Raw genomic sequence first — 72,089 nt, 5'->3', positions numbered from 1 at the left:
GGTGTATAAATATGTAGAAACGTTAAGAATTATATGATCAACAGGGACTAAAAAAATTGCAAAAATTATCTAACTTAAAGGTCTACTCTGTCTGCAATATTGTAACGCTATAATACCTGAATGAGCCTGCTTTGTTGAGGTTGTCGCTGATGTCGTTAACGGTACAAGGGTACTTGTTGCTTTAAATATAACAATAATATTTTATTTTACTAAATAATTGTATACATTGTCATAAGTGTACATGAAACAATTGATTTATAGACTCCAATATTAAAGTACAGGACAAAGTTATTCCGTTGTCATCAGAAAATAACATAAAACGTGCTTTGATTTACTTATACGAGCATCGTTATGAAGATGAACAACTGAAATCGCCGTTACATACTTTTCACTGTCACCATCACGATTTGAATGACCATGCAGTACACTATGCCTGTGTTTCAAATCGATAGCGACATGTTTTCGCGGTATTGTATCGTTAGTTACCAAACAATTCGTCTGATTAGTATTTTTACCGAATGGGTCATTTTCCCGATTGTAACTATTGACTGACTGGATGTTAATACGCATAGCGGGTGATGCAAGATACTGAAGCAGGAAACACTTACCCTGTCGACGGATCTGGTCTCGCTTCTGTTGGAGCTCATGTGATTCCCTCGGTTGCCTTGATTTGTCTCTTTTAATCGATTTACGAGATAAGAACATCGGCAAACTGCTGTGGCCTTATTTATATGATAATGGTATTTTGGCAAGTCGTGTTTGGCCTTGCAAAAATTGATATGTACCGGTATCAATATAATATATTAGATTTATCAGGTTTTGGACCGTGGTTGTATTTTGTTGTTTATTTCAATTTGGTGCTCATGTCTGATTTCTGGTCGATTTCAAGTTAATTTTTAATTTTTTTTTTTATTTAAAGAGGACAACAGCCAACAGCCAGAGGCTACGTGTGGGTCTCCTCAACATAGATATATACAGATTCACAATTAACAAAGATTTTTTTAGTTTACAAACATGTTTAACACAAGACAAGACAATATGTACAGGACAAGACATACGAATGAAATTAGACTACACACCTATCCAATCACTCGCTCATTCTTACTCGCATACACACGACTTTACAAACATGTTAGATTCAGTAATAGAATAGAATAATAGTTATGGAAAGACGATTTTGAGTACAATCAGGTCAAATGTAAAAAGAAAAAAAAAGAAAGAATAATAAATAAAAATAAAATAATATAAGTGTATGAATGTGTTTCACAACTAATATGTTTTATTCCAAGGAAAAGGATAGTATACAAATAAGTTATTGAGCTATCGAGAAAATCTATTTGAAGATTTAATATATCGAAACACACACTCAAACAGATCTAAATTAGTATCATCAGAGAAATCGTCACTACCTTCAATTAAAATTTTACTAAGATAGTTCGGACATAGATTTCAAGTTGTCTAGACGGTTACATTATATATTTTGTTTAATCGGTGAGCTGTCAAAAAATTGTCACTCATTAAATCGTAAAGCAAATGACAAATTGTATAATACACTGACTAACATTAAAAACGCAACACTCATTTTGTTGATTGTTTTTACCAAATCATGTTTGATCCTCATACATTTGTACAACTACTATTCATGCTTACCATACTTCTTTCTGTTAAGAAAAAAATCAAAATCTGACTTACCTGTGGTTATTGAACATACCGCATTATTGAAGTCGCACGAATTTCTTAAAGCGAAATTTGGAACCCATAAATGATTTTTTTAATTTTTTGTTCTTCGTGAAACAATTCTTTCAATCCATACCCACACTTCAATCAGTTAAACAATGTTCCATCTCCGTATTGCCAAGACTGAGCAATAAAAAACTGAATCAGCCCATAAGAATATTGCAGACATGAAAACGTGAACGTGTTGTAACCAGACAATTTGACGTCAGAAACTCGTCTTACTTTCCTTCAAACAACGATGCAGGCAGACGGGATTTGTTGATGATCATCAATGACCAGATCAATATGTAGTGACAAGGCCACGTCAATAGAATTTGATTACGCAACGTCATTTGCGAGACATGTTTACGGCATCAACGTCAACTCCTAATCAAATTGCCGAATGCCATGGCACACAGATTCATGCCATACATGTTTCCCATTAACTGAAATGCCAAAGAATCGACTGCAGAAAAACATTTAAAGCCCTAAAGTTTCAACCGCATAATTGCCAAAACACACTGTAATGGGTGGGACAAAGGCAAAATCAGAAGGTGCAAAACAGAACCCAATATATGCCGAAAAGGATTGGTTGACCTTTCTGACAATCATTTTGGCGTTGGTTACAGATAGTCATTGCTTTCGACGGTGACACATCAATTGGTAAGGGGAAAACCAGGGTTTCAGTGCATACCACATTATTTGAAAATTAAAAATAACGTTACCAATTCAACTTTCGAACTGCAATTTTCTTTTAAACAATGAAGTAATGAATGAAATTTATGTTCATACATTTGTTTAACAAAAATTGCATATTTGAAAATGGGAATTAAAAAGAATAATCTAGTGTTGCGTTTCTAAAGTCGGTCAGTATATATACCTGTCCATCTGTCTATAGTTGTCAAATAACGTATGGTGACATCTAGCTACCTTTTATAAAAAAACAAACATTGTGTTTGGTTGCTGTCTGATTGACGTTTATCTCCTATTATTCACATATATACGATGTGTTTTAAAAATGAAATAATAGCTTTACCTGCCTGTTGCTTTGTAATACATCGGCATATTTGGCATCCTTCAGGTCCTATTTCAAACACTTTTCCAGGAGGGCAACGGAACAAAGGACAGAAGAACGGAACACATCGCTTTGTTTTCCTATTGTATGATTCTTTACCATTTTCTCGCTTTAACTTATGACCAGAGATAACGACGTTTCCTAATGGATTGTCGCGTTTTCCTGTTAAAAAACAAAACAAACAGCAATTGAGAGGTTTACCGAGAAAGATATTTTAAACAGGTGGTAACTATATCAGCACCTTAAAGTTTATTAATAATTACTTCAAAATACAACAGAGGATAACATGCTATAAGCAAGAGCATGGTTTTAGCCCATATAACAAAAAAATAAAACAAATATTGTTATAAAAAGTATAGTAAAATCATTCGGTATACGGTCTTCCCTTGTTCCGTTCAATCATCAGTACCTTGACGTTGTCATTTGTTGTGGCTTCTTAAAGATAATGTAGATAATTTGTCTCTGGGAAAATAGTTTTTGAAGAAAGTTGAACACACATGTTGAATATGACTTTTCACAATGCAATGTCAAAGGCATCTTAAACAAGTTTAATTTTTGTTGTACACATGATTACATATCAGTGATCTATACAAAGCTATATTTGCTGTTAACATTTAAGGTACATACGTGCCTTCATTTTTACACTTAAGAACTTTTGAATATATCGATAGAACTTACCAAACATGTCATTCGGAGGAACTTTTGGACAATTATAACAATTTTCACAAATACGACCATGGTATGACACATTAGACTTTTCACAAAATGTCGGGCACATGGCAAATTTCAGTTCACATGGGTTCCTCAAGGTCACATATGTAATGTTATTAACAGTGATATATGGAGATTTTGTTCCAGATGTTGATAGCGTCGTTTGAATCGTTGTCGGTACAGTTGGAACAGTCGTCGGCCATGAAACTAAGATAAATATTACAGAAAACGAATGAACCATAGCATTTGTTTTATATATAAACGTAACAGTACATAGAGAAAATTTCAAAAATATTTCTACGTTAAATACACTTCTCTAAATAAAATTATAATCCATTCAAAGCTGTTTAGTATAGCAAAGATTATGAGACAGGTCTTTAAATATTTGTATTTGTGACTGCCATATGTTGTGTATACAAATCCAGAATGGATAAAGAGGGAAACCGAACGGAAACCTGATTTACAGTAATGTTAACCACCTACTAAATCAGGGCTCTCCAATATAGGGAAAACGGTACTATTTATTCTGCCATAGGCGACAATACTAACGCTTTCTAAATTTACCCCTTTTTATAATAAAAACCTGGACAAAACAGTTATGTGTGGTGTAAGTACTTTATTACTCTGTTTTAAAAATTGAAGCCAAATAGTATCATGACCAACTTCCAACGGAGCTTGTTTATGTTATCCATGCCCACCGTCATTTTACATTAAATTTATGAAATTTTGGAAGTCTTTTCGAATAATTCTCTAGAAAATGTTTCAATGGGTTTCAAAATTTATATTGTAAATATACACACTGCAGTTATTCATAGATAAATAAAAAAATATATTGTACCCTTACATCCAATAACAGCGTTCCTAAGTTGACTTCCTTCACCTGCCTTGGGTACACAAAAGGCCAACCTAATGCTAGGAAAATGTAATAGTACCGTTTTCCCTATACTGTGACATAAAGATATAAAGAATTCTTATGACACCATTAATGCTATACTGGGTTATTGTCAAAACCTTGGCTTTAATAAATTCTTGTATGTCCCCATTACTTAAAGAAACATGGACCATTTCATGTCCCCACCCCTATATGCTGGTTTACCTCTTTCTGTACTTCTTTCAGATAAGGCTTAATAAACTACCTGTATCCAATCATATCTTATCTTATTTAAAAAGAATAATAAACAATACCATTTAAACAGATAAAAATGACAATTCCATTCAATTTGTATTCAATTTATCCAAAATTTACAACATAAGCACAAATTCAAGATTTTTCATACTAATCTCCATTCCATGCTTTAGTATATGCCATATTGTGGTTCAAAATTTCAGAACTTGTTATAAAATCCATTATTCTGTCTTGGGATGATAAAAACAAAGATATTAGACACTTATAACATTAAATATGCAAAATACTCAGCTGTAAAGTTGCCTTTATTGCCTGTATCAGTCTATGAAAAAGCTGAATTATGTCCCTTGGGAGTATTCATTTCCAACAAAAGTCTTTTCAAACAGTCGAAAATGAAAAATTATATATGCTTGATATAATAAAAGATAGAAACTACAAAATGAAGCACTATTCAAACATTTGCTGCATGAATTGCCAAGAATCTGATCAATTCTTTACACAGGAGAATATAAAATCTACCTAAATTTAGCCTCAATTGGGCCTCTTTTTTTCTTAGATGTACAATTTTTATACTGAAAATGCTTCTATTGTGACCAAATATTGCCTTACTCCATAAACAGTACAAACTTAACCAGACAATTTCCCAATTTAATAGATTATGTCTTGAGAAATACCCAAGGGATACATTTAGGGAATTACACAGCAAAAAAGGCAAATATTTCAGTTAAAAATATTTGTCGCGACTTGAATTCTTGTGTTTCCAATTGAATTAATCATTGCGAAAGGTGAAAACAAATACAAAAGAACTAGAGTTAGGTGCATTTTATACAATATAGTTAATATTGAAATCCTAGAATGAAGTTTTATATCAGTACCCATCAATTTGACTTATTATGATGACTCAGCACTTTTCTCAACACAGTATTGGTCTCAGTGAAAAATTTCTATTCTTGGTGATAAAAATCAAACGTATTAATCAAAAGCTTCAAAATAGTGTAATATAACTGAAGTCTGATTGATTTTGATTTCCCTTGCTATCTTCAGTATAGGGAAAACGGTACTATTTATTCTGCCATAGGCGACAATACTAACGCTTTCTAAATTTACCCCTTTTTATAATAAAAACCTGGACAAAACAGTTATGTGTGGTGTAAGTACTTTATTACTCTGTTTTAAAAATTGAAGCCAAATAGTATCATGACCAACTTCCAACGGAGCTTGTTTATGTTATCCATGCCCACCGTCATTTTACATTAAATTTATGAAATTTTGGAAGTCTTTTCGAATAATTCTCTAGAAAATGTTTCAATGGGTTTCAAAATTTATATTGTAAATATACACACTGCAGTTATTCATAGATAAATAAAAAAATATATTGTACCCTTACATCCAATAACAGCGTTCCTAAGTTGACTTCCTTCACCTGCCTTGGGTACACAAAAGGCCAACCTAATGCTAGGAAAATGTAATAGTACCGTTTTCCCTATAGATAAGACACGTGGGTTAGAAGGAAGTTGGATCACATGTTTGTATTTGTGCTCTATAATATGACACAGTCAGTTAGTGTGTAGACTGAAGATTCTGGCTCAAGAACAGTCTTTTAAAATTATTTCATTAATTGGTAATCTTAAAATGAATGTGTATCACAATGGTTCCTGAAACAGATGAATGAAATTAGTTTCTCTTTGGTGTTTTCATTAGTTGTACAGATAGCGTTTCAGTTTTCCCTCGCTTTTGGCTTTGTTCCGCAGGAATTTCCCCCATAGTTCTACATTCATAACGATAACGTCTACTGTTTGATCGTTCAATTTTTTAGTCTTAATTGTTAAAGTCATATGACATAATTTTCGATTGATTATAATGTTAAAGAATTTATTGAACCAATGCATGTATATATACTAAACTTAGTATTATGTGTACTTTTTTTTCCATATCTATTACGAATCCGTAACGTATAATCGACGAAACATATTTCATTTGTTGATTGTTGATCGAAAACTTTGGCTGCCAATTAACTGTTTTGTACCGAGGTCTACCGATTGTGATCTTGATGAACAAATAACACAGAATCATAGAGCACGTGAACAATAAGTGAGATAATATAGCGATATGTATTCGCTTTTTCATATCGTCCATGCGTTCCTATAAGTAAATTGAAGTTTGTCATATTCGTTGATAAATTGTTTTTTGTATTACAATTTTCTTTCAGAATGGATTGGTAGATAATGTCTTCTGTCCACGTTTGTTTACCTGATCTTACATTACGGTTTCCCCCTTTTCCATCTGCGCTGTTAATAGCAGTAGATTTTTGAAATTTTTGATACAATAACGGATTTTCTTATAAAAGAAATGTTATGTACACGTATTTATAGTTTTATACACATATTACCTACTCTTATTTTCTGGGTTTTTACAATAACAATACTCGCACACCACGTCATTTTTCATGGTCACGACCTCACATGATGAAGAACACAACTTATCTTTATCGTAACATGGATTGTCAAGGGCGTAGAACGATGGCGTGGCCTGCGTTTGAGCTGAAATGAAAGTGAAAATCAAACTGCATCTTTAATATCATTTGAAAGATAACATCCAATGAAACGAAGACATATTTGACTCATTGTGATCTGCTAATATAAATAGAACATAAGGGTGAATAAAATAAAAATTGCTAGGTTTTATGATTCCCCAGTAAATATTAGCTAATTTCTTCATAAAGAGCTATATATTATAAGTCAGTAGGTACAGATTAAAAATGAGTTTCATCTAGGCTTACCTACTTTTGATCTATAATTACTGGCGTAGAAATTCCGTGAAAACGATACTTAATGAATTGTAAACGGGTGATAGAATACCACATACGGTGACCTAAATCGCGTACATTTACGGCATGTGGTCTCTGGTTCATAGTTGTCTCGTTGGCAATTATACCACATCTTCTTATATCAAAATGATTATATAATTACATATCACATCTATTCGGGCTATGATTTTTCTTCTATTGACCTGAATTCTAAGCCGTTGGCATCCTCACTGGAAATAATATAAAATGTAACTTTATTGCATGCTATATAGCAATAAAATTCGAATTCCGTTTTAAAGTTCGATGAATAACCTTCCAAATTACGGTAAGGAGCAAAAAGGGGGTAACATGTAAACAATAGTATAGCATAATTATGTTGTCTGCCATATATAAATGCACAATTACGTATCAGATTCTTTTTGACGACAAGGGTTTGAACTAATTATGGCCACCATTATCTTACATCAAAATGACAGTTCATCTTGTAAACCATCCTTTCAAATTATGTTTTAGTTGATAAACTATGGTATATATGAATTAAATATGGTACATATTTTATATGAAAACAGGAATTCTGGTGATTTATTTTACAGTCTAGGAATACAGGATTTATTTCTTAGTTGTAATTTGCTTTGAGCTAGCTTTCAGTAACTATGAGTTATTTCATATACGTTGTGTCGATCTGATAATTCAAGCCCTTTCCAACTGATTTTTACAGTTTGTTCTTATGTTGTGATTTTACACAAGCACGCCACATTCTGTATGTCAAACTTGTTTGTTTGATTTATTTATCCAATTTTAGTTCTATTAGTTACCCAAGAAGAAAAAGGGGGGAATGTTGCTTCGGTTTGGAAGTATAAATTGTGAATTACTTTATTGGAAGGATTTATAATGTTATGTATATGTATGGTCGTATGTGTATTAAAGTAAGGTCGTGAGAGTTGTGTCTCTTTGTGTAATGATGTAATTTGTCATGTGTTGTACTCTGTCTCTCCTGAATAAACGTGCCATGGCAATAGATGTGTTTGTGTTGCTCTCAAGCAAATATAAGTTTAGCGGCATGGGGAGGCAAGTATACATGTCCCACATGTACATAATGAAAATATTTGAAGGACAATACATAGATGTAAATGTTTCCTCTTCACATAATGTTTTAAATACTAGTACTCTTTATTCCAATATATTTACAGTAGCTTCTTTTTAACAATACAAATGCCGATTTTATGTTGACTGAAAGACAAATCATTTGATACCGTCATATGTTTTCATTTCGTATGAAAACGACCCATGCCCTATGAAAACAATCCAAGACTTATTTTATAAGTTTTGTCCAACTACATGTAGTTAATCAACACTTTTTTGGTCTTGAATTCTTTTGACAGCGACAGACATGCTAATTTTTAACCTTTTTCAGCTAGACCAAATCACTACTTTACTTTAAAATTCATGACCCAATTTTTTTACAGTCTAATTTCATCCTCCTACTTGCTATTTGAGGCATTACACATGGAGAAATAAAGGAAGGGGTATGCAAAACAAATTGCAAGTCATACACTTTCCACACTAGGGACTATGTGTTCCTGGACCAGCTAGTATGCAATATTGTATTGATTGAACTGTTGAAGGAGTTCCTCATCTGCTTCTAAATAACTTAATTAATTATTGCAACCAAAGTACAAATGTTTCCAGCTTGCTAAAGATTTCGATATACTTTGTAACTGCATTAATATATGAGGGTCCTTAATTTCTTAATGTTAAGTGCATTTGTTTTTATCTTTAAGGAATGACTGTAATACTTTTTCTGTCTATGAAGAAATAACATCAAAAATGTGTGCACACTGAATAACCCGCGTAGCGGATTATTTAAAAGTGTGCACCACATTTTTTAGGTTATTTCGAATAGACAGAAAACATATTACAGTCATTCCTTATAATTTAATTCTAAATTCCATTTTTAAGGAGTAAATTTTGAAAAAAACGTTGGTGACGTCACGGTCACATGACAAAATCATGTCTATGAGCTGATAGACAAAACACTTTCAGCCAATCAGAAGACGTGTTACATCCAAAATTAAATTATTTAAAAATAACGCTAATTATGTAAAGTTGTCTTTACTATTTCATTTTTCTGCAATTAGGTGATTTCTTATTTCTGTACATCGTTCATTTCTGTAATCACAAGTCTCTAATTTTTGACATTTATTCTTTATACATTTGCTTTCATTATATTTGGATGCCTTTTTATTTATTAGTATTTGAATGAAACTGCATTAAGGATGTTCGCTCCTCTTGTTTTTGAATTTTTGCCAGATATTCGGAATCCTCTGGTTTTATCCATGTAGTGCCATTAAAAATTTTGCCCACTAACCCCTACATTTCTTTCCATAATTTGATTGCATATAGTTTAAAATGTCATCTTTGAAAATATTATTAAATCCTTGTTATTTTTTCATTGTTTTTGAAAGACAAAAGGTGTCAATGTTAAATGTATGAGAAGTCTAGAGAGAATCATTTCCCGCCAGATTTTCAATGGCTTATATCTCGAAAACAAGCACACGGACCCATCATTTTTTTCTGCTTTTTTAGTTACTTTATTTATATACTATCAATTTATAACAGTCTTTTATAAAGCTTGTTATTTTGAAACAGAGTAGCAAACATCCTTAAATTTATATCATGACAGTCATTTCAAGAGCGTTTCAGAGCTCGTGTTTCATTTATTATAATTGTGTACATATATGCCGACTGTGAATAAAAGTAACTTGCTAACTTACCCAATTATTCTCTTTTTTTAATTTTTTTAGTCATTATTCTCTATTATGAAACCCTAACCAGACCCGCACTTAATCCTTTTGCGTTAGGCAGAATATGTTGGTGTAAATAAGATACCCATAAGAAGGCATTGCACCCAAAAAGAACAAAAGCCGTCTTGGGTGTATCTTATACGTACTACTGATATATTATTTACAAAACAAGAAAACACATCGTACAGAAAACTTAAATAGTAATTGTCTGCATACTGACTTAAAGAAAGTATCATTACTGTAAGAATTGGTTTCTCCCATCATTAGAAAACTATTCATGTAGAAAAATAACATTTACGTAAACATTCAGCAACATGTCTGGAATGTGTCAATCATAAATTGGTCCAATATGACAATCATTGAAGGACACTTTCCTGATAATGCATGAACATACATTTGGCAAAGTGTAAATCACAGTGTTTCAGTAAATAAAATATACATCCACTTCATTTTAACCTTGGTGCACGTTGATAGTTGTCTCATTTGAAATCATACAATATCTTCTTATTTTAATATACCATAAACAAGTGTGAAGCATGAAATTCCAATAACATGCTTTAAAATTGACATATTAACTATTGGTGTGAAAAGTGTCTGATTATACATAGAAATAAATTTGGCGAAACGTAAATCAGACTTTTTCAGTAAATAAAATATACATACCATAAACAATTGTGAAGTATGAAATACCAATAACAAGCTTTACAATTGACATATTAACTATTGTTGTAAATAATGTCACATAGTACAGTTAACTAAAGCACCTGTTGTGTGGTGATAAGAAACTTGTATTATATCAGTTATTAGTATCATTATTTACGTAAATGGTCGCACGATTTATTTTGGATCTTTGTAATGTGTTTTCATGAATTTCAATATGAAAAAAGGATGACATGTGTGTGAAGTATTTGTTGGTGTGGCAGCGACCTATTAACACACAAAATCATATACAATACAATAAACGATCTTCAACAACAAAAGGCCGATCTTTAGGACTTTCTAGAAACTCACTTTCGAAAGCCCGAATCTGATTTTAAAATTACAATTGAATACGAAATAATTTCTTTTTTGGGAAGTATAGTGGTGTAAATACTGGTCCCTGCAGTGCATAGCAATTGTGAGAAAAAAAAATAGATTTTAATTTACAAACTTATCCAGCTTTGTAATGGAGTTTAATTACTTGTATGTTGGAAGACAAAAGACGATTCGCTTACTCCAAGAATATCAATATTGTACGATTGCATCTCCTTTACTACGTGTTCGTACGTTCCATGCTCCTATCTTTATAAGTTCTTTCGGCCCCAGAAGTTTGCTTGTCCTGTCTTTATCTTCTGAAAGCTTTCACTAACAGCATTCATGCTGTTGCCTTGACAACCTGCATCCACTGGTATACCGTTGCAATTGATAATGTTTAGTGGTCTGGTTACCGTAACTGCAGAGCTTTTTATGAGACGAGATAGTTAGTCTTGTGCTCAACTGGGCATACAGATACATAATAAAATGATATGATTCAAATCAAGATACTTCTAAGATAACTATATATGTTCTGTCTTTCGATCGTTTTTCGTTATGTTTTTGCCTTTGCATTGCCAATTTGTTTCCGACTTATGAGTTTGTATGACGTCAGCGCTCAAATGATAACAGAAATAACATGTGAACATATATTTAGGAATGGATTTATTTCTTATTTCATAATGAATTTGTATAACATTTGAAAGTATATATTAAATAGTTCTGTCTATTATTAAAGACCCATTAAAACAACTTTCCCAATTAATTAATGATTAGTAGCTTTGACATAACTGACTTCAGTAATATTTTTTTGTCGTTTATCGGCATAGAGTGGACATTAAAGCAGAAAATGATATTCATCTCCAATTTTTAGATAAATTAATGTATAATGCGGGCATAATCTATGGATGGAGGTTGTTCTTTTAATTAAATCAGATACATCAGATGCCACTTCTGCTGTCTTCATTGTAGTACAAGACTTGTATACATGTATATAGGCTTCAGTTCCTTATACTCATTATTATCTATAAAACTTTGCTTTAATAAAATTTCAACTTGTTGTACTTGTTTATGTAAAATCGAAGGTACAGGTACAGATATTCTCACTGCCTGTGTTGCCAGTTCGAGATGTACGTACACTCTTGCTATCAGGCGATAGGACTGCCGCCTGCTCACACTGAGTTGTGTCATGATCTTCAATCCGTGTCCACAGGTGGATTTTTCCAATTTTCTTGCAAACTTTTCTCTGTCGTCTTCATGACAACCTTTTGATGATGACTTGCAAACACTGCACGGTAACGATTCATCGAAATGCGATGTTTACATACACTAACCGTGATCATCGAGTTTTTTTTTCGAACAATATTTGAATAGATCCTGCATCCTAATTACAGACATATACTATATATCATTATAAAGCATACATGTAAATAGTGCATGGTGCGGTGTGCATGGTAAATTTTTTTGTCCATTTTAAGCTTTTTTTTTGGTAATCAGTTCATTCGTAAATAGTTATCAAAGGTACCAGGCGTATAATTCGATACGCCAGACGCGCGTTTCGTCTACATAAGACTCATCAGTGACGCTCATATCAAAATAGTTAGAAAGCCAAACAAGTATTAAGTTGAAATGCATTGAGTACCCGAAATTCCAAAAAAGTTGTGCCAAATACGGCTAAGGTAATCTATGCCGGAGATTATTAGTTACATAGTGTGTTAGTGACCTAATACGATATATACGGGGTCAGTAAATTCCATATGGGGTGAGAGCGGAGCTCGAACCCCATATGAAATTTACTGACCCCGTATATATCGTATTAGGTCACTAGCACACTATGTAACGAATTTATCTTACCTACTATCTTTATTTGTTGAATTTAGACTAGAGTTGTCTCATTTGCAATCATACCACGTCTATGGCAAGCCGTTGTGGAATTTATTCCCTATTTATTAATATTAAAAAATCATTTATTAATATTAAAAAATGATTTTTTAATATTACAAAATCATTTTTTAATATTAATAAATCGAATTTTTAATATTAAAAAATACTGTCATTTTTTAATATTAATTAATGAATATTTAATATTAAAAAATCATTTATTAATATTAAAAAATCATTTTTTAATATTAAATATTCAGTCTGATTTTTTAATATTAATAAATGAATTTTTAATATTAAATAATACGCTGATTTTTTAATATTAAAAAATCAACATCAATGTTACCTTAGCGTTTAATATAAGGCAAACCAATCATTTATCTGTCAAACGCTTAAATGATGATTATTGGACAAGTCGGTCCGGAGAAATTTTGGACCGACTATGTTAAGTCAACTCGGACCATCTTATATCGACCCAGACAAGTAATTAAGGAAAGTTCGAACTATTTAATGATTATAAACCATTAAATATTGAATTTTGAATTAAATTTTCTTTTAAAATCGTGCATTAAATTTGCCAAAATAATTTCAAATTATAATTTGATCCATGTGAATGGACTCAATCCTACGGAAGCGTATTATGAACAAAACAAATTAGCATTGACCAATATTTGGCAAACATATAGACTAAGCAACTCTTTCGTATGGCAAGCCGTTGTGGAATTTATTCAGTGTACCACTCTGAATGTAAATTTTTTACTCTTCTGGTGATAGCCACGTGGTTAAATATTCTGCATTGCCCCTATCAGAGCTTTGAAAAGATCTATTCATATCAATATTTAAGTTCATGAAAAAATCAAAACATAGTGTCACATTCATGTTTACCACTGACTAAATTCTCGATCGATTTATTTACTTGGGCCAACATAAGCGATTTGTAGGTATTTTTTTGTTAGTCAAATAGGACACGGAATTTCAACCCTTCCATTTTTTACATTTCAAATATCTGTAATACGATTTCCGTAACCTGGAGTCTGGACTAAGCAAACATACAAACTATTAGTCCCATGCATACAGTTACCTTGTTTCTTCTGTCAAAAATTTGAAACGTGTTTAGGTTAAACTAGTAGTACAGTGACACGATATTTCTTTATAGCAATATAAAGAATAAGGAGGTAATATATGATTGCCAATAAGACAACTATTCCACCAAAGTTCAAATGAATTGGGTGTAAGCAATTATAGACAACTGTTCGTCCATCAACAATAAGAAAAATATAGGGACATAGTAAAAAATAAAATGGGCACATTTGTTTCGAAGTCGAACTTTTGACATGTCAAATCTAAAAATGTCGACTTTAACTCAAATTTTTGACTTTTCAAATCTCGAAATTTTGACTGTAATCTGAAATTTTGACTTTTGAAATCTTGAAATATCGACTTTTTTAAAAAGTATTACAACTTTAATATAAGTATTCAAACACAGCTATTACAATTTTAGAAGGAGATGACATGGACGCAAATAAATAAATAAAGCGTCATCCAAACATTTTGTCAATTTATATTCAGAAATAGTTTTGTTCTCTTTAATAATGATATGGATTAACATTTAAGATTGAAGAGTTTAATTCGGAAGGAGCATGCTTGTTGACAGAAAAAAAAATGTTATTTTCCCATATTCCATGTTTTAGTGTCCACGACTCTGTCATAGGGTCGTCACATCTAAGGACATTTTGCATTCTATGTTTTATGATTGTGTTAAAAGTCCTGTTCGGTATCCCAAAAGCAGGTCAACGACTTTGCCTTGTTGAAACAATGGTAAATCAAGTGGCAAAATATGCCATGCATATTCAGGACGACTCATGAGCTCCTCAGTTTTCTAGTTTTAGAACATATAAACATATAAATACTGAGAAGTTGAAATTTCCAGATTCTAAAACTTGAAATTTTGAGTTTATTTTGAGTTTAAAGTCTAAATTTTGACTTTATAAAGCTGAAATTTCGACTTTTTAAAAAGTAAAAACTTTCACCTTTCTAAAAGCCGAAATTTCAAAATTTCTAATAGCTAAAATTTCCAATTAAAGTCAAAATTTCGAGATTTGAAAAGTTGAAAATTCGATGTTTCAATAAGATTTGATTTGTCAAAATTTCGAATTTGAAACAAAAGTTCAATGCCAATTTTAATTCTAGTTTGTCCCAAATATGATTCCGTAGTATCCAAATTTCATCAAGTTTATCATAAAACTTAATTCATACCCAGAAAAAAAACCTTGTGAAGTGGATGCTGATTATAGTGTGTGATACACAGCGTTATCTAGTTTGTTCTTATGTTGTGCCGTTATACCACTGTCAAAGGTTCATGGGTTAATGGGTTCTCACATACATGTTTAATGTTTTACTCCGGTACATTGTCTAAGTCATGAGCCGTAGTTCAGTGGTTGTCGTTGGTTCCTGTCTGTCATGATATTTTATTTCGTAAAAGCCGTTAGTTTTCTAAGAAACGTTGTTTCATTTTTCATGGCGGGGTCTATTATAACCACCTATACCAGTGTATATAAAGTCTAGGTACTTGTTAAATGTCAAACAAAAAAACTCTTATAGTCAAATGAGGTACTTGTTAAATGTCCTCAATTAAAAGAAGGTATTCGATAATTGTCCAATATTTGTAGCAGGTCCTTGATGAATGTCCTATAGTTAAAGCAGGTACTTGTTGAATGTCCTAGAGCTATAGCAGGTACTTGTTGAATATCCTATCGGTATACTAGGTTCTTACTGAATGTCCTACAGATATAGTAGGTACTTGTTGAATGTCCTATAGTTATATCAGGTATTTGTTGAATGTCCTATAGTTATAGCAGGTACTTATTGAATGTCATATAGTTAAAGCAGGTACTTGTTGAATGTCGTATAGCTATAGCAGGTACTTGTTGAATATCCTATCGGTATACTAGGTTCTTATTGAATGTCCTATATATATAGCAGGTACGTGTTGAATTTCCTTTTTGACAGTAGGAACTTGTTGAATATCATAGTTATAGCCGGTAGTTGATGAATGTCCAATATAATTACTAGGTAGTTGATGAATGTTCTTTACGTATAGCAGGTACCTGTTGATTTTACTATACCTGTAGCAGGTACTTGTTGAATTTCCTATATCTATAGCAGGTACTTTTTGAATATCGGTATAGTAAGCTCTTGTTGAATGTCCTAAACATATAGCAGTTACGTGTTGAATTTGCTTTTTTTTTGTATGAACTTGTTGAATGTCCTATAGTTATAGCAGGTACTTGTTGAATGTCCTAAAGTTATAGCAGGTACTCGATGAATTTCCTATATCTATAGCAGGTACTTTTTGAATATCCTATCGGTTAAGTAGGCTCTTGTTGAATGTCTTAGACACATAGCAGTTACGTGTTGAATTTGCTTTTTTATAGTATGAACTTAATGTATGTCATTTAGTTAGTTATAACAGTCACTTGTTGAATGTCCTATATTTATAGCAAGTCTTGTTGAAAATCCTATTGGTATAGTAGGTTCTTGTTGAATGGCCTATAGATTTAGGAGTTACGTGTTGAATATCCTATAGATATAGCAGGTACTTGTTGAATGTCTTATAGTCATAGCTGGTACTTCTTGAATGTCCTATAGTTAAAGCAGGTACTTGTTGAATATCTTATAGCTATAGCAGGTACTTGTTGAATATCCTATCGGTATACTAGGTTCTTATTGAATGTCCTACAGATATAGTTGGTACTTGTTGAATGTCCTATAGTTATATCAGGTATTTGTTGAATGTCCTATAGTAATAACAGGTATTTGTTGAATATCCTATTGGTATTGTAGGTTCTTGTTGAATGTCCTACAGATAAAGCAGGTACTTGTTGAATGTTCTATAGCTATAATAGGTAATTGATGAATATCCTATTGGTATAGAAGGTTCATGTTGAATGTCCTATAGTTGTAGAAGGTACTTGTTGAATGTCCTATAGTCATAACAGGTACTCGTTGAATGTCCTATTGCTATAGCAGGTACTTGTGGAATATCCTATAGCTTTAGCAGGTACCTGTTGAATATCCTATCGGTAAAGTAGGTACTCATTGAATGTCCTATATATATAGCAGGTACGTGTTGATTTTCCTTTTTTACAGTAGGAACTTGTTGAATATCATAGTTATAGCCGGTAGTTGATGAATGTCCAATATAATTACTAGGTAGTTGATGAATGTTCTTTACGTATAGCAGGTACCTGTTGATTATACTATACCTGTACCAGGTACTTGTTGAATTTCCTATATCTATAGCAGGTACTTGTTGTTTTTCCTCTATCTATAGCAGGTACTTTTTGAATATCGGTATAGTAGGCTCTTGTTGAATGTTCTAAACATATAGCAGTTACGTGTTGAATTTGCTTTTTTATAGTATGAACTTGTTGAATGTCCTATAGTTATAGCAGGTACTTGTTGAATGTCCTAAAGTTATAGCAGGTACTCGATGAATTTCCTATATCTAAAGCAGGTACTTTTTGAATATCGATATAGTAGGCTCTTGTTGAATGTCCTAAACATATAGCAGTTACGTGTTGAATTTGCTTTTTTTTAGTATGAACTTTTTGAATGTCATTTAGTTATAACAGGTACTTGTTAAATGTCCTATATTTATAGCAAGTACTTGTTGAGAATCCTATTGGTATAGTAGGTTCTTGTTGAATGGCCTATAGATTTAGGAGTTACGTGTTGAATATCCTATAGATAAAGCAGGTACTTGTTGAATGTCTTGTAGTCATAGCAGGTACTTTTTGAATGTCCTAAACATATAGCAGGTACTTGCTGAATGTAATATAGTTATAGCAGTTACTTGTTGAATGTCCTAAAGTTATAGCAGGTACTCGATGAATTTCCTATATCTATAGCAGGTACTTTTTGAATATCCAATCGGTTAAGTAGGCTCTTGTTGAATGTCTTAGACACATAGCAGTTACTTGTTGAATTTGCTTTTTTATAGTATGAACTTGTTGTATGTCATTTAGTTATAACAGTCACTTGTTGAATGTCCTATATTTATAGCAAGAACTTCTTGAAAATCCTATTGATATAGTAGGTTCTTGTTGAATGGCCTATAGATTTAGGAGTTACGTGTTGAATATCCTATAGATATAGCAGGTACTTGTTGAATGTCTTATAGTCATAGCAGGTACTTGTTTAATGTCCTATAGTTAAAGCAGGTACTTGTTGAATGTCTTATAGCTATAGCAGGTACTTGTTGAATATCCTATCAGTATACTAGGTTCTTATTGAATGTCCTACAGATATAATTGGTACTTGTTGAATGTCCTATAGTTATATCAGGTATTTGTTGAATGTCCTATAGTAATAACAGGTATTTGTTGAATATCCTATTGGTATACTAGGTTCTTATTGAATGTCCTACAGATATAGTTGGTACTTGTTGAATGTCCTATAGTTATATCAGGTATTTGTTGAATGTCCTATAGTAATAACAGGTATTTGTTGAATATCCTATTGGTATTGTAGGTTCTTGTTGAATGTCCTACAGATAAAGCAGGTACTTGTTGAATGTTCTATAGCTATAATAGGTAATTGATGAATATCCTATTGGTATAGAAGGTTCATGTTGAATGTCCTATAGTTGTAGAAGGTACTTGTTGAATGTCCTATAGTTATATCAGGTATTTGTTGAATGTCCTGTATTAATAGCAGGTACTTGTTGAATATCCTATTGGTAAAGTAGGTTCTAGTTGAATGTCCTATAAATATAGCAAGTACTTGTTGAATGTCCTATAGATATAGCACATACTTGTTGAATTTTCAATAGCTATAATAGGCAAATGTTGAATATCCTATTGGTATAGTATGTTGTAGTTGAATATCCTATAAATATAGCAGGTACTTAATATTAATAAATGATTTTTTAATATTAATAAATAGGGAATAAATTCCACAACGGCTTGCCATACACGTCTTCATGTTCAAGTGTTCAATTTTAAGAACCTACTTCCATTGGTCTGCACAATAAAAATTAATGTCAACAATAACAATTTAATATCAAAAACCTTGATATAACAATATTAAACATCACTTTCAATACATTCAAATAAGCAAATAGTGCCAAAGTCATAACTCCACTACTAACCGTGTATTGAAATAAGCCCCGCCTCCCTACTAACCTAATATGGAATATACACATTCTCCACGCGGACGCTTTTAACCAATCATATTCCTAGAAGTGTATAGGAGGTAAGATAAAAGAAAATCCTTAGTATTTCGAATAAAACCTTTAATCGTGACTGTGCAATATTTTTACTAAAATTTTACACGTTTTAGTCTTTTCCTCGAGTTGAAAGAAATCAGATTAGTGGTTTACGTCCACTGTTTATTATATATTACCTTGCTCAATGCAAAATTAAATCAGGCATATGGAAATATTTTGTTTGAACAAAAAGGAGAGACACATAGTGGGCAAGCCATTACCATAAGTTAAAGAACAATAACCAACACAGTGGCTAAAAGAAACATAACGAATAGGCAACTAAAGTCACCATAACACTCAACAAAAAAAAAAGAAAAAAAAAGACGAACCCAATCAAAAACGGCTTGAAAACCCCATTTTGTTCCTGCTCCGCTGATGTTGCTCATTACAATAAGAAATATTAAAATTGAGGACATGTCATTGTCTTAAACAAACGCTACAACGATTTGTAATACCTTAACTAAAAAGGTTTTATACATAAGGACAGGAAAACTACAAATTGTTGTCTGAACGTGAATGGACTACTACATGTATATATAAATACTGTTACGTTATTCCATATTTGATAGGTTTCTTTAACATTTGTAATCAATTCGAATTTAAAATTGAATTGAATATAAAAGTATTAAGGTGCACGTGGAAGATGAAAATGATTCATGCAAAATATATTTCGACTTCCTAAACATTCACCGGAGAACCCGGGTTCAAAGCCCGTTTTTGGTCAGGTTCGTGTTACAAGTAGTTAATGTTTTTTTTTTTTTTTTATTTTTATTTTTGGTGTTTTAACGCCACTTTTAAGCACCGCTTTTGGGCTCTTTCGTGGCGGCCAAATTTTATTGGTGGAGGAAGCCGGAGTTCCCGGAGAAAACCACCGACATTCGATAGGAAAACTGACAATCCTAGTCAATTAAGATTGGAGTCGAGTTCACCAGCACGAGCGGGGTTCGAACTCACAACCTCAGTGTTGACTGGCTAGTGATTACAGTAGTAACTACTTAGACCACTCGGCCACCGAGGCCCCCAATGTTTTTTTTTGTTTGTAATGTTTTGTTAAAAACAAGGATTCTTTTTCAAGATATTCACCAGACTGCGGTGTGATCCTCACAGAAAGTATGGAAAACATAAATGAAAAGTAAGAACAATTAAGAACATATTGATGATATTTTCTACATGAATGAGTATTACTTTCTTATTATGAAATAATGCAAGAAAAAAAAAAACAAACAAAAAAACAAATTTCGTGCAGTTATAACCAGACGTACATAAATTTCTTTTGACATTATGTATTGTCGATATATCACTTGATTTTCTTTCGTCAGACGCATATCCGTACCTTTTCCGTTTTTTTTTTATACTATTGGATAATTAAAAGAACATAACATCTAAAACAATTGTGGCTATTTTTTTATTTTATTTTTCTGGATCCACACAGAAATTCATACAAGAGAACCTGCAGCACTTCCTTTTGCCCTCACACTGACTATCTCTTTCACATTCAGACCTTCTTGCATAGCACTGTTGTTGTGTGATGAATTGTCCAGGATCATTTGGGCATTTTCCAGGTTTGGGATCTAATATAAATTATAAAAGAATAAGAAAACCAAAATATACTGCTTCAAAATTTGATATGTTTAACATTTTACTGTAATATCTGACTATTCTGTATAAATATACGGAAAGAAATGCAGGTTTGAAAATTGTAACGTCGTCGTCTTCAATTTAACACTGTTCTTTACAAAAAAATATATCATTTTGAACACTTTTAAGAATTGCAGTATACAGAAAATACCCACACGTTGTCTCTAAACATAAACTTTATTTGTATTTGCCTCAAGCCAGAATGGAAAGCCTTGTATTCTTTCAGTTTCGGAGCCTTTTGTACAAATTAGTCATACATTTTGAGACAATGAATAGTTATCATATAAGTTCATTACGTTTCATAGCTACAATCAGTAAAACCTGAGTCGTCCATGGATCTCTTACTGCTTACATAATGACAAAATGAACTCCAAAGAGTTGTTGAAAAAGGGGCGAAAGATAACAAGGGGACATTTTATACTTATTAAGTCAAGAGAAGCTGGGAATGTCAGGGCAAGAAACGCAAGACGACGAAGAAACGGCGAAAAGTCGACGAAAAGACGATAAAATTTTCAAAACATTACATAAAGAACTATGCCTTCCTTTTTACATTTCATTGATACATCTTTTTAATTATTCAAAATAATCAGCCAAAAGGGGTTCTACAAGAATCACTGGTCATTCACCTTCATTTGATTTCTTAAATTATCAATATATAATCTTCATAGTTTGATATTTACGCATATGCGAATAAACTATTTTGATTGAAATATGCTCTTCTTTCCGGTATGTTCTTTTGGTTAGGGCCCGAGATGATGGTGTTAATTCTTACACAGTCTACTAAAATGATTATATCTCGGTGTGTCCCGAGGTTTTCTTAATGTTTGTATTGTTTTTGCACGCTTCAGTGTGATTACAGGGCTATATTATGCCTGTTAATGTTTGAATTATTTGCCAGATTTATTTTATCGATATTACTCCAAAGCTTTAATCTTCAATTCACAGTTGTGTCGTGGTCGTCAGTTTGAATAGAATTTCGCTCAAACTGGTGCTTTGGATCGTCTTAAACTTGCAGTGAAGTGAGAGTTTTTGCTCTGTGGTGAAGGCTTCACTGTGACTATAAGAAGGAGAACAGCAACAAAAGCGCTGTTCCTTTCCTTTTTTTCTGTGCGTGTACTGATCTTGTGTCATACATTTGTAGATGGATACGCCCTATCCTTTCTTTTATCTTAAAGACTGAGCAATAGGAAGCCCACCGAAAACTGGGGCTGATAACAGATGCTACGGACGGGTAAGCATATTCTGCTCCACTAGTGCCACCAGACGTGTTAACCATACGATGTTACAAGGTAATACAAATGAATTGAAATTTCTTAATCTTTTATATTTTCATTTTATTGATGCACAATAATTTAACAGATATATTCTAATGTGCACACTCATTATTCCTGAACACCTTTTCGCGAAACGGTACTGATTGGCATCAGTAGTTACAAAAGTCTGAAAACTTTTATCAAAACAAAAAGAGTACCGGATTTGATTGTGTAATCTTCTGTTTGAATTAGTGAATCTATTTTCTTTATAGACACAACTTAAATGAGAATAATATGCATTGTTGAAGGTTGTCGCCTGTTAAAACGTTTAACCCCGCTGCATTTGTTGCACCTGTCCTAGGTCAGGAGCCTGTTGTTCAATGGTTGTCGTTTGTTGATGTGGTTTATAAGTGTTTCTCGTTTTTTATATAGACCGTTGGTCTTCCTGTTTGAATTGTTTTACACTAGTAATTTTGAGGCCCTTTATAGCTTGCTGTTCGGTGTGACCAAAGGCTCCGTGTTGAAGGACGTACTTTTACCTATAATTGTTTACTTTTTACACATTGTGACTTGGATGGAGAGTTGTCTCATTGGCACTCATACCACATCTTCTTATATCTTTATTGTGTACAAATATAGTATAATTGGGGTGGTGGTGAACTTTTTTTTTATCAATACCTTGCATACCTAGAATTGGAATTCGACAGCAGCCAGAGCAACATAACTCGTTTTCAGCACATTCATCGTCAATCAAACAATTACGTGTACATACTAAAACTGGATTTGTTGGACAGGATCCCTGAAAAAAATGCATAATTTATTAGTGTAAAAAAACCCCATTCTATTAAAAGTTTGCCAATCAACGGTACGATATTAAACTACAAATGAATGTGACATGTAATGTTCCGGTTGGTACATCTACATAATCCGTGGACTTTATTAAAAGCACTAAATGTTAAGCAATGATTAATTGCTGCAAATGAGACAAAATAACTCGTCGGTAAGAAATACTGAATTTCCGGATACAAATTGTGTCCTTGTTTAAAAATTTGGCAAACATTGGAGCTCATGTTGTTGGCTCTACTTTTTGCTTTTGAATGAATTTTACAAACTTAAATTGTTGAACATAATTTACCTATGTTCAAATCTCATAAATTGACAAAGAGGACAAATCGAGACAATAAGCCAAACAAGATGGAATATCATGCGCTAAAAAAGGAAAGAAACATGGTATGCGTCTCCATTTATGCTTGCATCTCCCGCCATGCGAATCAATACTCAGTCAACATCTCATAACCGGGAATAGGACACATCAGGTTGAATTACAGAATGCTAAAACATGTCGCTAGTGATTTGAGACACAAACATCAATCAACTCGTGATGGTGTGGGTAACATCATTACAGTGTCTATTTCAGTCGTTCTTCTGCAGACATGTAGCTGTTTTGGAGTAGGTTTTGTGTTAGAACAACCTGCTAATGACATCCATATCGTATGAACACACACAACTGCTATATGAAAACGCCATACGACAGGTAATATGGTATGTTACTGCTGGGGAATGAAAAGTTGTGTATTGAAAAGTTTAAATCATTACGTTTTACATAGATTCTAGTTTGAAGTCGCCCAGCTCTATCAATATTGGTGCAAATATTGAGATATACGGAGGTATCCTTAATCACACGTTCAGTGGGATATATGAGATGCAACCACTTATTAAAATGTGGTTGATTTAGTTACAGGACATTATCAATATATAGGAAAGTGAAATTACAAAAGTTTGCATTAGCTTTTTGTTTTTGTCTTAATTGGGACATCGTTCGACAAAACAATACAATTTTTTTTGTAGCAAACATTTATAAAAGCGCAATAAAGAAATAATATTTCGCTATTAGCAGTCAGTTTGGTTCAATTTTGTCATTAATAAAAAAAACAAAACATCACTGATATATTATTGACTTGCAACTCATTTAAATCCACAATCATGCAACCTTAATGCATTTTTATAGATATAAGAAGATGTGGTATGAGTGCCATAAGACAACTCTCCATCCAAGTCAAAATTTATAAATGTAAACCATTATGCATGTATGCAGCATGTTGTGGTTAGCAATTTCATTCATTAAAAGGAAAAGTATGTCAGCTTTAAAAAGTGAAAAAAGGGAGACATTTGGATTAACCATTGCGTTGACTTATCTGGCCCGCCAAACAACCATTCTTTTACACGTAAGATGATGATTTACATATTCATTAACAGACATACAAAATCCGATTGCATGTGCTCGCTCTATGTTTATATCGTGTTATATGATTGTAGGCAGTCTTCGTATGTCATCATGATAGATAATTAGATGGCGTCTGATCCAAAATACACATGAATTGTTGTTACAATAAAGCGAACCCATGAATTGTTAATTGTTTCTTTTGGACTTTTTATTATATGGTAGGTTTGTATGAATTCTGCTGCTTTTTGAGTAAAAACGACAAGTCGACCAGTCTAATACAAAATTAATACCAATTGGAATTCCGACAGTCTGTTGAGATATCAATCAACACATACGTTGTCGATCAACAAGTTCAGCATTTTGATAATATCATCCTCGTTATAATATTTTTTTCAAATCAGTGCAGTTCTTCCCTATTTTTCATGACAAAAAAAAAATAGTATTAATTTCGTATGTACAAACCACGTTTTGTACAAAAATCATGTTTAATGAGACTAAAACAGGTTAAACAAAACTGGTAATGTATCGCATTTGTGTATACTTTATGCAAAAGTATTCTGTAAGAATTGAAATAATAAAACAATTAAATATTACCTGTTTACATCGTGAATGAAAACAACCAGTAATACATTTTACGCCATTTATCACGTCATATGTGAATCCACCACAAGTATAATTTGGAGGGGGAGGAACACACGGTGGTATTGGCCCACATGGATCTTTCTCTGCAATACAAAAGTACATATCCATGTTTGACTTGTGCATAGAGTAAAAGATGCATGGTTAATAGAAAAGAAACGATATGAGGTAGCCATCCATGACACAAAATCAGTTCATGCACAGCAAAAATTACAAAAAAGCAAAGTAACAGCGCAAATATAAATATACGAATATTACTGTCGAAATAAATGCATTAATGCATTAGCCACTTATTAATTTGTTATTTTAAAATATGAGTTTTTTAACCCACCAGTGTCACTTTATGCATTTTCAGAGTATGTCTCAAACAATTGAAAAATTTAAAGCAGAATTTTGGACATAATACTGTACAGATAATTACTATGTTTTTCCATTGTTCGGTGTAATTTTTATTGTGGCAATTTGTTTTTGATGTTTATTTTTCAAAATGTTGATGTCTTCCTATTCTTTTCGTTTCGAAGTTACTTCACAAATGTAGTTCTTATATAACAAGTGTCTTGTACACCAGTACCCTGAAATCAAAAGTATTCGTTATGGAGCCGGTTACATATATCAATCCCCAATCGAATTGTTTTGAAGTGTAAAGTTTCAGCCAAATATCGTTATTTGTTAACAACATCTTTTGCAAACCTACCAAGTAATACAAGTCATTCAGGAAAGGCATATAAAACAAGATAAAATTGATTTCAATAAAACAAAAACAAAAACAACCCAAAAATCCTATGGTACACCAAGAAAACTCTTTTGAATAATCTAAAATATTTATGAAGACTTAAGTCTTTTGACACGGATTCTTTGTTTTCAGATGTTTTTCGCACATTTCTGACAACATCTTGAAATGATAGAGATAGGGCCAGTGTAAATCAATATTACAGATCAACACTTCTGATAGAGGAAAAAATGGATTGAAATAGTGATTACATGTTTTGAAACAACCGTATCTGGTTGTAAAAAATGTAATTGCTTCCATCGGATTAATGAATACATCTTTTTCAATAATATGATTGTAAGATAGGTAAATCGTATTTACTGGTGTTAACAGTAATATTTCGGTTAAAGTAAAATACATATTTATGTGCTTAACAACAATATAACTTAAAGTCGGTTGTGCTGTGTGTTTGTGATGTATTTTTGCACAGGTTTGGCTACTGGATACTAATTATGGTCATATTAAACAATTACTTCTGTTTTGGTTGCTCACTTAGTTTTGCCAACATAACTAATGGTTAAGGATGTTTGCTCCTCTGTTTCAAAATAACAAACTTTTTTAAAGACTGTTATAAATAAATAGTATATAAATAATGGAACTTAAAAAGCAGAAAAAAATGATAGGTCCGTGTCCTTGTTTTTGTGATATAAGTAATTGAAAGTTTGGCGGGAAATGATTCTCTCTAGATTTTTCATACATTTAACATAAAAAAAATGTCAGAAATGTTATGACCTTTTTTCTTTCAAAAACTATGAAGATATAAGATTTTCAAACATGGCTCTTTAAACTATATGCAATAAAATTATGAAAAGAAAAGTAGGGGTTAGTGGGCAATTTTTTTTAATGGCAATACATGGATAAAACCAGAGGTTTCCGAAAATATGGCAAATATTCAAAAACAAGAGGAGCAAACATCCTTAAGCTAGTTATATAGTTATAAATACTTTTTATAGACAAGTTTTATTGCTCATGTCAAACATCAAATTTCTTAAACAAAGAATAAAAGGTAGCAATCTAACCGGCAAAAACATTAGTAATCTAAGTAAAACTTGAAGTTACAATTCAATATTAAACACAACGCCATTGGTGATCTTTAGCTGATTAAAGATTTTTAGATAACATGTCGTCTTCACAATCTAGATTTTATAGCTTTTGCAACTAAATCATATAGTAAGATTGAATTAATCGTACATTGTATAGAAATTGTATTTTACCCACTCTATATATAGATATCGACATAACTCTTTGCCAAGGAAAACTAAATCAAGCTCAGACTGACTTGAAGATAACATGTTAAACTTAGATTGTAATAATTCGTCATGTCATGCTAAATATTGTACGTCTTTAATGATACACGTGCTGGCTCAGACATGAACATACCAAAGACGAGATTATCTGTCGATACGTTAGTAACATCCAACAGCCGAATTAAAGCCAGAAAGATTTCTGACATTTTTTTTATGTAAAAAGTAGTTATATATGACATCGAGATGAAAGGTAAAATATCAACCATGATGACATTTCACATATTGTCATACTCAACATCATACGTTTGCGTCAAAAAGCAACGACAGAGGTCAGATCATTACCACAGTAGTGTATTGTATTGACAAAATACATATTACTCTGATACCAAAAGTTTGACGACCCTTCCTTAAAGAGGCCACTTAATGAACTTTTTAGTTTCATCAATTTATCATTTGCAAATACATGTACGTACTTAAATACAAATTAAAATAAAAAATTTAAAACTGTTTTTTTACTTAAATAGATTCCACTCACTGACGCCATTGCACAGTTTTTCGCATCCTCGTTTTGTTTTGAAGTTATTCTTGTTACCATACAATCCACCATATATAAAAGTTTCACACTTCATTGTGTCAGCATTGTAAAACCATCTTTTGATTTCAGCTTCACCAGACCCATTATCTTTTGACAAAGTACATACTTGGAAAAAAAAGTAGTTTTTTCCGTTTAAGTGTCAATCATGAAGGTATTAAATTACATACTGTGGATTCATTTATTTTCGTGGATACTAATTTTCGTGGATTGAGTAAAAAAGGTATTTTCGTGGATATTTGATTTCGTGCTTTTGCCAATTGAAAATGTGTATCTATTTGAACATTAAAATTCGTTGTTCACTTACACACACGACATACACGAAAATTGATATCCCACAAATGAAAATGAATTCATATTAGCATTCATTGACATATACCAACATATATATTTCACATGATAGATGCATACTTGCAAAAAAGATTTTCATTTACTATGTAATGGAAAGGAGGAAATCTTTATTTCAAATTGGAAAATTTGGTAGTGATGTCAGATTTATTATAGTATAACTCATATTGAATTTAAAATTTAATCATTGTTTAGCGTGGGTCGTTGTAGAGTTTCAAAATTGGTCCTACATATTTTCATCATGTTTAAAGGAAACCTTGCATTATCTGGCATATGAATTATCTAAATTATTATTATTTCATATAGATTTGGTTTGTAATATAAATAAATTAACATAATTTTATTATTGATATCAAGCATGTCTGGTTTTTGTGTGTATTTCTGTTTTTGTTTGTTGTTTTCTCACTTGCTGAAAAGACACTGCCTTAAACTTTTTTTCAAACTTTGATTAACGAACACTGTCATATGATGGACGCAAAACATTCTATATATTTTTTCAGTACTTTTGGCAACTGATACCTCGTTTTTCGCAGTCAGTATGACATTCTCGCATCGTTTTGAAGTTATTTTCGTTGCCGTCACATCCACCATAGAAAAACAGTTTACACTCTCCAGAATTTACGTCAAAATAATATCTTCTCATCCTGGCATTACATGGTCCGACATCTTTCTTTAGATCGCAGACATTGTTTACTAGTTGTGCATCAGTTCTTTGCTTAATTAAAATAAAAGACGATGTCTCCAATAATTAAATGTATTATATAGATGATGGTGATTTATATCAATTTCCAATTGTTAAAAATTCCGATAATCTCTCATGTGAAATAATTGATTATCTACACTCTAGAGACTTTCCCCACCTTTTTCTGGATTGATTGATTGATTGATTGTTGGTTGCTTAACGTCCAGTGGCAAATATTTCATGCATATTCAGGACGAGAACAAATTAACAATAAATACAATAGGTAGGTTCTATAATAGGGGCGTCCGGGACTAAGGTCGGAGAAATTTAGACTGCCACGGGAAATGAGGGTATATTGAATGGGGACAGAAATTTAGCCTGGCAACAGGTCACCTACGGACCCCTCAAAGAGTTGTTAAAGGGTTCTTAACGTGCAAAGAGCGTGGCACTCTCTTTACACGAGGCATCGGATTTAACGTCCCCATTCTGACCGGACGTGGCTGTAACTTTGTACATCCCGCACAGCCAAAACGGACGCCCCACTTTGGCAAGGGTTTTACTGCCGGTCGGAGGAAGACCAATGGTGACCATACTTCTATTCTCCAGTCACCCTTGGGGGGGGGGGGGGGGGCTTTTTCTGGATCTTTCTAGAGACTTAAACTGAAAATATGAGCCTTAATATATACACTTAGTTGACTTAGTTTGTCAGCAATAAATGAAAACAAAACGTGATAAATTGCATTCATCCGAAGCGATTTTCTGGGTTAACCTTCACCGGGAACGCTCAACGCCAGTTATTTGAAAGCCAATGATGCATAAGAACCGGAACAGTTGAAGAGCTCTATGACAAAAAGGGACCTAAAATATTGATAGCCTGGTATATTTATACAAACTTCTTACTTCATATTAATCAACAAATCGGCATCTGGTAAATATATTTATACCAACATTTTGCATCACACTAATTGTCAAATCGGCATCGCTGTGTTGAAGGCTCATTGGTGGCCTGGGGCTGTTTCATACTCTTTGGTCGGGTTGTTGTCTCTTTGACACCTTCCCCATTTCTATTCTTTATTTTATTATCAATCTTCTCGAAGTGACAATTTTGTGCAATACACTTGAAAGTACATAAATCGACAATGACATAAAGAGAATCCAACTATTGCCAGTAACACAGAGAAAGAGTGTTGATATCTTCTGAAAAATTAAACCACTTGTGACCAAACGCCGCTATGGATTAAACTTATACAGAGCTCTTGTCGAATTCGTGCGTTGTTCAGTATGACTTTGTCTTATTTATGATATTCAAATACGGTGATTATTTAAACTATAAATAACGGAAATCGACATAACCTTTATTTATTGATAAAGATAACTTTCATTGATTACCCTTCGTCAAAACATCAGGTTAATCCCGCTTTTTTATTGTAGATTGCCAGTCTATTTGTATTCCGTGAAAAGGAAGACTTTTAAAGAAAGTTTTTTTTCTAAATTTCCGTCGCTATGCTTACATAAAGTATGTCATTAAAACAAATACAGGTAAATCCTTTGACAGAAAAAATACCAAACAATAAACGATAAAAAAGTACAATAAAAACGACGTAAGCTACTTTAGGGCTTACTGGTTTGTGAATTTAGATTTTGTTAATAGGCAAATTATGTAACAACTGTAATAAAAAAAAAATATAGAAATTTGCGGAAACTTTCATACTTCTACGTTAAGGATTACAATCACATAAACAGATTATATTTAAATCTTTCAAATTGTTAGTTTCAAAGTTGAAATATAAAACTGTCCTTATAAACCAAAGTCATATGAAGTTTTTTTCTATAGTTGGAGAATGTACGTAGTTATGTGTAGACATTATTTATTGTACATGGTGTTATCCAGGTTGACCTTTTTCGAATACCCGTTTAACAGATGATAGCGGATATGTTCCTAATCTCGTAACTACAATCCCGTCCCTTTTTTCCGAATGTGACCAACCGAATAAGACGTATTACCGAGTTTGTACTGACATGAGCAACACGACGGGTGCCACATGTTGAGCAGGATCTGCTTCCGGAGCACATGAGATCATCCCCAGTTTTTTGTGGGGTTCGTGTTGCTCAATCTTTAGTTTTCTATGTTGTGTTTTGTGTACTATTGTTTGTCTGTTGTTGTTTTTTTAGCCATGGTGTTGTCAGTTTGTTTTCGACTTGTGAGTTTGAATGTCACTCTGTTATCCTTCGCCTCTCCTTTGAACATGCTTTAAATGTACAGAGAATAATAGAATGGACAAACATCATTCAATAAATTTTAAATGAGACGTGCACACACATTTACGCAATTGACGTTGCAGTGGCTAGGTTGGGTCAATCTTAAATATTTCAGCAAGACTTAGTGTTGAAAAAGGGGCGATCAACTATGGAGCATGTTGACAATATTTAATGTTTTGTAAAGACATCTTTTATCCATTAAGAAATCGAATGAGATGATACAGCGGGTGGATGTTTAAAAACTATTTATTCTTCATGGCATTTCACTTGAGAAACAGAGTACTTCTTTTGATGTTATGGTTACGATTGTATCCGTCTTATTATATATGCTTTCTGCAATATTTGACGTTAGTGTTTCGACTATCAGAGACGGAACACTTACATGTATATATATATATATTCAATTACACATATAGTCGTCTAATTTATTGACCTTCATAAGTTTAAACAGTATTTATTATTGGAAATTATAACAATGAAATAGTAAAATTTTACTAGAATTGAAATATGGGATTCGGAAACAAGTTTGGAAAAACTTCAATAAATCCGTCTCTGACCTTCTTTGAATAAAAGGCGCAACCTAAAAAGCTGAAAAAATTCCATTTGCAAAAGGGATATCAACGAAACTTCAATTGAAATTCAAATATATTGTCACAATCATTATGATATTAACATGCCAAACAAAATTAGTCTGATATATAAATAAGAAGATGTGGTATGAGTGCCAATGAGACAACTCTCCATCCAAGTCACAATGTGTAAAAAGTAAACAATTATACATGTAGATCAAAGTACGGCCTTCAACACGGAGCCTTGGCTCACACCGAACAGCAAGCTATAACATGTATAAAGGGCCCCAAAATGACTATTGTAAAACATTTCAAACAGGAAACCCAACGGTCTAATCTATATAAAAAACGAGAAACGAGAAACACTTTAGAACCACATCAACAGACGACAACCACTGATATGTTTGTTTTTAGCATACACCAGGCCGTTGTTTTCCCTTTTGAATTGTTTCTCGTTTAGTTTCATGCCGATACCGTGTAAACCTTACTATGCTATTTATGATTTGTTCATTGCTGAAGTATACTCTTTTACAGACTTTCACTGTGTAGATACAATACTAGTAGTATAATGCGCTATCTATTGCCAGTCAATACAATGAATTTTGAAATCGTGTAAAGCAGAATTTAAACTGTGTAGCCTTTGGCAAACCGTGCAGTACGTGTAATAAGGTTTGATAGTGCCTTCTTTTTCCTTTGGTCCCTTCAACTGATCATTCAGTTGTTTTATTTCCGTCCCAGTTTCAAGCATGATTCTTAATTTATATGTTTTTTTTTCCTGAAAATTGCGGCCGGGATAGACAAGTGGTTATTTTCTACACAAAATGATATCACAATGTCGTTCCTTTATAGAAAATAGACAATAAGTATTTGCACAAATACATTAACTTTAAATGGCATGATCAAATACGACCAATAACACAGACAATTTTTATAATTATTTTAGAGTGGGAGTGGTTCTCATATGAGATTAAAAAAAAGAAAACCCTAAATGACTACAAAATATTAATGTCCATGTATATATATTTAAACCTCAAGAGAGATAATCATTTATATATATTTTGCAGTCAATTTTATAATTATTTGCGAACAGCTGCTCTACCGTGTGGACATATGCATCAGTGATATTACTGCATGCAATTTAATACAATTGCAATACATGTATTTTTTTTTCATAAACGAATCTTCCAATAAGGCAAAGTATGGACAGACTGAAAATATACAGTATTCATTTTCAATTTCATTAATGTTGCAAGACAAATCGACCCCTTTTTAATTGCTAGGGAATGGGCAATGCCTCTTGATTTTACTTAGAAGTGATTTGTCTGATTTCGTTTTAAAAGTATCAATATATGGATTTCGGTCTTCAACTTTATAAATATCATGAAAGCAATTTATATTTTCTTATTAATTTCCTTAAGGAATAAACAGTATGGTTAAGCTTGAGCAAAGATCCTTTGTTGGATAATTTTATATACTATTTATATAAGTTTATACTATTTGGGTCCAAATCTAAATGGACATATCCTAATTTATTTATCTATAAAAATAAGAAAATGTGGTATAATTGCCAACGAAACAACTCTCCACAAGAGACCAAATGACACAGAAATTAACAACTATAGGTCACCGTACGGCCTTCAAAAATGAGCAAAACCCATACCGAATAGTCAGCTATAAAAGGCGCCGAAATGATAAATGTAAAACAAATCAAACGAGAAAACTAACGGCCTAATTTATGTACAAAATAATGAACGAAAACCAATATGATATACAGAAACAAACGACAACCACTGAATTACAGGCTCCTGACTTGGGACAGGCACTAGTCTTTTACAATGTTGACCATTTACTGGTTTTCTCTACATTTTTGTAGATTTTATAGGCCAATGAATCAGGGAAGTTTATGATATGATTTAAAAAGGTAACTTTCAGACAGATTAATTTTCAGGTGCAGATAAGTTATGTCTGTCTCGGCAAGACAAACTACATTGGTGTGTAGTATATGGTTCATATTGCTAAGTCTTGGGTTTCTTTGTAGTGTATTGGGAACTTGTTTGTCTTGTCGTAGCCATGGCGTTGTCAATTTCGATTGACTTATGTGTTTTGGATGTCACGTTGGCATATCCTGCCTCTTTTTTGCAATTAAACTGACCAAGACACATTGTATCAGAAGCTGTCACAACAAGACAAACCCTAACTTACACATTATACATATTTTAGGTAAACACCTTGAAGTCATGAGAGAGTTTTTTAAAGGTTACAAACGCAAACATGATAAAATATATTCATTATGTTGCCAAATTCCTGATCAACGTTTTGACTTAAATTTTCATATTTGATGTATTATATGTTAAAACGTATATCCAATTCAAATTACAAAAAGAATAAAAAAAGAAACAAAGAACAATACTTTGACTCGTTATAATATATTTTATACGTATTTTAGATTAGACGCCATATAATTAACCATCAAGAGTACCACCGAAGAATGTCAATGGCCATCGGACCGGATATGAAAATGAATATAATGTAAATAGACAGCAAGCACGTGCAATCAAACGATGAAAATTTTTATAGGCCTGTTCGATATCATGGAATAGATTTAAAGAAATGTAAATCGTTGTTTAATCTGTGTATGACTGACTTTTTGTTGGCCGAATCTGTCAACAAAACGATTTTCCTATTGACTCCCTTTGATCACTTTTCGGTGTTGACATTCTTTTCTTTTTAGTAACTTAACACTCTTAGCACATGCGTAAGGATCAAATTAAGGGCTGCATCAATACAGAAATTTTAATAGATTGTATCCCTGGAAATATAAATGCTACAAGTATTATTTTTCGATTTTTAGATGCAGTTAAACGACTTCTAAATGCAAATAAAATTCCATCAACATCCTGAATATCGCACAATTACGTACACCTTGCTTTTTAATCATGTTAATATTTAGTAATACATTGTTACATGTATATGATAGATAGAAAAAAAAAAAACGAATAAAGAGAGTTAATTGTAAAAGTACAACTACAATACAACGCCCACGATTCACCATCCGTTATATAATATTTACATGTAAGCTTACCAACGTTATGTATATTAGGACCACTAAAAGTCTTCCTATATGCATCCTGAATGTACAAATTATATAATGGATAATCACAATCATTCAAATATGAATATTGTATTTGCACACCTTTAATCCTCTTGTGCCATATGTTGTACAAATAAATATATGCATCAGAGGATGTTTTTGTTTTAATGCATGTAATGTATTACAGGTAATACGTAAAGTGTGGTTAAGAAGATTGATGTTTTAATGTTCACATTGTTATCAATACTTCCGTAGTCACACTGACGTAACTAAAAGTGCAGATGTATTTTCTCATTTCCAGTGGTCCTTGATGGAATAGGACTGGTTTATCTACTCGTTTTTTTCTGTGCGTGTTTGTGTAAAACTAATGTTCGAATTTCTGTATCAAAATATATTCCATGTTTTTCCGCATGTTATATGCGTTAAATATGTGCCACTGAGTGTTAAACAAACAATCAATCAACCAAGTAAGCAATATCCCAATCAATCAATCAAAACTTAGATCTGAAAATGACGTGGTTTTCCGCAAGATAATATTGTCAATCTAATTGTAGCACAATTGGTCGAAGTGAAAACATGTAAAATGTAATATAATGATCAAATATTTGAATGTATTTAAACTGTGATGCTGGTTTCACTAGCCATTATACCATGCATCCCATGTTATGCAGTTTGCTAAACACGTGTAATAACACGATATTATATGTGACGAACTCGAAATTGCAATCTTTGTAAAAATTATTTTATTCTCCTAATCAATCATAGGACTTCAAACTGTGAAACTATTTTGTGTCGATATGCTCTATATCGTCACTTTGACATCTGTTACAAATCGTGAGTTGAAATGTTTAAAGGGTCCTGTCTGGTGAGTGTAATCTTAGTGTAATGTCAGACTGTAGATTCAATAATAAACTTTGTACACGGTACCATTGATACTATAAATACTGTGAATACAACATTAAATAAAATGAAAATATAGTTTCTGTACTAAATATATAAAAAAAATTGTTTGGCCTTGGGAAATCACTCAACTATCTGAAACATAATTTTTCTCCAGGACTTTGTTAGCTACCGGTTCTTTCGTGGAAAGTACTCCAGCTGACAAGCCACTACGCTCAACTTGAACAAGACAACTGAAAAAAGAATGACAAAGTGAAGCTTCGTCTGACGGCCAATGCGTGGCAGTGGACCAGCCCCCGCGTGACGGTGGACTACAATGTTTTAAGTTGTTGAGTTGAGGTTGGAGATGGTAAATGAACAATGCTTGGAAAATGAATGAAAATTATGAATGATAAGTGAAATATTTCAAAAGGTGCCAAACAACTCTGATGAAAAAGTGATAAGAAATCAGAAAATGTCTGAGTGACCGACAAGTATTTAGAATGAGGAGTCCCCCGGGATCACCTTCAATAAGTCAATAATACGACAAATAAAAGAAACAAAATACACACATGAAGCAGACATGTAGTACTTATGTCCATAAATTCAAACTGTCTCTAGCAATCTAGAGACCAACGGTATACGTTTTTATCATGTGATCCTCTATTTTAGCTTGACCAGCTGCGGTTCCAGCACCTATTCTAAATGAATGACATGAAAAGTTTTTAGGATCATATCCGCATAACTCTTGAACATGTGTGTTTTTTTGTTATACAAAATTATCTTTCCATTGCTAAATTGCCAATTAATACAAAATGAGGGTCAGTGTTCTGATAAGGCGGTATACACTTTTTCCTGGTCGCTAAATATCTTTTTAAAACAAGATAAGGACAAATGTGACTATTAATTTTGTGAAACTGAATATCTATACCCTTACGAAATGTACCAGTTTTTGACTGTTTTAAGTGTAAGTTAGCAACATTGTCTGTGAATAAAATGTCTGATATACATAAATTAATTGTAGGTTCTAATTGGTCGGATTTGATAACAATTATTTCACCGCATCGGAGAAAGCCAAAGAAAAAAATCACGCTAGCAGTTTCTATCACGACGTCAATGAACTATGAAAAAAAAACTCCCTTTTGTAATCTTTTTATAATTTTTTCAAGAATTTCAAAAGTGATAGGTAGCCTTACTCTCTTGTTCTGATTTTGAGATCGTTTGACAGAATTTAAGATCAATGTAAGCCTATGACATGGTTTGCCGTTACACAATTCCAAAGGACCACTACAATTTTCCTTCAAATAATTGTACCTTATTCCACAGAGATAAAGTGTAATGGTAGAATATTGAAGTTTCAGAACTGTTTGACAATGGGCAACAAAATAAATGAGGATTTCTTCTGAAACTGGGCCCAAGTTATTTGTAAATGTTATTCAACAGTAAACATCTCTTAAAAATGCATGACGCCAATATCATACACGTCCTTGCTCCTCTTATATATAGACGTCGTCAATAGTTGTTCGACAGTTTGATTAAACACCATATTACATTTGAGATGTTGGGACACGGGTCCGGAAAGGGGTCTACATCCGGTGCCAGTGTTCTGAATCTTATTTGAAATCTAGATAAGGTATCACTTATATCGGTTGTAAACCTGGCACGTGTTTGCACATGCGCACCATGTTAATTTTCTCATTAACTTCATAATATACAAACATTTTGATCTGCCTTTTCTTTATAATCTCGACTGTAGACATATTATCAGACCAAAATAACACTTTTTTGTTTTCCATGAGGCGCCCCATAAAACAGCTGCCACAACGATCGGGTACAATTCAAGAAAAGCCATTGCATGATTACTGTTTGTGATGTTTTTTATTTTTGTCGGCCATGACGAATAAAACCACTTTCTACCAAAATATTCACCAAAACCTATCGGTGACCATGCATCCGTGAATAATTCTATATCGTAATTAGATATAAATGTAGAATTATAAAACATATTAATTCTATTCCAATTGTTTAAGAATAGTAACCAACAATCGAGATCTGTCCGACATTCTTTATCTAAACGCACATAATGATGTTATTCTTTCGCTTTGTTTGATAAATTGATTAGATAAGACACAAATGACCTGCCTGGTAGTATAACTCTTCATTCAAAATTTAAATGCCCAAGCAGCTGTAGAACCTCTCTCTCAGATCAAGAGAATCTAAAACTTATATTTGAAATAAACTCATAAATTCAAATAATTTTTTCCTGATGTAAGCGGACTTCCTTTTTTTGTGTATCGAGGATGATGCCAAGATATTCAAGACACGTTACAGGGCCAACAGATTTATGCATTGCTATTGGAACATTTAAGCGTTTAAAAATCATCAGAGCTGGTAATCAGATGATCCCATGTCCCAATCTACATAATCTATGAAGTGAAAATGCATTATTATTTTTTTCTAATTTTTTATCTTAGGAATTTGAACATGGAATAACTTTTGAGAAAAAAATGTGTTCAGCTGTTGCAGTCGTTGATTTTACCAAATATGAGGTTGACTTCGAACTTCGAATGGACGGGAGGCGCTGTCCACAATAGATAAAGGTTGGAGTGACAAAATCTACATGAAATATGCATAGTTGAATAAAAAACTCTTGCCTGGAGTTATACAGTTAAGATGTTAGGTTGTGGTGAATCAATTGATTAACTTAATTGCTGTAGAAAATGGAACTGAGACATTGTTCAGTGATTCACTGGTTCTGCATACCTTTCCTATGTTTGTAAGTTTATTTCTTTGGTTGGTACAATTGAAATAATGGAATTATAAATTCCTTCAAAACGAATCAGTTCCGTAAGTGTTGGTGATCTTTTAATCGTTGTACTTTTTCGAAAATATTAATAATAAAAGGTTAATTTTAAGGAGTATATAAATGTGTAAACTCGCCCCTTTCACTCAGAAACCTAAAATACAGTTAGAAAAGTATTCAGTTTGTGTTAGTGTGTCGAACAACGAGTTTACACATAAATTATCCTTACTACTAAGGAACGTATTGATCACATGTAATTAGAACATTAACGTACATGTATCTGTGCTAAACAGGCTATTGATTAATATTCAGTAAATAACAGATTGATTGAAGATGATGTGGCATATGTACGTGACTGTACAGAATCTCAAATGTATAATACATGTGGTGGATAGTTTTCTCATTGGCAAGCATACCAAATCTTTATTTTATGTTTGTATTGTCATTTCTATCTCCCCGACTTTAGGAATCCTACTCATGATCCCTCAAATGAGCCTTAATCTTTTAAAAAGTATTATATTTAGTTTTTTTTTTTATAATTTGACACAGTGCTGAATACGCATGATGAAAAAAAAGAAACAGCATAATTCTTGCATAGTGCAGACAAAATAGCGGCACAGAAGCTTTGTCTGTTGTGTTCATACTTCCAACATTGGACAACACCAACTTACCCTGAAGAAAGTACAAACAAAGTGATACAACACATGGTTCAATTAGCTGAAATTGTACAGGTAGAACATGCGATGGGGTTAATAGTTATCAAAGGTACCAGGCTCATAATTTGATACGCCAGACGCGCGTTTCGTCTACATAAGACTCATCAGTGACGCTCAGATCGAAATATTTAGTAAGCCAAAACAAGTAAAAAGTTGAAGAGCATTGAGGACCAAAAAATTCCAAAAAAATTTTGCCAAATACGACTACGGTAATCTATGCCTGGGATAAGAAAATCCTTAGTATTTCGTTAAGCAATTACCAAATACTGTTTCATTGCCTATGTAAATCGTATGTCGTAAAACTAAAACACCTAAAATAAGGGCGTTTGCACATTCCAGCTATAGATTGTCACTGACTTGAACACGAAAAGTCGGCAAATAATTTGAAAAGCAGGGTCAACATTTTTTCAGGCTACCACAAAAAAACTTTTACGAACTCTTAAGACAATGTATAAACAAAGAAAAGAAAAGAAGTTACGACAATCTGTACATTTGAGACTGTTATATTTAAAAAAAGAAAAAAACAATACGTGTTGAAGATTACGAGGTTTTTTTTATGTTTTCATGTTAAACTCTGTTATTGGTTTATTTATTAGTTTTAAGAACTTAACTGATAACCCTTTATATCAAATGATGTATTTCTTGTCTGTAGATTCAAGGTCACATACGAGGAAACCCTGGGTTTTTTTAAAGTTGATATTATAATCGTACCAAGCCTCCCTACATGGGGCGATGACTGTTATTCATGATGTTTTATTGAAACTCGTTTTGAAAGTGTGCCTACATGTAGCTACTTGCATGCATCATTAAATTACGTTTACTACTCAGATGTTTCGTTTTAGTGCACCATATCACTTTCCAAAATATTATTTTAAACTCTAAAACATAATATAAAATAACAAGTAAAGCGTTTATAAAATATAAGTGTAGAACGTTTTTAATTATTTGTCAGGATCCACACATAAATTCCTGCAAGAGAACTGGCAACACTTCCGTTTACCGTCACATTGGCTATCACGTTCACATTCAGACTTCCTGAGATAACATGTACGTTGTGCAGTTAATTGACTAGGATCATTTGGACATTTCCCAGGCTTAGGATCTATAGGAAATTGAAAAATAAACATTAAACAGAAGCATTTATGTTAAAAATTAATCCGGAATCGTATTTTTTATTCGTTGTTGTATTTATTATTTGAACATGTTTGGCTAGTTTTCGGAGGAATTTGGTGTTGTTGATTAGTGAGACTTTTTCACGAACCAATATTGTTTTGGTAAGATCTGTTGTGCCTTTTATGTATTATTGTTAAATTTCACGTATAGATTATATGACATATTGGACAGGGCCTTAACACCGGTTTTTATTTGCACAAACAACATAACCGATGCTATATGTGGAACAGGAACTGCTTTCTCTTTCGAGGTGACATTGGTGCACCCTTAATACTGTTAGTTGTATAGGGAAACACAGTGATGTTCGTCTTTACACACTCCATACCGATCAGCACATCAACTGATCCCTTACCTTCTATCACTTTTGCGTTCATTATTTCGTTTTCTTTATCGTTAAATTGCCGTAGTTGTTTTTTTTTAACTCATCATTATAAATCTTTCTTTTATTAAAATATTAGTGTACGAATTGTTTCTATCAATGGACATACGACGTACAAAAATGTAGGCTAGAAGCTCAAAGACGGTACACTTGTTTCTACCGAGTTGTTAACAGCCCCTGACCAACTTGCAAGAGGCGCATACGTTGAACGTGGATACTTTAGTGTTTTGTGAATAAAACATAATTATGTTTGTATAGCAATGAAAGCAAAATGAATAATAAGGAATCATATAACAATTCATTATATAAAAAGAAAAAAAATAGAATTATGTAATATTGTTATGTTGAATTGTACTGACTTTTGCATTTATGCAATGCGCCTTATTCATCATTTTCATCCAATTTTTATTGATAGTATTAGAAAATTTGGCCAGAAAGTTTCCACATAATGATGTCTTCAATGTCATTTTACATTTGAAGTTCTAATATAATGTCAGCAAGTTACAATCGACAAGTCGGTATTTCCAGGTTCAAGTGCGACCATATATCTACCCATGCATTTAATCGTACATAAATTAAATTAATAAACATCAATGTCTAGACTTTATTAGTCTATCCTCTTTTCCCATTAAATGCATAATGGACCCCTCCCACATTAGAAAGATCTCACCTACCTAGAACTGGATCTCGGCAACATCCGGAGCAACATATTTTTTCCTCGTCACATTTACTGCCAAGAAGCAGATTACAAGATGAACATGTTTCTATCGGATCTTTCGGGCAAGGTTTCTAGAAAAAAATTACATGTCATTGAATACAAACTAAAAATATCTCATCATCAACTCTGTAAAATTATGATAAGTTGATTTATAGAATTGTTTTTGTATTTTCTAGTTGGATTGTCGGACAATTTATGACAGTACATTGTATTTGCTAGATTTCATTGCTAGATAAAATCTATAATTTATTGATATTACACCGCATCTGTGTTTTCAATGCAGAGATGTAACGTGACCAGCCGCTAGTAAATAACTCAACCAATACCAGAACAAGAGACCGTCTTGTATTTTTATGCCACCGGCGTTAAAAGGGTTCATTAAGGTTTACCCTTGTCCGTCCGTACATACGTACCGAAATTGGTTTCCGTTCTCTTACTTTAGTTTGCCTCAACTAAATGTTTTGAAACTTATACATAAACCACAAAACTCAGACCATGTTCCAATTTGGATGGCGTCACTTTTACCAGTCTAAAGTTATGCTCCTTTATCCCGTTATATGCAAGCGGGGGCATCATCTGTGTCCCATGGACACATTCTCCATTTATAATATCAATCTTAAAGCCTGCAATGTATTTGAGATGATGAACATCAATCAAAGCTTTGCTCCTTAACGTTCGGATTTTATCATTTTGTTTTGCAGCATTGATTTTGTGTAATATATTGACACACCATACCATTTCTTTTTTGGGACAAATATTACCTGCGGACATCCAAAATTACAACCTGTTATACATTTCACACCATTTATGATGCGATATGAGAAACCGAAACAAGAGCCAAATGGAGGACTAGGACATGGTGGCAACGGTCCACAAGGATCTTTCTCTGTAATAAAAATACATAATGTAATAGATTCATTCATATAATGGAATGTTTAGTAATGCCTTGCTTTTACGGGTTTTTTTTCCTGTTATCTACTATACTGTTCTCATAGAAATCAGTGTTTGAGTCATTAATGCTCTTCGACTTCGTAATTCATTTGACCTCTTAAGTTTTTGGTTTGAGCGTCACTGATGAGTCTTCTGTAGACAAAATGCGCGTCTGGCTACACAATTTTGTGCCTGTGGTATCTTTGATTAGTTTTATTGTTACTGTACTCATTTTAACGAAACGTATTGTAAAACCACAATATATGAACAATTTGGGAAAATGTTAAAGGTAAGCAATGCTCGACGAGCTTTTCCATTGTTTCGAAGCTAGTGCAAACACATTTGGTAGTTTCCGATTATATACGTTTACTATTTTTGTCCTGCGAGTTAACGTTGACCCTTTGTCTTTATCTGTATACATCATGTATAAAACCAATTTCGTATAACTGTTATTTGTACAACAGTTACCTAATCGGGGATACGTATTTTTCTAGAAACACCACAACAATAAAAGGCCATGCGATGACAAAATGTGAATCAAATTCAAAGGAAATGCAAGAGGCTGAATTATATTACAACAATATTTGCGATGTTTAGAACATTTGCAAGTTGGTCAGCATCAGGACTGGTGAAAAACCTTCACCAAAAATAACATAAACTATGAACATAATTATAAATATAAATATAAAATATGAAAAATCCCAAATATCACATAACATGCATAAGGAGTGGGATATGATTGCCTTTGAGGCAACTATCCACCAGAGTTCAAATGAAGTCAATGCAAGCAATTATAGGCAAGCATATGGCCTTCAACAATTAGAAAAAACAATATAGTCTAGTCGGATTTGAAAGGTTCCGACATAAAAAAAATGTGAAACATTTTAAATAAAAATAACTAACGGCCTAATTTATCGAATCAATCTACGAACAACACATATGGTCGAGGTTTCAGATTATAGTAGGAACATCACAAGTTATAATAGGCAATGCGATGACAAAATGTGAAATAACTTTAAGGGAAATTCACAGGACTGATTCATACAACAACAATTTTGCAATGTTTAGATCATATGCAAGTTGGTTAGGCACCAGGCTTTTGACAAACATTCACTGAAAGGAACATAAACTATGAACATTATAAATGTAAATTAAATAAATTTGATTGAAATAAAAACCCAAACATCATATGTAGACAATTTATATGATATGGTTCTAGTATACTACGGCTTTAAATTGTTTGTGTACTTTCCACATTCATTTAACATAATATAGTGCAAGCAGGTTCCATGTATTGGGCTTTTTTTTAGACAAAGAAAAGATGCTTTTTAAGTGTTTAGAACTTCACCAGATCTATTTTTTTTTATTTATACCATTGATCAATTGCACAAAAGCAGCCTCTATTTTTGTTTGAAGTTTGTCTTTGTATCGATCTGATGAGTTAAGCCTTTTACAACTGATTTTTTTATAGTTTGTTCTTATGTTGTGCTGTTGCACCACTTTCCAAGGTTGGGGGATGGTTAAGCGCTCATATTCATGTTTAACCCCGCCACATTATTTATGTGCCTGTCCCAAGTCATGAGCCTGTAGTTCAGTGGTTGTCGTTGGTTCATGTCTGTCATAATTGTTTTTCGTAAATTGTTTTGATATAAATTAGGCCGTTACTTTCTCCAATTGAATTGTTGCATATGTTTCATGTCGTGGCTTTTCATAGCCGACTATACGGTATGGGATTTTCTCATTGTTGAAGGCCGTACGGTTGCCTCGAATTGGTTAAGTCCACTTCATTTCAACTTTGGTTGATAGTTGTCTCATTGGCAATCAAACCACATTTCCTTGTTTTGATATTACATTTTAAATTCATGTACATTATATGCATCAGTTTCGGATATATGTGCAATAATGAAAATTGTTCTTGTATTAGTTCTTTCGTAGATAGTTGTCTCGTTTGCAAACATGCTACATTACCGTATATTTGTATTGATTGTTCAAAACAAATAGTAACCCACAGACTATACTTACTGACGCCATTACATGATCCCTCGCATTCTGTTTTTGATCTGAAGTTATTCTTGTTGCCATTCCATCCACCATATATAAAAGTTTCACATTTCATCGTGTCAGCATTGTAGAACCATCTTTGGATAGCTACTCCACCTGGTCCACCAAATTTCGGCAAAGTGCATACTTAAAAGAAATGAAAACAAAACGTTATCAATTCCATGCGTCCGTAGCTCTTTTATGGATTGACCGTCACTAAGAACGCTGAAAGCAGAATATTTGAAAGCCAGTGATGTATAACAGCCATCGAAAGTCAACTTTGCTTGAGGGAGTTGACACTATTTATTTTAGTAATTTCTAAACAATTAACGGCAAAGAAAGGACAAATAGATGATTCATGTAACTGCTAAATTCAAAATTAGATTTAATAGCCCTACCCCATGCTATTTATAAAAGCAAATGTCGCTAATTTGTGATCTTTCCGGAGCACACGAGTTCACATCGTTTTTTGCTGGGGATCGTGTAGCTGAATCATTAGTTTTTTGTTCTGTGGACATGTTGACTATTGGGTCTGATTTCTTTTATCGGGGAGGAGACATTGTGTTTTTCTAGAGCATTCTTTTAATTTGCAGCTTGGTACTAAACATGTCTACTGTTTTTTAAGTGTAATGTACAGATAAGTGGTTGTGTTTAGTTATTTTTTTAATGTTTTTGTCTTTTTGTCTTCAGAGGATCACTAACTGTCATCGTTACCACCGAATTTTACTCAAATGTTTAAAATTGATTTATAGCATACTAAAATATTTACCAAAAATACCAGAGTTCAATAAGAAACAATATGCAATGAACGAAAAAGTAATACAATATCAGCATATTGAGCGTATTTTAGGACTAAACGCGATCTAATTAACCATTTTGATGACCTTTAAAAACTTTGGATCATGATATGACCTGATATGAATAAAATTACAACCACCTACAATAGTATAACGACGCTTTTTCAAGGTCTGTTTGATTTCATGTCATAGATTTAAAAAACAAATAATGTAAATCGTCGTTTTACCTGTATAAAAATATTTTTTTTTATTTCGAATCGGTCAACAAAAGCATTCTTCCGGGGGCTCCCTTTCTTCAATGTTCAATACACTCATTATCTTCTTTGCAATAACTGAACATACTGTGCACACGGGTAACACATCTCTTGATAAGGGTTAAATTACTTGTCGTATGTTGCATTTTGCATGCATACGGACCAAAATGAGGTAGAATTTTGAACATAAGACAATTATAATATATCAACGATATTTTGTATCTTATTTTTTCAATATTGAACCAAAATGACTGATTATGGACTCATTGCGGTTATGAGCTTTTTGATCGTTTCAAAAACTTGTCACGTGATGAAGACTAATCTTGAATTCAAAGTATTTGCCTGAAACGGAAATACAAGACAGTTACATGCATTACTGAGAAAATGTAGCTATACATATTAGAAATTCAACAAAAAACAACGCACTTCCATCACAGTGTATTTTGTCATTTAACCTATTAATATAGTGAAAACGGTGAGTAATATTAATACAGGATACATCTTATCTGTTATCGCTATTAAGTTTTAAAAAACAGTTACGTAGACAATTTCCTGTTGGGGTCAAGTGCTGAAAACACAAATGTAATTAGTAATGAGCTGTAAGGAAGGAAAACATTTAAAAAAATAAACATTTGGGATTTTGATAGTATATAAACCAATTGTTCAAAGATAAGTTAGAATAGAATACACAAAAAAGCCGATTAGTTGTAGATGTTACGATTGCTTTAAAATGTTATGCACAATAAATTGTTCAAACAGGGTCCCAGTTAGCTATAACTGGTTTGTTACGTCATGAAAAAGTTGCGTAATTTCAGAACTTATCCGGATTAGAACAAGGACTAATAAAGGTCTATGCACAATATTGGACGAACAATATTTCATTTCTAACGACATGACATATATATAAACCTCGTTTCTTGCAGATGGTTTTACATTCTTTTTTCGTTTTGAAGTTGTTTTCATTGCCGTCACATCCACCATAGTAAAAATCTCCACACATTCCTGAATGTACGTCGTAATAGAATCTTTTCATCCGGGCATTACACGGTCCTACAACTTTTGGTAGGTCGCATACATTATCTGATTGTTGTGCTTCAGCTGTCTATGATGCAAAAAGAAAGATATAATTATAGAAAATACAAATAATGTGTCTATTAAAGGTTTCTTGTAACAAGTGATTGGCCGAAACTTTAAAACACTAAATTAATAATAAATATATCAATGAAATTTTTTCCGGCATTCTTTAATGATATTTACGCTCAACAATATAGATTTCAATCACTCTCATGTACAACAACAACAAGAAAGAATAAAAAACAAGCAAACTGCTGACTTTATGTATTACGACAATTACAGACCTAACCGATGGAAATAAAGCCAATTACATTTTAAATCTCAATAACATTTTCTCAGAACCCGGAGCAGAAGTTGGACAGGGTGCAAGCAACAACAAATTACCAAATTGATTTTTATAACTATTTCCCGGTATGACAAAACGTGTAACAATCCAAAAGAGAAAAACCCGTTTAAAAATAGAATATAAAAAAGAATTTTATATTCTATTCTATTCTGGCTTATACTAAAACAATGGACAGGTTGACAGCAAAAGATTTATTACATGGGACATTCACATACAGTATGTGGCGGGTTTAAATATGTTTGTGAGCTCTCAATATTTCTCTAACAATGGTGTTTAAACATTACATAAAAACAAACTGAAAATTGTAATTGGAAAGGGCTTGTATTTGTTGGTTTCTAGTACCCTTATAATATCTAAGATACCCATGTGAAATTAAGCTTGAAAGAACATTGTCAACAAAATTTGCACACTAGAAACTGGTGCAATCTTTAACTGTATACGCAATAATAATATGTATTTTTTGACGCCTTGCTTATTTCACATAAAATGTCAATATATGGTATTAATATCATTTACCTAATTGTTGGAATCACACACATGCAGCTTTGCAATGTTCAAACTTACCAAAATTGAGAAAAGGAAGATCACTAATGGTCCAATATACATCCTAATTGACCAATATACAATAACAAATTAAGATAAATATTCACGTTCCAACAAAGTACTTTATAATCAATTTCACACAAAGTAAATCCCTTTTTGCAATGTGTTGTTCTAATGTGCACTCATATAAAAACCACTTGTGGCTGTTTGAAATAATTACATAGATTACGTATTTGTTTATGTCTTAGTACGCAAATGTGGTATATAGATTGATAACTTGTTTTTTTTTAGATGTTGTATATTTATTAATCATAACTTCAGTTATAATTTGACGTAACTACAATGAGTGAAGACAATCTTATATGAATAAATATATAGATGTATGATAAACTTTGATGTTATGATGAATACCCAGGTAGTACAAAAACATTTTATTGATATTTTTAAAATAAATTGCAAAATGTCACAAAAATAACATTCAAAAATTTTTTTTTGACGTGAAATGTATGGCTGTACTCATGTGAACAACATATTTTCTAGGAATATTTGTTCTGAATGTTTAAAGAACATTTTTTTTTAAATATTTTGATTTTATATTTAAATAACATAATTTTGATATCATTCAGTGTCAATTGAAAATATCCAGACAACATATATATCAAACGTTTTCCAAAAATGTCCTTTTCATGTCTGTAATATGTTTTATGGATGTCTACCAAATATTTTGAAAATATCAGAGGCAAGTTAAGGTAGAAATATTTCTTGAAAATGTAAATTTAATATTTCAACAATGCTTTATGGATGTCTTCCCAATATTCTTAAAATATCTTGGTAATATAATTGTAAAAACATAATATAAATATTAAAAAAATGTTTTATGTTCAGGCCAACTCTCAGCTTGCAAATATAAGATATTAATCAAATATTAATGTTTTAAGACAGACATATTCTATTGTTTCTATTTAATTCATTCACAATTGTTTTAATAGACTCGGGCCGATTTAATCTTGATATGTCTTGACATATTGTATATTTGATGATACCTGTTTCTTGTTAAAATCTAAGTGTTGTCCTCTAGATATCTATTTTGTCATTTGGTTGCAGTCTCAACTCGTCTACATAACCCGTATCTCTTTTTATTAATATGACAAAATCCCAAAAAGGAAAAATTACAAAAACCTTGTATGCAGTTTAGGATGTTAGGATAAGATGGAACGATTTAATCAACTTGTAGGAAACTGAGCTTGATATATCATGCTGCTTCCGCAAAATCTTCGATAATTCTAAATTTTGAAACTGCAAACCTTTCTGATGTGTGTTTGACTATTTCTTTGGTGAATGTAATTGACATCTGTTCATACTTCCACAGTAGATGAGAGGAAATTACAAAATCAAGTTACGCTGTAGTATATCAATATATTTGAATATCTGATCCGTGTATGTATTTAAACTATACATTTGTGGATATGTCATACACCTACAACTAGGAGTACAATTACACTTACATGCAGAAGTTCAATCTTGGATCGTCTCAAAATGTAAAGGTGTTTTCTTTATTTGAACAACAGAATTTTGAAGATATGTATATACATGTACACTTGAAGTAATGGTGTTACACAGGTTAATCATACTATAAATGTACGTACGGAGTATGATAGAATAGACAAACATCATTTAATAAATTTTAAATGAGACATGCATTCAAGTTTTCGCACTGATCGTTCAGCAAGATTTAGTATTAAGAAAGGGGTGATCGACTAAAGAGTATGTTGAGAATGTTGAAAATTTATGCTAAAACATGCATTTCCACTTTTTAAAAAAGAGGATGAGGGAATCTAGCGGATGGATGTTTCACTTAAGAAACTGAGTACTTCTTTTTATGTTATAGGTACGATGGTATCCTTCTTATCATATGTTTTTGCAATACATGGCGTTAGTGTTTCGACTATCAAAGATGGAATACATTCGTGGATACCTATTTGCAAAGAAACATATAGCCGTCTTATTCATTTATCTTCTTTCGACGAATAGCAGATTTAACAAGGCGGATGGCAAAAACTGTCGTTGACAGTTGAAGCTATGGACGGAACTTGAAGCGAAATGTATCAGCAGCAACGGAACAACAGGAACAGTATTTCATTGAGTTAGGAGAGAGACTAGTATATATATGTTGTAGAGACATATTGGACAATAACTTCCTTTACCAGCTTACTTGTTTTTGCTGGGTTACAAAATATATCCAAGTAGAAATCCAGCATTGACACCTTAAACAAGACAACAGAGTGTTCCAAATCGTCAGAACATGCCTAGGAAGAGTACGCAATTGAATAGACTTACTAATATTACACACTAAAGAGTTGAAGTTGAACACGTCATCAGAGAATTAAAAAATACAAATAATATGGGGCGTCAATAACATCGATTATAATCTGTTGTGTCGATATGCGATGCATTTGTGTGGCGTCGAAAATATTTATTTACATAGTTACAAATCATTTGGTATTACTATGCATCTCTATTGTTGTTTGTTAAGATTATATTTTGAGACGACTACTTATTTTTCATCAACTGTAATCGTAAGTCTATGTCTAATCCTAGGTCTTGGCAAATGTACCGCAAATGTTTACTAGCATACATTTGAACCTGGTTTAATTGAAGTACATGTACCATATTTCGAATTCATTTGTGCATCCTATTAAAGAGTTATTAAAAAAATTCATCGATAAAAAGATTTCCTCAAAAATTGGTCCATATAAATAGACAGTGCTTTGTTCAGTTCCATTAAATCCGAATGCTCCGTGTATTTCTCTTTTCTTTTTCATCTCTATGTGCTCTCATAATATGAAACTTAAGTATGGAATAAATCTGAAGGAAGCTGAATTGAGCATTGGCCAATAAAATAAGATATTGTTCATATATATAAACATATATAGTATGTTGTCATGTCGTAAAAAAAAAAAGCAACAGTCAGCAGCCAGGACAATAAAATGGTAATCAAATACACAAACAAAGTTTATCCTAACTGAAAATAAAAGGAGACGACCAATGATTGAATACTTGTGTAAAAATCTGTTTAGGAAACGTACACCATAAAAAGACATACAAAAATTTCGGACAACACTACCTCAGCTGACGAAAAAACGTATCAAGACAAAAATCAACACATTGTCCAGATAACCTGATATTGTACAGACGAAACATGTGGTGGGGAGCCTGTTTTGCGTGGTCGCAAACGGTTCTCTGTTTTGCTTTACAACATGTCGTAAATGTAAACAAATCCCTTACGGGCGTTTGCACATTCCAACAAGATCGCCACTGACTTGAACACGAAAAGTAAAAACACATTATTTTGAAAACATGGTCAAAATGTGCTCGCTATAACAGGAAGACTAGGTACGCCTTTCATAACATAAAACATCAAAATGTTAACTCTGAAAAAATAGTGTAACCATACAGGTTGAATACTACGCGTTTGTTTTAACTCTGTAACTGTTTATTTTCTTCAATATTTTTATTTAACCGTTATTCCATGATATTAAAAGAAGTGGTTTATTTGTTTGGGATTTACAATCCCACACCCTCCAGCGGGCAATATTCTAAGAGTGTAGAAATTTGACCCAAACTCTCTGACCCTCTTTCCCTATTCACTATACATTTATATGGGTCATCAATGTTATACATTATGTGTTAATTACGAACTCTGGTTAAAAGTGTGCCTAGCTCTGTGTGTTAAAAATAAGCATTATTTGTTAAAATAATCTTTTATTATTACTGTAATGTTTCGTTGGAGTGCTGTCCGATGTTGATCCGGTCCATATCACTTTCCATAAAATTATTCAATCATAAAAAATACAAAATAACATGTGTAGCATTATAAACAATGTTAGTGTAGGACTTTGTATTGTTTATTTGTCAGGATCTACACAGAAATTCCTGCAAGAAAACCGGCAGCACTTCCGTTTACCGTCACATTGGGTGTCACGTTCACATTCAGATTTCCTTAGATAACATGTACGTTGAACAGTTAAATGACTAGGATCATTTGGACATTTCCCAGGCTTGGGATCTATAGTAAATGGAAAAATAAACATTAAACAAAAATATTTCTATTAGAAATAAAAAGAAGGGGAAAGATGATTAAATTCATTAAATTATTTATTTTAAAACGATGTCCGGAATAGTATGTTTTGCTCGTTGATATATTTTTAAATTTTGTACATGTATATATATGATTCGATTTGAAGGAGTATGGACTGTTGTACAGTACAATATTTCTTATAATATCTGGTATGTCTTCTTTGTATCATTGTATAATTTGATACACTTATTATTTGGTGTATTAAACGAATCACGAAGAAGTACATCACCAGCATTGCATGAACAACACCACATGCTTACCTTTCCCGATTAACCGATTAGACCTTTTTTTTTATTTCAGTCCACTATTATATAACATCCCTAATGTGACCCATTACTATATTTTCGACAAGAGTAACACGACGGGTGGTCACGTGTGTAGCAGGAAGTGCTGACCCTTCTATATAATATAAATGCTCCCCTGTGTTTGGTAGGGTTCGTGATGCTCTATTTTTATTTTTCGGCCTAAAGTATAGTTTTTGTTGTTTGTCTTGTCGGTGTTTTAACGTTTTGGCCATGGTTATGTCTGTTCTTATTTGACTCAGAATATGTAATTGCCTCCTTGATATAATATCTCCCTCTTTTGTATTGTCTCTTTTGTTTCTCTTAAATCGTTTTTTTTTGTGTCTTTATTTTTTGTTTGGTGTTTTTTTTATGCGTGCTTCGTGCGGATCTGATACAATGAGCTATTTCCATCTGATTTTACAGTCCGTTCTTATGTTTTGCTGTTACGCTAGTATCATAGTTAAGGAGAAGGAGTTGAACTCTCGACAACAGTGGTAACCCCAATAACTCATATGACCCATTCTCAAGTTAACTTTCTCTTATTATATGACCATCGACCAGTCGTTTTTTTCAGGATCAAGTACGACTATTTTTCTAACCCACTTATTTCACATAAAAATGAATCAAATAAATAAACATTATTTTGTGTGGACTTAATCAGTCTACCCTCTTTTTCGTGCCAATTCATAATAGGCCCTCTCGACAAAAGCAAGATATCACCTACCTAGAACTGGTGCTGGATCTCGGCAACATCCGGAGCAACACATCTTTTTTCCATTACATTCTTCGTCAAGCATGCAATTAGATGCACATGTAACTTGTTGATTGTTAGGACAGGATCCCTGGAAAATACTTTGCATAAATTTCAAACATGTATTTTAGTTTCATATATATGTATACGTTTTATTAATTGTTCATATTACACTGCCACTGTGTTTTTAATGCAGAGACCTCTAGCAACGAATTCCACTACAACATGTACCGTCGCCTTGACCTTTTAATTATTAAAAATGAACGTTTTCGCTCAATGTTAAAAGTCGCACTGTGATTTTGAGATGAAGAAAAGAAACGAAAGAGTTTGCTTTTGGGTTTTTTTTTCATGTCGTTGTGCAACAGTTAACTCGGTCCGGTAGTAAAATGTGTTCGCCAGACTTTTTTCCTAGGTAATCAAGTCTGTTACCATAATTTTACTAGGAAATTAAGTCCCTGGATAAATTTTCCTAGGGAAATAAGTCCATAGCTAGTAAAATATGTCTGGCACTTATTTTCCTAGGAAAACTTTAACATATCCGTATTCTCATTTTTTGTATGAAAAAAGCCCCTTTGAAATTTTATTTCTTAAGACATTATTTAAATTAATCAATATTAAAATCGAGAAAGGAACATTGTGATTATGTACATCATAAAAGTCTGTGATATCAATTTTCCTAGGAAGAAAAGTCCGTTTAATTATTAAAAAAACACCCATATGTTGATAAAATAGTGAAATATTAATGTACAACTGTTAAACAATTTAAAAACATGTAACAATTAAAGATTCCATTGTTACATGTAAATTATTTCTTTCATTACAGAATTTCCTATAAAAATAATGGACATGGACATTTTTACCTAAGAATATTAATGACCTGGACATGAATTCCTAGGAAAATTAGTCTGGGCAGATAAATTTTATTAAAAGATTAATGCACAACTGTTAAACAGCATTGAAACATAATTAAAAATTCAATTGTTTACATGTAAATGATTGTCTCATTACAAATTGTCTTATCAAAATAAAGAACATGGTAATGTTTACCTAGGAATATTAATGACCTGGACATGAATTCCTAGGAAATTTAGTCTGGGCACATAAATTTTATTGAAAGATTAATGTACAACTGTTAAAGTTTAAACAACATTAATACATAAGAATTAAAATTCCATTGTTTACATGTAATTGATTTCCTTTATTACACAGTTTCCTAGTAAAATAAAGGACATGGACGTTTTTACCTAGGAATATTGATGACATGGACATAAATTCCTAGGAAAATGAGTCTGGGGACATAAATTACTGACATCGGACTAAATATACTAGTAAATTCTGTAACCATGGACTTTTTATACTAGTAATATTTGTCCACCCGGACACATTTTACCAGGACTAATTTATCACTTAAAGTTGTAGTGATTATGGTAACAGAAAAACTCATGAAACCCTCTCTGTTCTATAAATAGTACCTGTTTACACCGTTGATAAGTACAACCTGTTATACATTTCATGCCATTTATAATGTTATATGTGGAACCGAAACAAGTGCCGGGTGGAGGAGGAGCACATGGTGGTAATGGTCCACAAGGATCTTTCTCTGTAAAAATTATATGAAACAATTTAAAGATTCATTCAGTATATGGATATGCCTATTAATGCCTTGTTTATATGTGTGTTTTTGTTGTCAGAATTAAATGTTTTACTGTACGGATTGTTAGTATAGATGTATGTTCTTTTATTTACCATTTCTTAGTGTAAAAGTATATATTAATATAGGAAAGGGCTGATCAAACTCGGTAAAATTTAATGCACCCGAATTTCCGAGTTTAATATTTTATATTCGCAGGAAGTGACGTATCTTGGAAATTCTGGGAAACCATTTTGAAATCAAAATAAATATTTGCCCATCTCAAATGGAATCGTATCTTATTTTATCATTTCTTTTGGATATTTCTGGAAATATTTTGCACCAATAAGCACAAAAAAGAACTTTTCAAAACATTATAACCGTTAATGAAGATTTAATGCCAAAATTGGGTTTCAAAGTTCCCCCAAAATTCTCTCTCAAAGTCCAGATGGAAAATAGCTTAATTTATTGCGAAATGCGATTAGGACCAAAATAACTAGCTGGGATGTAAATTTAAACTTAAAAATAACATTGACATAGAAACAAGATACCAGCAGACTTCATCTGTATACATCATGTATACGAAAACAAAACCGTGTACATGTTATTTGTGCAGCAGTTGCCAGGTGGAGGTTTCACATTATTCTATGAACACAAAAATCTTTAAATGGCCACGTGATGACAAAAAGTAAATCCCAGGGACTGATTTATACTACTACTGCAATGTTCCGATAATTTTTAGGTTGGTCAGGCATCAGGCTGCTGGTTTAAAACATTCGTCAAAAGGAGCAAAAACCATGAACATAATTATAAATATGAATTTAATTTAAAAAATCCCCAACATCATATCTTGACGATTTATATTGTGTGGCATTAGTTTACTACAACTTTTATTGTTTGGGTACTTTTTAACTGTATCATACTTTATATGGGACAGAAGGAAGTGCTCCATGTATTAGACTTATCTTATCGGTGCCATTTTAAGTGGTTACAACGTATGAACTATTCCAGCGGTAAAGTTTTGTATCTGGACTTCATCGGATTTAAAAAAAAACTTTCTTCTGAGTTATAACACTGAACTGTTGAATGAAAGCAGCTTTGCAAGCATACCTTCATGTACACTAAATGTATCAGTTTCGAATATATGTGCACATAATGAGAAAAGCTCTTGTATAAGTTTTTTGGTGGATAGTTGTCAGGTTGGTAAGTATACTAAATAACCGTATTAATAATAACCGCTTAAAACAAACAGTAAACAAAAAGACTATACTTACTGACGCCGTTACATAGCACCTCGCATTCTGTTTTTGTTCTGAAGTTATTCATGTTTCCATTCAATCCATCATAAATAAAACTTTCACATTGCATCGCGTCAGCATTGTAGAACCATCTTTGGATAGTTACTCCACCACGCCCTCCAAATTGCGGCAAAGTACATACTTAAATTAATAAAAGATAAATTAAATGCGTCGGAATCGCTTTTCTAATTTACCTTCATCAGGAGCACCAAAAAGCCGACTATTTGAAAGCAAAGGTTGTATAAGAACCGAATCAGTTGAAGAGCTATATGACCACAACGAACCTAAAATTAATAGCCACAGCCATCTACGGTCACCTTTGCCAGAGGGAGTTAAAACCTTAGTTTCTTAGTAATTTCCAAATTATCAACTGTAACAGAATATATAGCTGTAACTGATACATTCAAAATAAGAAAAACACCCCTTCATCTGATACTTATAACAGCAGGTGTCGCTAGAGGCGCAGGAACTATCTTTTCGGAGCATATTAGTACATATTTTTTGATCGGCTTATGTAGCTAAATCATTATTATTATGACACTTGTCATTTGACGAAGACTACATGGTGAACATACATATCCTTTGTTTGTTTTTATTATGTCGTTGGATTTTCGCTTTAAAGACCTAGTCACAGAGTTTGTTATTCAAAATCATTGACTGCAAAGCAAAGACAACAGATGCATGCATTATTGACACATGTAGCCATACAGATAATTAATTTAATGAAAACAACACACATCCGAATTTTATGAGTCATTTAACTTATTATGAACAATTAATACGGCCGCGGTGATTTGCATACAGATATAAACAATATTGATTGATTGTTGATGTTTAACGCCACTTTCAGCATACTTGGGTATATTGTTGTGGTGAGTTTTTGTTGGTGGAGGAAGCCGGAATGCAGAGTGAGAATCAGCGACCTCTGGCAGGAAAATTGACAATCCTAGGCGTACTTAAGGTTTAATTCTAACGCACCTGCGACTTGCAGGGTTCGAACTCACAACTTCAGTAATAAAAAAAGACGAATTAATGAAACCACGGAATAAACAATTAGTTAATTAACAAAACTTGATTTCTAACGACATGACATATATATAAACCTCGTTTCTTGCAGACAGTTTTACATTCTTCTTTCGTTTTGAAGTTGTTTTCATTGCCGTCACATCCACCATAGTAAAACTCTCCACACATTCCAGATCTTACGTCATAATAAAACCTTTTCATCCGGGCGTTACACGGTCCTACAACTTTTGGTAGGTCGCATACATTATCTGATTGTTGTGCTTCAGCTGTCTATGATGCAAAAAGAAAGATATAATTATAGAAAATACAAATAATGTGTCTATTAAGGGTTTCTTGTAACAAGTGATTGGCTGAAACTTTAAAACACTAAATTAGTAATAAATATATCTATGAAATTTTTTCCGGCAATCTTTAAAGATATTCACGCTGAACAATATAGATTTAAATCACTCTTATGTACAACAACAAAAAAAAAAACAAAAAAAAAAAACCAAACTGCTGACGATGCAAAACGACAATTATAGACCTAACCGATGGAATTATAGCCAATTACATTATAAATCTCAATAACATTTTCTCGGAACCCGGAGCAGAAGTGGGACAGGGTGCAAGCCACAACAAATTACCAAATCGATTTTAGTACAACTATTTCCCGGTATGACAAAACGTGTAACAATTCAAAAGAGAAAACTAAAGACCTAGTTTATACTAAAGCAATGGACAGGTAGACAGCAAAAGATTTATTACATGGGACATTCACATACAGAATGTGGCGAGTTTAAATATGTTTGTGAGCTCTCAACATTTCTCTAACAATGGTGTACAAACATTAAATAAAACAAACTGTAATTGTAATTGGAAAGGGCTTGTATTTGTGGGTTTTTAGTACCTTATAATATCTAAGATACCCATGTGAAATTAAGCTTGAAAGAAAATCTGACAACAAAATTTGCACACTAGAAACTGGTGCAATCTTTAATAGTATACGCGTTAATAATATTTCCAGATGTATTTTTTGACGCCTTAATTATTTCACATAAAATGTCAATACATGGTATTAATATCATTAACTTGATTGTTGGAATCACACATTTGCAGCTTTGCAATGTTCAAACTTACCAAAGTTGAGAAAAGGAAGATCACTAATGGTCCAATATACATCCTAATTGACCAATATACAATAACAAATTAAGATAAATATTCACTTTCCAACAAAGTACTTTATAATCAGTTTCACACAAAGTTAATCCCTTTTTGCAATGTGTTGTTCCAATGTGCACTCGTATAAAAACCACTAGTGGTTGTTTGAAATAATTACAAAGATTACGTATTTGTTTATGTCTTAGTACGCAAATGTGGTTATATAGATTGATAACTGTTTTTCTTTTAGATGTTTTGTAATAATATATTTATTAATCATAACTTCAGTTATAATTTGACGTAACTACAATAAGTGAAGATAATCTTACATGAATAAATATATAGATATATGATAAACTGTGATGTTATGATGAATAAGAGACGAATGAAGATATTAATCAAATATTAAGGTTTTAGACAGACATATTTTATTTTTTTCTATTTAATTCATTCACAGTATTTATAGACTCGGGACGATTTAATCTTGATATATTTTGACATATTGTATATTTGATGAAACCTGTTTCTTGCTGAAATTTAAGTGTTGTCCTCTAGATATCTTTGATCTATTTTGTCTTTTGGTTGCAGTCTCAACTCGTCTACCTAACCCGTATCTCTGTTTATTCATATGACAAAATCCCAAAAAGGAAAAATTACAAAAACCTTGTATGCAGTTTAGGATGTTAGGATAAGATGGAACGATTTAATTTACTTGTTGTAGGAAACAGAGCTTGATACATCATGCAGCTTCCGCAAAAACTTCGATAATTTCAAATTTTCTGCAAACCTTTCTTATGAGGGTTTGTCTATTTCTTTGGTGAATGTAATTGACATATGTTCATACTCCCACAGTAGATGAGAGGAAATTACAAACTCACGTTACGCTGTAGTTTATCAATATATTTGAATATCTGATCCGTGTATGTATTTATACTATACATTTTTGGATATGTTATACACCTACAATTACACTTACAGGCAGAATTTCAATCTTGGGTCGTCTCAAAATGTAAAGGTGATTTCTTTATTTGAACAACAGAATTTTGAAGATATATATATATATACACTTGTAGTAATGGTGTTACACAGGTTAAACATGCTATAAATGTACGTACGGAGTATGATAGAATAGACAAACATCATTTAATAAATTTTTAATGAGACATGCAATCAAGTTTTCGCACTTGTCGTTCAGCAAGATTTAGTATTAAGAAAGGGGCGATCGACTAAAGAGTATGTTTAAAATGTTTTTAATTTATGCTAAAACATATATTTCCACTTTCAAAAAAAGAGGATGAGGGAATCTAGCGGATTGATTTTTAAGACTAATTTTCATGGCATTTCACTCAAGAAACTGAGTACTTCTTTTTATGTTATAGGTACGATGGTATCCTTCTTATCATATGTTTTTGCAATACATGGCGTTAGTGTTTCGACTATCAAAGATGAAATACATTCGTGGATACCTATTTGCAAAGAAACATATAGCCGTCTTATTCATTTATCTTCTTTCGATGAATAGCAGATTTAACAAGGCGGATGGCAAAAACTGTCGTTGACAGTTGGAGCTATGGACGGAACTTGGAGCGAAATGTATCAGCAGTAACGGAACAACAGGAACAGTATTTCATTGAGTTAGGAGACAGACTAGTTGTAACATCAAACGAAGGCAGGATATGTAACATTGAGTGTGGATTTATCAGACCTCAAACCGATGTTCAGCAATATATGTTGAAGAGACATATTGGACAAGAACTTTCCCAGCTAACTTGTTTTTCTGGGCTACAAAATATATCTAAGTAGAAATCCAGCATTGACACCTTAAACCAGACAACAGAGTGTTCGAAATCGTCAGAACATGCCTAGTAAGTGTAAGCAATTGAATAGACTTATTACACACTAAAGAGTTGAAGTTGAACACGTCATCAGAGAATTAAAATATACAAAGATATGGGGCGTCAACAACATCGATTATAATCTGTTGTGTCGATATGCGATGCATTTGTGTGGCGTCGAAAAATGTATTTACATAATAACAAATCATTTGGTATTACTGTGTATCTCTATTGTTGTTTGTAAAGATTATATTTTGAGACGACTACTTATTGTAATCGTAAGTCTATGTTTAATCCTAGGTGTTGACCAAGGTACCGCAAATGTTTACTAGCATACATTTGTACCTGGTTTAATTGAAGTACATGTACCATATTTCGAATTCATTTGTGCATCCTATTGACGAGTTATTAAAAAAAATCAACGATAAAAAGATTTCCTCAAAAATTGGTCCATATAAATAGACAGTGCTTTGTTCAGTTCCACTAAATCCGAATGCTCCGTGTATTTCTATTTTCTTTTTCATCTCTATGTGTTATCATAATATGAAACTTAAGTATGAAATAATTCTGAAGGAATCTGATTTGAACATTGGCCAATAAAATAAGATGTTTTTCATATATATAAACATATATAGTAAGTTGTCATGTCGTATCGGGCGTTTGTACATTCCAAAAAGATCGCCACTGACTTGAACACGAAAAGTAAAAGCACATGATTTTGAAAACATGGTCAAAATGTGCTCGCTATAACAGGAGGACTAGGTACGCCTTTCATAACATGAAACATAAAAATGTTAACTCTGAAAAAAATGTGTAACCATACAGGTTGAATACTACGCGTTTTTTTTTTAAAACTCTGTAACTGTTTATTTTCTTCAATATTTTTATATTTAACTGTTATTCTATCATATAATAAGAAGTGGTTTAATTTTTTGAGATTTACAATCCCACACCCTCCAGCGGGCAATATTCTAGAGTGTAGAAATTTGATCCAAACTCTCTGACCCTCTTCCTTATTCACTATACATTTATATGGGTCATCAATGTTATACGCTATGTGCTAACTACGAACTCTGGTTAAAAGTGTGCCTAGCTCTGTGTGTTAAAAATAAGCATTATTTGTTAAAATAATCTTTTATTATTACTGTAATGTTTCGTTGGAGTGCTGTCCGATGTTGATCCGGTCCATATCACTTTCCATAAAATTATTCAATCATAAAAAATACAAAATAACATGTGTAGCATTATAAACAATGTTAGTGTAGGACTTTGTATTGTTTATTTGTCAGGATCTACACAGAAATTCCTGCAAGAGAACCGACAGCACTTCCGTTTACCGTCACATTGGGTGTCACGTTCACATTCAGATTTCCTTAGATAACATGTACGTTGAACAGTTAAATGACTAGGATCATTTGGACATTTCCCAGGCTTGGGATCTATAGTAAATGGAAAAATAAACATTAAACAAAAATATTTCTATTAGAAATAAAAAGAAGGGGAAAGATGATTAAATTCATTAAATTATTTATTTTAAAACGATGTCCGGAATAGTATGTTTTGCTCGTTGATATATTTTTAAATTTTGTACATGTATATATATGATTCGATTTGAAGGAGTATGGACTGTTGTACAGTACAATATTTCTTATAATATCTGGTATGTCTTCTTTGTATCATTGTATAATTTGATACACTTATTATTTGATGTATTAAACGAATCATGCAGAAGTATCTCACCAGCATAACATGAACATCACTACATGCTTACTTTTCCCGATTAACCAATTAGACCTTTTTTTTTTTATTTCAGTCCACTATTATAACATCCCTAATGTGACCCATTGCTATATTTTCGACAAGAGTAACACGACGGGTGATCACGTGTGTAGCAGGAAGTGCTGATCCTTCTATATAACATAAATGCTCCCCTGTGTTTGGTAGGGTTCGTGATGCCCTATCTTTATTTTTCTGTCTAATGTAGTTTTTGTTGTTTGTCTTTTCGGTGTTTTAACGTTTTGGCCATGGTTCTGTCTGTTCTTATTTGACTCGAGATATGTCATTGCCTCCTTGATATAATATCTTCCCTTTTTGTATTGTCTCTTTTGTTTCGCTTAGATCGTTTTTTGTGTCTTTAGTCTTTGTTTGGTGTTTTTTATTCGTGCTTTCTGCGGATCTGATACGTCGAGCTACTTCCATTTGATTTTACAGTCCGTTCTTATGTTTTGCTGTTACGCTAGTATCATAGTTAAGGAGGGGGAGTTGAACTCTCGAAAACAGTGGTAATCCCGATAAATCATATGACCCATTCCCAAGTTAACTTTCTCTTATTATATGACAATCGACCAGTCGTTTTTTTCAGGATCAAGTACGACCATTTTTCTAACCCACTTATTTCACATAAAAATGAATCAAATTAATAAACGTTATTTTGTGTGGACTTAATCAGTCTACCCTCTTTTTCGTGCCAATTCATAATAGGCCCTCTCGACAAAAGCAAGATATCAACTACCTAGAACTGGTGTTGGATCTCGGCAACATCCGGAGCAACACATCTTTTTTCCATTACATTCTTCGTCAAGCATACAATTAGATGCACATGTAACTTGTTGATTGTTAGGACAGGATCCCTGGAAAATACTTTGCATGAATTTCAAACATGTATTTTAGTTTCATATATATGTATATGTTTTATTATTTGTTGATATTACACTGCCAATGTGTTTTAAATGCAGAGACATCTAGCAACGAATTCCACTACAACATGTAACGTCGCCTTGACCTTTTAATACTTAAAGATGAACGTTTTCGCTCAATGTTAGAGGTCGCACTGTGATTTTGAGATGAAGAAAAGAAACGAAAGAGTTATAACTTTGCTTTTGGGTTTTTTTCATGTCGTTGTAGTGATTATGGTAATAGAGAGACTCATCAAACCCTCTCTTTTCTATAAATAGTACCTGTTTACACCGTTGATAAGTACAACCTGTTATACATTTCATGCCATTTATAATGTTATATGTAGAACCGGAACAAGTGCCGAATGGAGGAGGAGCACATGGTGGTAATGGTCCACAAGGATCTTTCTCTGTAAAAATAATATGAAACAATTTAAAGATTCGTTCAGTATATGGATATGCCTATTAATGTCTTGTTTATATGTGTGTTTTTGTTGTCACAGTTAAATGTTATACTGTACGGATAGTTAGTATAGATGTATGTTCTTTTATTTACCATTTCTTAGTGTAAAAGTAGATATAAATATGGGAAAGGGCTGATCAAACTCGGTAAAATTTAATGCACCCGAATTTCCGATTTTGATATTTTATATTCGCAGGAAGTGACGTATACTGGAAATTCCGGGAAACCATTTTGAAATCAAAATAAATATTTGCCCACCTCAAATGGAATCGTATCGTATCTTATTTTATCATTTCTTTTGGATATTTTTGGAAATATTTTGCACCAATAAGCACAAAAAAGGTGAGACTTTGAACTTTTGCCAAACATTATAACCGTTAATGAAGATTTCATGCCAAAATTGGGTATCAAAGTTCCCCCAAAATTCTCTCTCAAAGTCCAGATGGAAAATAGCTTTATTCATTGCGAAATGCGAATAGGACCAAACAAACTTAGCTGGGATGTATTTGTAAACTTAAAAATAACATTGACATAGAAACAAGAGACCAGCAGACTTATCTGTATACACCATGTATACGAAAACAAAACCGTGTACCTGTCATTTGTACAGCAGTTGCCAGGTGGAGGTTTAACATTATTCTATGAACACAAAAATCTTTAAAAGGCCACGTGATGACAAAAAGTAAAACCCAGGGACTGATTTATACTACTACTGCAATGTTCCGATAATTGATAAGTTGGTCAGGCATCAGGCTGCTGGTTAAAAACATTCGTCAAAAGGAGCAAAAACCATGAACATAATTATAAATATAAATTTGATTAAAAAAATCCCCAACATCATATCTTGGCGATTTATATTGTGTGGCATTAGTTTACTACGACTTTTATTGTTTGGGTACTTCTTAACTGTATTATACTTTATATAGGGCAGAAGGAAGTGCTCCATGTATTAGACTAATCTTATCGGTGCCATTTTAAGTGGTTAGAACGTATAAACTATTCCAGCGGTAAAGTTTTGTATCTGGACTTCATCGGATTTTTAAAAAAACTTTTTTTCTGAGTTATAACACTGAACTATTGAATGAAAGCAGCTTTGCAAGCATACTTTCATGTACACTAAATGTATCAGTTTCGAATATATGTGCACATTATGAGAAAAGCTTTTGTATAAGTTCTTTGCTGGATAGTTGTCAGGTTGGTAAGTATACTAAATAACCGTACTTTTGTCCTGATTGCTTTAAACAATCAGTAACCAAAAAGACTATACTTACTGACGCCGTTACATAACACCTCGCATTCTGTTTTTGTTCTGAAGTTATTCATGTTACCATTCCATCCATCATAAATAAAACTTTCACATTGCATCGCGTCAGCATTGTAGAACCATCTTTGGATAGTTACTCCACCACGCCCTCCAAATTGCGGCAAAGTACATACTTAAATTAATAAAAGATAAATTAAATGCGTCGGAATCGCTTTTCTAATTTACCTCCATCAGGAACACCCAAAGCCGACTATTTGAAAGCAAATGATGTATAAGAACCGAATCAGTTGAAGAGCTATATGACCACAACAAACCTAAAAATAATAGCCACAGCCATCTACGGTCACTTTTGCCAGAGGGAGTTGAAACCTTTGTTTCTTAGTAATTTCCAAATTATTAACTGTAAAGAAAAGAACAACAGAATATATAGCTGTAACTGATGCATTCAAAATAAGAAAAACACCCCTTCATCTGATACTTATAACAGCAGGTGTGGCTAGAGGAGCAGGAACTATCTTTTCGGAGCATATAAGTTCATCTTTTTTTATCGGCTCATGTAGCTAAATCATTATTATTCTGACACTTGTCATTTGACGAAGGCTACAGGGTGAACATACATATCCTTTGTTTGTTTTTATTGTGTTGTTGGATTTTCGCTTTAAAGACCTAATCACAGACTTTGTTATTCAAAATCATTGACTTCAAAGCAAAGACAACAGTTGCATGCATTATTGACACATGTAGCTATACAGATAATTAATTTAATGAAAACAACACACATCCGAATTTCATGAGTCATTTAACTTATTATGACCAATTAATACGGCCCGTGATTTGCATACAGATATAAACAATATTGATTGATTGTTGATGTTTAACGCCACTTTCAGCATACTTGGGTATATTGTTGTGGTCAGTTATTGTTGGTGAAGGAAGCCGGAATGCAGAGTGAGAATCAGCGACCTCCAGCAGGAAAATTGACAATCCTAGGCGTAATTAAGGTTTAATTTTAACGCACCTGCGACTTGCAGGGTTCGAACTCACAACTTCAGTAATAAAATAGACGAATTAATGAAACCACGGAATAAAGAATTAGTTAATGAACAATACATGATTTCTAACGACATAACATATATATAAACCTCGTTTGTTGCAGACAGTTTTACATTCTTCAATCGTTTTGAAGTTGTTTTCATTGCCGTCACATCCACCATAGTAAAACTCTCCACACATTCCAGAATGTGCGTCGTAATAGAATCTTTTCATCCGGGCATTACAAGGTCCCACCACTTTTGGTAGGTCGCATACATTATCAGATTGTTGTGCTGCAGCTGTCTGCGAAGTCGAAAAAAAAAATAAAAAAATTAAAGATATAATGATAATAAAATTAGTTAATTATCTCCGTTTTTGTAACAATCGAGTTGCTAAAAATGTCAAAGAGCACCGAATAAGTCACAAATATTTCCTAAATAAAATAATTTGAACGGACAACCTCAATTAATATTTACGCACAAGAAAATGTATATGAGCGTTCTCATTTTTATTACTCCTATGGATAATGACAAGAACAGAACGAACTGCTGACTTTATACATAGCGACAACAACAGACCTAAATACATATCTGATGGATTGAAGGCCAATTATAGTTTATAGTTTAATACCATTATCTCAGAACCCGGAGCGGAATTGGGTGCAAGGAACAAAACATTGATGTATACCAATTACATGCGTTTCCATATAACAGTAAAACAATTCCAGATATTGGTATAATTTCTCATGAGATATACATTTCCCAACTCATTCGGTATACAAGAGCTTGCAGCTGATTCTCAGACGTTTTAAAACGTCATCAGTGTCTGAGCAGAAAGCTGATGAACCAGGGCTGTGTCAAAGAACGTCTCGACTTTTTCAAAAAAAAAAGGTCCATCGAAAGATACCAAGACCTTGTCGATAAATATCCAGTTTCAACTTCACAAATGGTCTCGAAGCATAGATTATAGGTACTGACGTTGTGTGTCATCTTAATTGCGTGTGATAGTGTTCTCTTTATGTGTCCTTGTATATTTTTAACCTATACTGTTCAGTCCATTGTTTTGGTAATATCCTTTTAGCGTAGCTCGGTATTTATACATTCCGCCATTGTGTTATTGTGCTATGGTCATGTTTAGTAATCTTGTCTTTCATTTTTGCTGATGTGCTCTGTTTATAGAGTGTCTACATGCCATTTTGTTTTTCTTTGTTGACATAGTTGTTTGTTTTATAGTGATTAAGGTGATAACACAATGTTGACTACTGCACCCCAATTTTTGACATTTTTACCTCTTACATGTATATCTGTTCTTTTTTTGGCCTACACATTGTTGTCAATATAATGGAGTTTTACACGACTGTCATACAAGTGAGAAGTTTAGCTATCAATAAAACCAGGTTTACTCCACCATTTGCTACATAATGAAATGCCTGTCCCAAATCAGAAATATGACAGTTGTTTATCATTCGTTTGATGTGTTTGAACTTTTGATTTTTGCCATTTGTTAAGGGACTTTCCGTTTTGATTTTTCCTTTGAGTTCGGTATTTTTATTATTTTATTTTTTTTCTCAACCTGCAACTGAGTATGAGTAGTTCCTTAACGGAATATGTTTATTACCATCCACCTATCATATCATAAAATATGATGTCGCAATACTCTTTGATCTTGTAAGGGGACATTCATTAGTTATTCTGTGGAGGGGAAGAATCCTAGAGGCATGAGGATACTTTTCTAACGGAATATTAATTTATACCTATATCAAGGTTCATGTATTTGTTTGCCGCTCGGAAAATCATTTTCCATTTTGTACACAATTGTTTTCTACAAATAGCGGAATTTGGTGTTTCAAAATAGTCATATTCACCCTGTTTTGGGCAAGGTTATTCATTGTTACTTCTTACCAGGCCAGGGTTGTCTATTTTCAAATATATACTTGCCACCCTCCTTCCCCCAGAATATTGTACGCTCGTCCCCTAAAATGCAGTTGAAAAGTGCCTTTATATTCGGGCTGAAGCAAGTTACTGATCAGTACACCTCTTCCATTGGGATTGGTCAGATCAATTAACTACATTGTATAAAGTCGTGCTCGACAGAGCATGTACAAATCAATGAAGATTAACTGTGACAGAATCTCGTTTTAAGTTATATGTACTTTTCATTTAGGAACACGTGCCATGTATTCTTATTATGCTTTTTTGAATGCTATTTTTATCGCGGTGTATGCCATTAGTAATAATTGGTATTTAAAGAACTGACATTTACTGATATAAAAGTCTTTTATTAATTATATTTCTTCAGGTAGGCTTTTAGAATGTAACAACTGCAAAACCTTAAGAGTTATCGTTCCTTTCGTTGTCACTGAACCATTAACTACATTTTTTAAAAACAAAGCAAATAAAGGCATTTTACTAGAATTAAAATGACATCTAGGTAAGAAATATTATGGAAACTATGATTAACTGTTTACAGATCAACACAAATAAGACTGTAGCCTCAGTCAAAAGTGTTAAATTAACGTTTTAAATAATGAGACATTGCATGATTGCCAATGAGACAGCTATCCATAGACCAAAGGACAAAGATACAAACAAATGCATGTCAATGTCACATAAATAACCGAAAGAAATACCTTATGGTAAGCTTTACAAGGCAATGACAAAATTTGAAACAATTTAAAAAGACAAAAACTTTAAAAAACTTTAAAAACTTATTTATACAATTACAATACACAGTCAGACAGCCGGATGGTCTTGACTAGGGACAAGCACATAAAGAAACTCAGCATAGATACCAGGTTAAAAAAAATTTACGCCAGACGCGCGTCTCGTCTACAAAAGACTCACCAATTACGCTCGAATCAAAACAGTTAAAAAAGGGGTTTAATACGTTTGTGAGCATTCAGCCCTCTCCTAACATAGGACAGTGGTATCCAATGTAGCATATGCGTTTTGTCCCTGTTCCATTGCAGTAGCCTGTAACATGTGTAATTCAGTGGTTGTAATTGCTTTTTGTCTTTAATATTTGTTGCGTATATTGTATTTCATAAATCAGGCTGTTAGTTTTTTCGTTTGAATTATTTCACTGGTTATATGGCGGGATCTTTTATAGCTGACAATATAGTATGGTTTTTTTCCCTCATTGTTGGAGGCCGTACCGTGACCTATACTTGCTTTTACATGTTTTATCTTCGTCATTTAAACTCTGATGGATAGTTGATGCATTGACAATCATGCCTCATTTCCTTATTTTTATATAAAATTTAAAATTCAATTGGAAATCATGGCTTGTATTTGTTGGTTTTATTGTCTGCAATAAAACTGAGAATTGAAACGGGGATATCTACATTTAGGCTAGCCAAGTGACATTATGCTTAAACGAACATCTGTCAATACGTCTGGTAAACTAAAACTCTGTCTTTAATAATATGCATGCACGCCTTAATCTGCTCTCCGATTTTCAATTGTATTTTTAGCAGCCTAGTATATTTAACAAAAAAAAAGCAATGCATTGGTATAATTACACGGCTGTCATTCGGTTTATCGAGAGAAATTATCGTGAAAGAATGAGTAACGGTGGTCAAGTATTGAGATTGTATGGTGGAAGAACTGGTATAGGATCGTGAATAAAATATTATCGAGAAGACAAACGCAACGTCAGTAAATAATCTAGATTATTCAATCATTATGAAAAATATTGGAAAAATAAAACTGTCTGTCAAAATGGTTCAACATTATGATCAGTATCAGAGAACAATCATGACTTAAACGTACACCGTTTTCACAAAACTACAAAAGGCAGATTGATCTTCGATATTTCTGAGAAAAAAAATGTAAACAAACATGATTTTTTTTCAAATTTTTAATGCATAAACTACTTTTTCTTAGAAATATTATTCAATATTACTGTTTAAATAATTCTTATCGTTACTTTGATGATTTTTTTTATTAAGAAACGTTACAAAAACGGTAATATTTGTAAAGATTTGATATTTCGGATCGTGAAAGATCGAGTACCGCATTTTGATGATCGTGAAAAGGATCGTGAAAGACCTGTTGCCGCTTATTCGTTATTTCAAAAAGTCCTCGAAAATGATCAAATATTTCTTCAAAACAAATGGTGATTTATATTTGTAATCGGTATATCAAAAGATTGGATTTACATGACTTATTCCGCTTCACGTTTGTTTGTGAATAGGTTGATGGTTCAATGCCATTAGATCTGATAATTTGATAATACTACACCGACTAGTTTTCTTATAACAATAAAAGTCCGTCTGTCCGTTCTGCATAAATTTTATGTCGTTTGAAAAAATTAAGATTGTCTCATCTTATTTCCATTAAGTTTTATGCATAGTCATATCTATAAAACAAAGATCCTTGTTGTTTTTTTGTAAAAATTGGAAAAAATATTGATTAAAAAAAAACAGCAGAAAAACAACTGTCATATTCCTGACTTGGCATAGGCATATTCCTAAGCAAATGGTGGGTTAAATCTCGCTTTCTTTCTAGCTAATACGCCCATTTGTATGACAGTTGTTTAATGTTACGAAATATTGCCAAATTAGGGGAGCAACACAAACAGACATAATATATAACATCACAGACATACAACACAACTCAATTTAACGTTTAAACACATTCACAATTAAATCGCGGATCAGTCAAAAAGATGTTGTAGTTGATAATACAGCCACTATAGTAAAGCATAATTACGGAGCCCCTTGAGTGTCATGTAAATATAAATATGTTCGTTTGACGGATATTTAATCTGACACGCACCAGTTTGAAAACTCGTGCGCACGACTTTCGAACTTGTGCGCATGACTTTCAAACGCGTGCTCACGACTTTCAAAAATGGTGTTCACGACCTTCGAGAACTGGTGCGCATGACTTTGAAACTGATGCGCATGAATTTCAAATTGTTGCGTATGACTATCAAAATGGCGCGCACGACTTTCAAACTGGCAAGCACGACTTTCAAAAATGGTGTGCAAGACTTTCAAGAACTGGCGCGCACGACTTTTTAACTCGTATACACGACTTTCAAACTTGTTCGCATGACTTTCAAACTTATGCGCATGACTTTAAAACTGGTGCGCATGACTCTCAAACTGACGATCATGATCGCGACTTTCAAATTGGTGCGCACGACTTTCAAACTCATGCGCAACAGTTTAAAAGTCGATCGCCCAAGTTTTTGAAAGTTATACGCCCCAGTTTTCAAATAACGTGTGCACCAGATAAAGTCTCCGGCAAAGGAAAATATTTCTATTTACTTCGCACTTAAGAGGCTCCGTTAGGGGCTCCTCACATAATGACATATACACTCTCCCCATAAAATACATAAAAAATTTAAATATAAGTACAAGGGTTTACAAAATGAAACTACGCTATAAAAAAACCTCATGTGTCCTTATTGAAACTCTGGAATCACCCACATAAAGAATGTCAAAATTCAAAAACCTTAAAGCTGGATGCACATATATCGAACCACGTCATGAGCCATACGATCAAATCGAACATAATACTAGTTGAACAAAGACTAATAAAGATAAAGCTGTAATGAAGATAATATGCTACCTAAAACTGTGGCTTATTAACTGTTTGCTCAGGCCTCTTAAATGAAAACAGGTCTAAATATGGGTAAAAATATATATATCACCAACAAAAATTAAAGCAATAATTTACGTTCTTAGAAAGTAATTACACACTTCAACCAATTACAAGTATATCAATTGGTAAAACAAATGCTATTTTCTGATCATTAAGTCTGGTCACACCTAGTCTTTCACGATCAAAATAATGCGTTGAATAATCTTTCACGATCAATTTTGATTAAAAATCAACAAAATTATACTTTTTTCAAAAATAATTTGAAATCTTTAAAGAAATTACATACATATATTTTACTGGACAATCTGACGCATAATGATTAAGTTTAAAATATATCATGATATATTGGAATGTAACCATTATTGATACAAAACTGTGATTTTTTACTCAATGATTTTCATAGGATTGTGTGTCGCCTTTTGTGTTTTCTTAAAAAGTACTGGTTTTTTTCATTAACTAAGTGCACAGTTTGATTAAGGAAGTTGAATCATTTTGACAGACATAATTTTTTTTTCTAATTTGTTCCACCTTTTGAAACTACAGCAGATTTGTTCACAGATTTTGATGTAGAATTACATATAATTGCATTCACGATCCGATACCAGGTCTTTCACGATCCGATTGCAATGCTTGACTACCGTTAGTTATTCTTTCACGATCATTTCTCTCGATGAACCGAATGGCAACCGTGAATTATCTCCAACTTGACGATTGGAATCACAAATACGCAATAATAGCCTTTCGTTGATATTAATTCTGACACTTACCAAAGCTATGAAAATGACAATCACTAATGGTCTTTGCATTATCCTGATTGACCAGTATACAATAACAAATGTTATTAAATATTTAGACAAACTTAACCGTTCCAATAATGTATTATTTAAGGAGTTTCACACAAAGTAAATCCCTTTTTGAAATGTGTTGTGTCAATATGCCTCCGTAAAAGCAATTTATGTTTATTTGAAATAATTACGTATTTGTTTATGTATCAGTACACCATAGTGGTTAAATAGATTGATGGTCTGTTTACATGTTGTTTTTTTTATTGTTTTTATATATTCTTTTGATTGTTTTATGTTTTTTTAATTGTTTTTATATGTTAGTTTTGTTTATTTATCATTACATCCGTTATGATTAGACGTAACAAAAATCGGTGAATATATATATTTTTACAGGAATAAATGTATAGATATATGATAAACTGTGATGTTATAACGTATATAGACGATTGAAGATATTTGTTAAATATTAATGTTTGTTTTGTCATTTTAACTCTTTATTGTTTCTTTTTGATTTATTCAAAGTTTTATAGACTTGGTGCGATTTTAAAACTTGACGTGTTGTAAACTTTAAAGCACCTATATATTGTGGTAAAATGTATGTTGTCCTCCAGATGTGTTTTAGTTATTTTCGTTGGACAGCTGTATCAATGTCAGGGGGAAGGGGGTCCTGCCAGAAGCTATAGAGGTTTTTGCAATTTCAACAAGAAGAATCTATTCAAAATAATAGTGGCCGTTTTATTCTAATTCACAAAAAAAAACCACAGTATTTTTAATATTTCTTAGACTATGTTAATA

At 32.6% G+C, this 72,089-nt stretch overlaps 3 protein-coding genes across 4 annotated transcripts in view; all 3 read right to left on the bottom strand.

Annotated features, from left to right (window-relative positions):
- Window positions 1-8,935, bottom strand: part of LOC127722379 (uncharacterized) — an 18,177-nt gene extending 9,242 nt beyond the window's left edge. The window contains exons 1-3 of the mRNA XM_052229258.1: window positions 8,899-8,935; window positions 7,022-7,168; window positions 2,753-2,953 (exon numbers count right to left, since the gene is read on the bottom strand). Coding sequence (XP_052085218.1) covers window positions 2,753-2,953; window positions 7,022-7,168; window positions 8,899-8,935 — 385 coding nt within the window. The remainder of the gene's footprint in view (window positions 1-2,752; window positions 2,954-7,021; window positions 7,169-8,898) is intronic.
- Window positions 8,936-20,785: 11,850 nt separating this feature from the next.
- On the bottom strand, window positions 20,786-47,590 carry LOC127722378 (papilin-like). Its single transcript, XM_052229257.1, has 11 exons — window positions 47,383-47,590; window positions 46,308-46,500; window positions 44,330-44,494; window positions 42,139-42,263; window positions 41,334-41,448; window positions 40,052-40,209; window positions 28,628-28,823; window positions 27,704-27,868; window positions 25,108-25,238; window positions 22,977-23,088; window positions 20,786-20,969 (listed from the first exon to the last, which is right to left on the bottom strand). Exons 1-11 carry the CDS (start codon window positions 47,422-47,424, stop codon window positions 20,809-20,811), a joined length of 1,563 nt encoding a protein of 520 aa, XP_052085217.1. The 5' UTR covers window positions 47,425-47,590; the 3' UTR covers window positions 20,786-20,808.
- Window positions 47,591-51,150: 3,560 nt separating this feature from the next.
- On the bottom strand, window positions 51,151-71,385 carry LOC127721649 (papilin-like). Of its 2 annotated transcripts, none has more exons than XM_052228425.1 (6): window positions 71,277-71,385; window positions 65,008-65,200; window positions 55,439-55,603; window positions 54,007-54,134; window positions 52,508-52,625; window positions 51,151-51,427 (listed from the first exon to the last, which is right to left on the bottom strand). In XM_052228425.1, the coding sequence occupies exons 1-6, from the start codon at window positions 71,313-71,315 to the stop codon at window positions 51,267-51,269; spliced, it is 804 nt and encodes a 267-aa protein (XP_052084385.1). In that variant the 5' UTR covers window positions 71,316-71,385; the 3' UTR covers window positions 51,151-51,266. The 2 variants fall into 2 exon arrangements, with proteins under 2 accessions (XP_052084385.1, XP_052084384.1); XM_052228424.1 differs by lacking the exons at window positions 65,008-65,200; window positions 71,277-71,385 and adding exons at window positions 56,566-56,758; window positions 57,608-57,760.
- Between the last annotated feature and the right edge of the window lie 704 nt (window positions 71,386-72,089).

The sequence above is a fragment of the Mytilus californianus genome, unplaced genomic scaffold (genome assembly GCF_021869535.1).
Source record: "Mytilus californianus isolate M0D057914Y unplaced genomic scaffold, xbMytCali1.0.p SCAF_12, whole genome shotgun sequence".
NCBI lineage: Eukaryota > Metazoa > Mollusca > Bivalvia > Mytilida > Mytilidae > Mytilus > Mytilus californianus.
The sequence above is the reverse complement of the archived record's forward strand: the minus strand, read 5'-3'. Positions and strand labels throughout refer to the sequence as shown.

Excerpts from the sequence above, each read along its gene's own strand:
- LOC127721649 (XM_052228424.1), bottom strand. The coding sequence starts at position 57,649 with ATGTATATTGGACCATTAGTGATCTTCCTTTTCTCAACTTTG. Across the intron at positions 56,759-57,607 it reads TCTTCCTTTTCTCAACTTTG|ACAGCTGAAGCACAACAATC; the intron begins GTAAGTTTGAAC and ends TTTGCATCATAG. Across the intron at positions 52,626-54,006 it reads CTTATCAACGGTGTAAACAG|GGATCCTGTCCTAACAATCA; the intron begins GTACTATTTATA and ends AGTATTTTCCAG.
- LOC127722378 (XM_052229257.1), bottom strand. The coding sequence starts at position 47,424 with ATGTATATTGGACCATTAGTGATCTTCCTTTTCTCAATTTTG. Across the intron at positions 40,210-41,333 it reads TTGCCGAGATCCAGTTCTAG|ATCCTAAGCCTGGGAAATGT; the intron begins GTAGGTGAGATC and ends AATTTCCTATAG. Across the intron at positions 27,869-28,627 it reads TACTGACTGCGAAAAACGAG|TATGTACTTTGTCAAAAGAT; the intron begins GTATCAGTTGCC and ends TTTTTTTCCAAG.